The sequence below is a fragment of the Hydractinia symbiolongicarpus genome, chromosome 4 (genome assembly GCF_029227915.1).
Source record: "Hydractinia symbiolongicarpus strain clone_291-10 chromosome 4, HSymV2.1, whole genome shotgun sequence".
Taxonomy (NCBI): domain Eukaryota; kingdom Metazoa; phylum Cnidaria; class Hydrozoa; order Anthoathecata; family Hydractiniidae; genus Hydractinia; species Hydractinia symbiolongicarpus.
The window spans coordinates 3,251,125-3,323,213 of record NC_079878.1 but is presented as its reverse complement, the minus strand read 5'-3'; positions in this window follow the sequence as shown (position 1 = coordinate 3,323,213).

The window sequence follows — 72,089 nt, the reverse complement described above, 5'->3', positions numbered from 1 at the left end:
CGCATAAGACTTGTAGTTTTCAAAAATGTTTTCATTTTTGATGAGACGCTGAATAAAAGAAGTTTAACCGCCGGCAAACGAAAACCCGCCATTTCCCATAAACCCCGGACTCGGCCCATATAGTCAAAAGTATACAAGGAAGGTACCCAGGGAGTAAACTCATTTCCCGAACGATTTTTTAAATTATTGTTTCACCACTAAAGCCCATGAGACTTGTAGTTTTTAAAAATGTTTTCATTTTTGATGAGACGCTGAATAAAAGAAGTTTAATCGCCGGCAAACAAAAACCCGCGACTTCCCGTGAATCCCGGACTCGTCCCGTATAGTCAAAAGTATACAAAGAAAGTACCCAGGGAGTAAACTCATTTCCCGAACGATTTTTTAAATTATCTTTTCACCACTAAAAACCATGAGACTTGTAGTTTTCAAAAATGTTTTCATTTTTGAGGAGACGCTTTATGAAAGTTGTTTAATCGCTGGCAAACGAAAACCCCCGATTTCCCGTAAATCCCGGGCTTGGCCCGTATAGTCGAATGTATACAAAGAAAGTACCCTGTGAGTAAACTCATTTCCAAAACGATTTTTTAAATTATCTTTTCACCACTAAAACGCATGAGACTTGTAGTTTTCAAAAATGTTTTCATTTTTGATGAGACGCTGAATAAAAGAAGTTTAACCGCCGGCAAACGAAAACCCGCCATTTCCCATAAACCCCGTACTCGGCCCGTATAGTCAAAAGTATACAAAGAAAGTACCCAGAGAGTAAACTCATTTCCCGAACGATTTTTTAAATTATTGTTTCACCACTAAAGCCCATGAGACTTGTAGTTTTTAAAAATGTTTTCATTTTTCATGAGACGCTGAATAAAAGAAGTTTAATCGCCGTCAAACGAAAACCCGCGATTTCCCGTGAATCCCGGACTCGGCCCGTATAGTCAAAAGTATACAAAGAAAGTACCCAGGGAGTAAACTCATTTCCCGAACGATTTCTTAAATTATTTTTTCACCATTAAAACGCATGAGACTTGTAGTTTTCAGAAATGTTTTCATTTTTGAGGAGACGCTTTATGAAAGTTGTTTAATCGCCGGCAAACGAAAACCCGCGATTTCCCGTAAATCCCGGGCTTGGCCCGTATAGTCGAATGTATACAAAGAAAGTACCCTGTGAGTAAACTCATTTCCAAAACAATTTTTTAAATTATATTTTCACCACTAAAACGCATGAGACTTGTAGTTTTCAAAAATGTTTTCATTTTTGATGAGACGCTGAATAAAAGAAGTTTAACCGCCGGCAAACGAAAACCCGCCATTTCCCATAAACCCCGTACTCGGCCCGTATAGTCAAAAGTATACAAAGAAAGTACCCAGAGAGTAAACTCATTTCCCGAACGATTTTTTAAATTATTGTTTCACCACTAAAGCCCATGAGACTTGTAGTTTTTAAAAATGTTTTCATTTTTGATGAGACGCTGAATAAAAGAAGTTTAATCGCCGTCAAACGAAAACCCGCGATTTCCCGTGAATCCCGGACTCGGCCCGTATAGTCAAAAGTATACAAAGAAAGTACCCAGGGAGTAAACTCATTTCCCGAACGATTTCTTAAATTATTTTTTCACCATTAAAACGCATGAGACTTGTAGTTTTCAGAAATGTTTTCATTTTTGAGGAGACGCTTTATGAAAGTTGTTTAATCGCCGGCAAACGAAAACCCGCGATTTCCCGTAAATCCCGGGCTTGGCCCGTATAGTCGAATGTATACAAAGAAAGTACCCTGTGAGTAAACTCATTTCCAAAACAATTTTTTAAATTATATTTTCACCACTAAAACGCATGAGACTTGTAGTTTTCAAAAATGTTTTCATTTTTGATGAGACGCTGAATAAAAGAAGTTTAACCGCCGGCAAACGAAAACCCGCCATTTCCCATAAACCCCGGACTCGGCCCGTATAGTCAAAAGTATACAAAGAGAGTACCCAGAGAGTAAACTCATTTCCCGAACGATTTTTTAAATTATCTTTTCACCACTAAAAACCATGAGACTTGTAGTTTTCAAAAATGTTTTCATTTTTGAGGAGACGCTTTATGAAAGTTGTTTAATCGCCGGCAAACGAAAACCCGCGATTTCCCGTAAATCCCGGGCTTGGCCCGTATAGTCGAATGTATACAAAGAAAGTACCATGTGAGTAAACTCATTTCCAAAACGATTTTTTAAATTATCTTTTCACCACTAAAACGCATGAGACTTGTAGTTTTCAAAAATGTTTTAATTTTTGATGAGACGCTGAATAAAAGAAGTTTAACCGCCGGCAAACGAAAACCCGCCATTTCCCATAAACCCCGTACTCGGCCCGTATAGTCAAAAGTATACAAAGAAAGTACCCAGAGAGTAAACTCATTTCCCGAACGATTTTTTAAATTATTGTTTCACCACTAAAGCCCATGAGACTTGTAGTTTTTAAAAATGTTTTCATTTTTGATGAGACGCTGAATAAAAGAAGTTTAATCGCCGTCAAACGAAAACCCGCGATTTCCCGTGAATCCCGGACTCGGCCCGTATAGTCAAAAGTATACAAAGAAAGTACCCAGGGAGTAAACTCATTTCCCGAACGATTTCTTAAATTATTTTTTCACCATTAAAACGCATGAGACTTGTAGTTTTCAGAAATGTTTTCATTTTTGAGGAGACGCTTTATGAAAGTTGTTTAATCGCCGGCAAACGAAAACCCGCGATTTCCCGTAAATCCCGGGCTTGGCCCGTATAGTCGAATGTATACAAAGAAAGTACCCTGTGAGTAAACTCATTTCCAAAACAATTTTTTAAATTATATTTTCACCACTAAAACGCATGAGACTTGTAGTTTTCAAAAATGTTTTCATTTTTGATGAGACGCTGAATAAAAGAAGTTTAACCGCCGGCAAACGAAAACCCGCCATTTCCCATAAACCCCGGACTCGGCCCGTATAGTCAAAAGTATACAAAGAAAGTACCCAGGGAGTAAACTCATTTCCAAAACGATTTTTTAAATTATCTTTTCACCACTAAAACGCATGAGACTTGTACTTTTCAAAAATGTTTTCATTTTTGATGAGACGCTGAATAAAAGAAGTTTAACCGCCGGCAAACGAAAACCCGCCATTTCCCATAAACCCCGTACTCGGCCCGTATAGTCAAAAGTATACAAAGAAAGTACCCAGAGAGTAAACTCATTTCCCGAACGATTTTTTAAATTATTGTTTCACCACTAAAGCCCATGAGACTTGTAGTTTTTAAAAATGTTTTCATTTTTGATGAGACGCTGAATAAAAGAAGTTTAATCGCCGTCAAACGAAAACCCGCGATTTCCCGTGAATCCCGGACTCGGCCCGTATAGTCAAAAGTATACAAAGAAGGTACCCAGGGAGTAAACTCATTTCCCGAACGATTTCTAAAATTATTTTTTCACCATTAAAACGCATGAGACTTGTAGTTTTCAGAAATGTTTTCATTTTTGAGGAGACGCTTTATGAAAGTTGTTTAATCGCCGGCAAACGAAAACCCGCCATTTCCCATAAACCCCGTACTCGGCCCGTATAGTCAAAAGTATACAAAGAAAGTACCCAGAGAGTAAACTCATTTCCCGAACGATTTTTTAAATTATTGTTTCACCACTAAAGCCCATGAGACTTGTAGTTTTTAAAAATGTTTTCATTTTTGATGAGACGCTGAATAAAAGAAGTTTAACCGCCGGCAAACGAAAACCCGCCATTTCCCATAAACCCCGGACTCGGCCCGTATAGTCAAAAGTATACAAAGAAAGTACCCAGGGAGTAAACTCATTTCCCGAACTATTTTTTAAATTATTTTTTCACCACTAAAACGCATGAGACTTGTAGTTTTTAAAAATGTTTTCATTTTTGATGAGACGCTGAATAAAAGAAGTTTAATCGCCGTCAAACGAAAACCCGCGATTTCCCGTAAATCCCGGACTCGGCCCGTATAGTCAAAAGTATACAAAGAAAGTACCCAGGGAGTAAACTCATTTCCCGAACGATTTTTTAAATTATCTTTTCACCACTAAAAACCATGAGACTTGTAGTTTTCAAAAATGTTTTCATTTTTGAGGAGACGCTTTATGAAAGTTGTTTAATCGCCGGCAAACGAAAACCCGCGATTTCCCGTAAATCCCGGGCTTGGCCCGTATAGTCGAATGTATACAAAGAAAGTACCCTGTGAGTAAACTCATTTCCAAAACAATTTTTTAAATTATATTTTCACCACTAAAACGCATGAGACTTGTAGTTTTCAAAAATGTTTTCATTTTTGATGAGACGCTGAATAAAAGAAGTTTAACCGCCGGCAAACGAAAACCCGCCATTTCCCATAAACCCCGGACTCGGCCCGTATAGTGAAAAGTATACAAAGAAAGTACCCAGGGAGTAAACTCATTTCCCGAACTATTTTTTAAATTATTTTTTCACCACTAAAACGCATGAGACTTGTAGTTTTCAGAAATGTTTTCAATTTTGATGAGACGCTTGATGAAAGTGGTTTAATCGCCGGCAAACGAAAACCCGCGATTTCCCGTAAATCCCGGACTCGGCCCGTATAGTCAAAAGTATACAAAGAAGGTACCCAGGGAGTAAACTCATTTCCCGAACGATTTCTTAAATTATTTTTTCACCATTAAAACGCATGAGACTTGTAGTTTTCAGAAATGTTTTCATTTTTGATGAGACGCTTAATGAAAGTTGTTTAATCGCCGGCAAACGAAAACCCGCGATTTCCCGTAAATCCTGGACTCGGCCCGTATAGTCAAAAGTATACAAAGAAGGTACCCAGGGAGTAAACTCATTTCCCGAACGATTTTTTAAATTAATTTTTACCACTAAAACGCATGAGACTTGTAGTTTTTAGAAATGTTTTCATTTTTGATGAGACGCTTAATGAAAGTGGTTTAATCGCCGACAAACGAAAACCCGCGATTTCCCGTAAATCCCGGGCTTAGACCGCATAGTCAAATGTATACAAAGAAAGTACCCTGTGAGTAAACTCATTTCCAAAACGATTTTTTAAATTATCTTTTCACCACTAAAACGCATAAGACTTGTAGTTTTCAAAAATGTTTTCATTTTTGATGAGACGCTGAATAAAAGAAGTTTAACCGCCGGCAAACGAAAACCCGCCATTTCCCATAAACCCCGGACTCGGCCCATATAGTCAAAAGTATACAAGGAAGGTACCCAGGGAGTAAACTCATTTCCCGAACGATTTTTTAAATTATTGTTTCACCACTAAAGCCCATGAGACTTGTAGTTTTTAAAAATGTTTTCATTTTTGATGAGACGCTGAATAAAAGAAGTTTAATCGCCGGCAAACAAAAACCCGCGACTTCCCTGTGAATCCCGGACTCGTCCCGTATAGTCAAAAGTATACAAAGAAAGTACCCAGGGAGTAAACTCATTTCCCGAACGATTTTTTAAATTATCTTTTCACCACTAAAAACCATGAGACTTGTAGTTTTCAAAAATGTTTTCATTTTTGAGGAGACGCTTTATGAAAGTTGTTTAATCGCCGGCAAACGAAAACCCGCGATTTCCCGTAAATCCCGGGCTTGGCCCGTATAGTCGAATGTATACAAAGAAAGTACCCTGTGAGTAAACTCATTTCCAAAACGATTTTTTAAATTATCTTTTCACCACTAAAACGCATGAGACTTGTAGTTTTCAAAAATGTTTTCATTTTTGATGAGACGCTGAATAAAAGAAGTTTAACCGCCGGCAAACAAAAACCCGCCATTTCCCATAAACCCCGTACTCGGCCCGTATAGTCAAAAGTATACAAAGAAAGTACCCAGAGAGTAAACTCATTTCCCGAACGATTTTTTAAATTATTGTTTCACCACTAAAGCCCATGAGACTTGTAGTTTTTAAAAATGTTTTCATTTTTGATGAGACGCTGAATAAAAGAAGTTTAATCGCCGTCAAACGAAAACCCGCGATTTCCCGTGAATCCCGGACTCGGCCCGTATAGTCAAAAGTATACAAAGAAAGTACCCAGGGAGTAAACTCATTTCCCGAACGATTTTTTAAATTATCTTTTCACCACTAAAAACCATGAGACTTGTAGTTTTCAAAAATGTTTTCATTTTTGAGGAGACGCTTTATGAAAGTTGTTTAATCGCCGGCAAACGAAAACCCGCGATTTCCCGTAAATCCCGGGCTTGGCCCGTATAGTCGAATGTATACAAAGAAAGTACCCTGTGAGTAAACTCATTTCCAAAACAATTTTTTAAATTATATTTTCACCACTAAAACGCATGAGACTTGTAGTTTTCAAAAATGTTTTCATTTTTGATGAGACGCTGAATAAAAGAAGTTTAACCGCCGGCAAACGAAAACCCGCCATTTCCCATAAACCCCGGACTCGGCCCGTATAGTCAAAAGTATACAAAGAAAGTACCCAGGGAGTAAACTCATTTCCCGAACTATTTTTTAAATTATTTTTTCACCACTAAAACGCATGAGACTTGTAGTTTTCAGAAATGTTTTCAATTTTGATGAGACGCTTGATGAAAGTGGTTTAATCGCCAGCAAACGAAAACCCGCGATTTCCCGTAAATTCCGGACTCGGCCCGTATAGTCAAAAGTATACAAAGAAAGTACCCAGGGAGTAAACTCATTTCCCGAACGATTTTTTAAATTATTATTTCACCACTAAAGCCCATGAGACTTGTAGTTTTTAAAAATGTTTTCATTTTTGATAAGACGCTGAATAAAAGAAGTTTAATCGCCGGCAAACGAAAACCCGCGACTTCCCGTAAATCCCGGACTCGGCCCGTATAGTCAAAAGTATACAAAGAAAGTACCCAGGGAGTAAACTCATTTCACGAACGATTTTTTAATTTATTATTTCACCACTAAAGCCCATGAGATTTGCAGTTTTCAGAAATGTTTTCATTTTTGATGAGACGCTTAATGAATGTGGTTTAATAGCCGGCAAACGAAAACCCGCGATTTTCTGTAAATTCCGGGCTGAGCCCGTATAGTCGAATGTATACAAAGAAAGTACCCAGGGAGTAAACTCATTTCCCGAACGATTTTATAAGTTATTTTTTCACCACTAAAACGCATAAGACTTGTAGTTTACAAAAATGTTTTCATTTTTGATGAGACGCTGAATAAAAGAAGTTTAATCGCCGGCAAACGAAAACCCGCGACTTCCCGTAAATCCCGGACTCGGCCCGTATAGTCAAAAGTATACAAAGAAAGTACCCATGGAGTAAACTCATTTCCCGAACGATTTTTTAAATTATTTTTTCACCTCTAAAAAGCATAAGACTTTTAGTTTTCAAGAATGTTTTCATTTTTGAGGACACGCTTAATGAAAGTTGTTTAATCGCCGGCAAACGAAAACCCCCGATTTCCCGTAAATCCCGGGCTTGGCCCGTTTAGTCGAATGTATACAAAGAAAGTACCCTGTGAGTAAAATCATTTCCAAAACGATTTTTTAAATTATCTTTTCACCACTAAAACGCATGAGACTTGTAGTTTTCAAAAGTGTTTTAATTCGTGATGAGACGCTGAATAAAAGGAGTTTAATCGCCGGCAAACGAAAACCCGCGATTTCCCGTAAATCCCAGGCTTGGCCCGTATAGTTGAATGTATATAAAGAAAGTACCCAGGGAGTAAACTGATTTCCCGAACAATTTTTTAAATTATTTTTTCACCACTAAAACACATGAGACTTGTAGTTTTAAGAAATGTTTTCATTTTTGATGAGACGCTTAATGAATGTGGTTTAATAGCCGGCAAACCAAAACCCGCGATTTCCTGTAAATCCCCGGCTGGGCCCGTATAGTCGAATGTATACAAAGAAAGTAACCTGTGAGTAAACTCATTTTCAAAACGATTTTTTAATTTATCCTTTCACCACTAAAACGCATGAGACTTGTAGTTTTCAAAAATGTTTTCATTTTTGATGGGACGTTGAATAAAAGAAGTTTAATCGCCGGCAAACGAAAACCCGCGATTTCCCGTAAATCCCGGACTCGGCCCGTATAGTCGAAAGTATACAAAGAAGGTACCCAGGGAGTAAACTCATTTCCCGAACGATTTTTTAAATCATTTTTTCACCACTAAAACGCATGAAACTTGTAGTTTTCAGAAATGTTTTCATTTTTGATGAGACGCTGAATAAAAGAAGTTTAATCGCCGGCAAACGAAAACCCGCGATTTCCCGTAAATCCCGGACTCGGCCCGTATAGTCAAAAGTATACAAAGAAGGTACCCAGGGAGTAAACTCATTTCCCGAACGATTTCTTAAATTATTTTTTCACCATTAAAACGCATGAGACTTGTAGTTTTCAGAAATGTTTTCATTTTTGATGAGACGCTTAATGAAAGTGGTTTAATCGCCGGCAAACGAAAACCCGCGATTTCCCGTAAATCCCGGACTCGGCCCGTATAATCAAAAGTATACAAAGAAGGTACCCAGGGAGTAAACTCATTTCACGAACGATTTTATAAGTTATTTTTTCACCACTAAAACGCATGAGACTTGTAGTTTACAAAAATGTTTTCATTTTTGATGAGACGCTGAATAAAAGAAGTTTAATCGCCGGCAAACGAAAACCCGCGACTTCCCGTAAATCCCGGACTCGGCCCGTATTGTCAAAAGTATACAAAGAAAGTACCCATGGAGTAAACTCATTTCCCGAACGATTTTTTAAATTATTTTTTCACCACTAAAAAGCATAAGACTTTTAGTTTTCAAGAATGTTTTCATTTTTGAGGACACGCTTAATGAAAGTTGTTTAATCGCCGGCAAACGAAAACCCGCAATTTCCCGTAAATCCCGGGCTTGGCCCGTATAGTCGAATGTATACAAAGAAAGTACCCTGTGAGTAAACTCATTTACAAAACGATTTTTTAAATTATCTTTTCACCACTAAAACGCATGAGACTTGTAGTTTTCAAAAGTGTTTTAATTTGTGATGAGACGCTGAATAAAAGGAGTTTAATCGCCGGCAAACGAAAACCCGCGATTTCCCGTAAATCCCAGGCTTGGCCCGTATAGTTGAATGTATATAAAGAAAGTACCCAGGGAGTAAACTGATTTCCCGAACAATTTTTTAAATTATTTTTTCACCACTAAAACACATGAGACTTGTAGTTTTAAGAAATGTTTTCATTTTTGATGAGACGCTTAATGAAAGTGGTTTAATCGCCGGCAAACAAAAACCCGCGATTTCCCGTAAATCCCGGGCTTGGCCCGTATAGTCGAATGTATACAAAGAAAGTACCCTGTGAGTAAACTCATTTCCAAAACGATTTTTAAATTATCTTTTCACCACTAAAACGCATGAGACTTGTAGTTATCAAAAAAGTTTTCATTTTTGATGAGACGCTGAATAAAAGGAGTTTAATCGCCGGCAAACGAAAACATGCGATTTCCCGTAAATCCTGGACTCGGCCCGTATAGTCAAAAGTATACAAAGAAAGTACCCAGGGAGTAAACTCATTTCACGAACGATTTTTTAAATTATTATTTCACCACTAAATCCCATGAGATTTGCAGTTTTCAGAAATGTTTTCATTTTTGATGAGACGCTTAATGAATATGGTTTAATAGCCGGCAAACCAAAACCCGCGATTTCCTGTAAATCCCCGGCTGGGCCCGTATAGTCGAATGTATACAAAGAAAGTACCCTGTGAGTAAACTCATTTTCAAAACGATTTTTTAAATTATCTTTCCACCACTAAAACGCATAAGACTTGTAGTTTTCAAAAATGTTTTCATTTTTGATGGGACGTTGAATAAAAGAAGTTTAATCGCCGGCAAACGAAAACCCGCGATTTCCCGTAAATCTCGGACTCGGCCCGTATAGTCAAAAATATACAAAGAAGGTACCCAGGGAGTAAACTCATTTCCCGAACGATTTTTTAAATCATTTTTTCACCACTAAAACGCATGAAACTTGTAGTTTTCAGAAATGTTTTCATTTTTGATGAGACGCTGAATAAAAGAAGTTTAATCGCCGGCAAACGAAAACCCGCGATTTCCCGTAAATCCCGGACTCGGCCCGTATAGTCAAAAGTATACAAAGAAGGTACCCAGGGAGTAAACTCATTTCCCGAACGATTTCTTAAATTATTTTTTCACCATTAAAACGCATGAGACTTGTAGTTTTCAGAAATGTTTTCATTTTTGATGAGACGCTTAATGAAAGTGGTTTAATAGCCGGCAAACGAAAACCCGCGAATTCCCGTAAATCCCGGACTCGGCCCGTATAGTAAAAAGTATACAAAGAAGGTACCCAGGGAGTAAACTCATTTCCCGAACGATTTTTTAAATTACTTTTTCACCACTGAAACGCATGAGATTTGTAGTTTTTAAAAATGTTTTCATTTTTGATGAGACGCTTAATGAATGTGGTTTAATAGCCGGCAAACGAAAACCCGCGATTTCCTGTAAATTCCGGGCTGAGCCCGTATAGTCGAATGTATACAAAGAAAGTACCCAGGGAGTAAACTCATTTCCCGAACGATTTTATAAGTTATTTTTTCACCACTAAAACGCATGAGACTTGTTGTTTACAAAAATGTTTTCATTTTTGATGAGACGCTGAATAAAAGAAGTTTAATCGCCGGCAAACGAAAACCCGCGAGTTCCCGTAAATCCCGGACTCGGCCCGTATAGTCAAAAGTATACAAAGAAGGTACCCAGGGAGTAAACTCATTTCCCGAACGATTTCTTAAATTATTTTTTCACCATTAAAACGCATGAGACTTGTAGTTTTCAGAAATGTTTTCATTTTTGATGAGACGCTTAATGAAAGTGGTTTAATCGCCGGCAAACGAAAACCCCCGATTTCCCGTAAATCCCGGACTCGGCCCGTATAGTCAAAAGTATACAAAGAAGGTACCCAGGGAGTAAACTCATTTCCCGAACGATTTTTTAAATTATTGTTTCACCACTAAAGCCCATGAGACTTGTAGTTTTTAGAAATGTTTTCATTTTTGATGAGACGCTTAATGAATGTGGTTTAATAGCCGGCAAACGAAAACCCGCGATTTCCTGTAAATTCCGGGCTGAGCCCGTATAGTCGAATGTATACAAAGAAAGTACCCAGGGAGTAAACTCATTTCCCGAACGATTTTATAAGTTATTTTTTCACCACTAAAACGCATGAGACTTGTAGTTTACAAAAATGTTTTCATTTTTGATGAGACGCTGAATAAAAGAAGTTTAATCGCCGGCAAACGAAAACCCGCGACTTCCCGTAAATCCCGGACTCGGCCCGTATAGTCAAAAGTATACAAAGAAAGTACCCATGGAGTAAACTCATTTCCCGAACGATTTTTTAAATTATTTTTTCACCACTAAAAAGCATAAGACTTTTAGTTTTCAAGAATGTTTTCATTTTTGAGGACACGCTTAATGAAAGTTGTTTAATCGCCGGCAAACGAAAACCCGCGATTTCCCGTAAATCCCGGGCTTGGCCCGTATAGTCGAATGTATATAAAGAAAGTACCCTGTGAGTAAACTCATTTCCAAAACGATTTTTTAAATTATCTTTTCACCACTAAAACGCATGAGACTTGTAGTTTTCAAAAGTGTTTTAATTTGTGATGAGACGCTGAATAAAAGGAGTTTAATCGCCGGCAAACGAAAACCCGCGATTTCCCGTAAATCCCAGGCTTGGCCCGTATAGTTGAATGTATATAAAGAAAGTACCCAGGGAGTAAACTGATTTCCCGAACAATTTTTTAAATTATTTTTTCACCACTAAAACACATGAGACTTGTAGTTTTAAGAAATGTTTTCATTTTTGATGAGACGCTTAATGAAAGTGGTTTAATCGCCGGCAAACGAAAACCCGCGATTTCCCGTAAATCCCGGGCTTGGCCCGTATAGTCGAATGTATACAAAGAAAGTACCCTGTGAGTAAACTCATTTCCAAAACGATTATTTAAATTATCTTTTCACCACTAAAACGCATGAGACTTGTAGTTATCAAAAAAGTTTTCATTTTTAATGAGACGCTGAATAAAAGGAGTTTAATCGCCGGCAAACGAAAACATGCGATTTCCCGTTAATCCTGGACTCGGCCCGTATAGTCAAAAGTATACAAAGAAAGTACCCAGGGAGTAAACTCATTTCACGAACGATTTTTTGAATTATTATTTCACCACTAAATCCCATGAGATTTGCTGTTTTCAGAAATGTTTTCATTTTTGATGAGACGCTTAATGAATGTGGTTTAATAGCCGGCAAACCAAAACCCGCGATTTCCTGTAAATCCCCGGCTGGGCCCGTATAGTCGAATGTATACAAAGAAAGTACCCTGTGAGTAAACTCATTTTCAAAACGATTTTTTAAATTATCTTTTCACCACTAAAACGCATGAGACTTGTAGTTTTCAAAAATGTTTTTATTTTTGATGGGACGTTGAAGAAAAGAAGTTTAATCGCCGGCAAACGAAAACCCGCGATTTCCCGTAAATCCCGGACTGGGCCCGTATAGTCAAAAGTATACAAAGAAGGTACCCAGGGAGTAAACTCATTTCCCGAACGATTTTTTAAATCATTTTTTCACCACTAAAACGCATGAGACTTGTAGTTTTCAGAAATGTTTTCATTTTTGATGAGACGCTGAATAAAAGAAGTTTAATCGCCGGCAAACGAAAACCCGCGATTTCCCGTAAATCCCGGACTCGGCCCGTATAGTCAAAAGTATACAAAGAAGGTACCCAGGGAGTAAACTCATTTCCCGAACGATTTCTTAAATTATTTTTTCACCATTCAAACGCATGAGACTTGTAGTTTTCAGAAATGTTTTCATTTTTGATGAGACGCTTAATGAAAGTGGTTTAATCGCCGGCAAACGAAAACCCGCGATTTCCCGTAAATCCCGGACTCGGCCCGTATAGTCAAAAGTAAACAAAGAAGGTACCCAGGGAGTAAACTCATTTCCCGAACGATTTTTTAAATTACTTTTTCACCACTAAAACGCATGAGACTTGTAGTTTTTAGAAATGTTTTCATTTTTGATGAGACGCTTAATGAAAGTGGTTTAATCGCCGGCAAACGAAAACCCGCGATTTCCCGTAAATCCTGGGCTTAGCCCGCATAGTCAAATGTATACAAAGAAAGTACCCTGTGAGTAAACTCATTTCCAAAACGATTTTTTAAATTATCTTTTCACCACTAAAACGCATGAGACTTGTAGTTTTCAAAAGTGTTTTAATTTGTGATGAGACGCTGAATAAAAGGAGTTTAATCGCCGGCAAACGAAAACCCGCGATTTCCCGTAAATCCCAGGCTTGGCCCGTATAGTTGAATGTATATAAAGAAAGTACCCAGGGAGTAAACTGATTTCCCGAACAATTTTTTAAATTATTTTTTCACCACTAAAACACATGAGACTTGTAGTTTTAAGAAATGTTTTCATTTTTGATGAGACGCTTAATGAAAGTGGTTTAATCGCCGGCAAACGAAAACCCGCGATTTCCCGTAAATCCCGGGCTTGGCCCGTATAGTCGAATGTATACAAAGAAAGTACCCTGTGAGTAAACTCATTTCCAAAACGATTATTTAAATTATCTTTTCACCACTAAAACGCATGAGACTTGTAGTTATCAAAAAAGTTTTCATTTTTAATGAGACGCTGAATAAAAGGAGTTTAATCGCCGGCAAACGAAAACATGCGATTTCCCGTTAATCCTGGACTCGGCCCGTATAGTCAAAAGTATACAAAGAAAGTACCCAGGGAGTAAACTCATTTCACGAACGATTTTTTGAATTATTATTTCACCACTAAATCCCATGAGATTTGCTGTTTTCAGAAATGTTTTCATTTTTGATGAGACGCTTAATGAATGTGGTTTAATAGCCGGCAAACCAAAACCCGCGATTTCCTGTAAATCCCCGGCTGGGCCCGTATAGTCGAATGTATACAAAGAAAGTACCCTGTGAGTAAACTCATTTTCAAAACGATTTTTTAAATTATCTTTTCACCACTAAAACGCATGAGACTTGTAGTTTTCAAAAATGTTTTTATTTTTGATGGGACGTTGAATAAAAGAAGTTTAATCGCCGGCAAACGAAAACCCGCGATTTCCCGTAAATCCCGGACTGGGCCCGTATAGTCAAAAGTATACAAAGAAGGTACCCAGGGAGTAAACTCATTTCCCGAACGATTTTTTAAATCATTTTTTCACCACTAAAACGCATGAGACTTGTAGTTTTCAGAAATGTTTTCATTTTTGATGAGACGCTGAATAAAAGAAGTTTAATCGCCGGCAAACGAAAACCCGCGATTTCCCGTAAATCCCGGACTCGGCCCGTATAGTCAAAAGTATACAAAGAAGGTACCCAGGGAGTAAACTCATTTCCCGAACGATTTCTTAAATTATTTTTTCACCATTCAAACGCATGAGACTTGTAGTTTTCAGAAATGTTTTCATTTTTGATGAGACGCTTAATGAAAGTGGTTTAATCGCCGGCAAACGAAAACCCGCGATTTCCCGTAAATCCCGGACTCGGCCCGTATAGTCAAAAGTAAACAAAGAAGGTACCCAGGGAGTAAACTCATTTCCCGAACGATTTTTTAAATTACTTTTTCACCACTAAAACGCATGAGACTTGTAGTTTTTAGAAATGTTTTCATTTTTGATGAGACGCTTAATGAAAGTGGTTTAATCGCCGGCAAACGAAAACACGCAATTTCCCGTAAATCCTGGGCTTAGCCCGCATAGTCAAATGTATACAAAGAAAGTACCCTGTGAGTAAACTCATTTCCAAAACGATTTTTTAAATTATCTTTTCACCACTAAAACGCATGAGACTTGTAGTTTTCAAAAATGTTTTCATTTTTGATGAGACGCTGAATAAAAGAAGTTTAATCGCCGGCAAACGAAAACCCGCCATTTCCCATAAACCCCGGACCCGGCCCGTATAGTCAAAAGTATACAAAGAAAGTACCCAGGGAGTAAACTCATTTCCCGAACGATTTTTAAAATTATTGTTTCACCACTAAAGCCCATGAGGCTTGTAGTTTTTAAAAATGTTTTCATTTTTGATGAGACGCTGAATAAAAGAAGTTTAATCGCCGGCAAACGAAAACCCGCGACTTCCCGTGAATCCCGGACTCGGCCCGTATAGTCAAAAGTATACAAAGAAAGTACCCAGGGAGTAAACTCATTTCCCGAACGATTTTTTAAATTATCTTTTCACCACTAAAAACCATGAGACTTGTAGTTTTCAAAAATGTTTTCATTTTTGAGGAGACGCTTCATGAAAGTTGTTTAATCGCCGGCAAACGAAAACCCGCGATTTCCCGTAAATCCCGGGCTTGGCCCGTATAGTCGAATGTATACAAAGAAAGTACCCTGTGAGTAAACTCATTTCCAAAACGACTTTTTAAATTATCTTTTCACCACTAAAACGCATGAGACTTGTAGTTTTCAAAAATGTTTTCATTTTTGATGAGACGCTGAATAGAAGAAGTTTAACCGCCGGCAAACGAAAACCCGCCATTTCCCATAAACCCCGGGCTTGGCCCGTATAGTCGAATGTATACAAAGAAAGCACCCTGTGAGTAAACTCATTTCCAAAATGATTTTTTAAATTATATTTTCACCACTAAAACGCATGAGACTTGTAGTTTTCAAAAATGTTTTCATTTTTGATGAGACGCTGAATAAAAGAAGTTTAACCGCCGGCAAACGAAAACCCGCCATTTCCCATAAACCCCGGACTCGGCCCGTATAGTCAAAAGTATACAAAGAAAGTACGCAGGGAGTAAACTCATTTCCCGAACGATTTTTTAAATTATCTTTTCACCACTAAAAACCATGAGACTTGTAGTTTTCAAAAATGTTTTCATTTTTGAGGAGACGCTTTATGAAAGTTGTTTAATCGCCGGCAAACGAAAACCCGCGATTTCCCGTAAATCCCGGGCTTGGCCCGTATAGTCGAATGTATACAAAGAAAGCACCCTGTGAGTAAACTCATTTCCAAAACGATTTTTTAAATTATATTTTCACCACTAAAACGCATGAGACTTGTAGTTTTCAAAAATGTTTTCATTTTTGATGAGACGCTGAATAAAAGATGTTTAACCGCCGGCAAACGAAAAACCCGCCATTTCCCATAAACCCCGGACTCGGCCCGTATAGTCAAAAGTATACAAATAAAGTACGCAGGGAGTAAACTCATTTCCCGAACGATTTTTTAAATTATTATTTCACCACTAAAGCCCATGAGACTTGTAGTTTTTAAAAATGTTTTCATTTTTGATGAGACGCTTGATGAAAGTGGTTTAATCGCCGGCAAACGAAAACCCGCGATTTCCCGTAAATCCCGGACTCGGCCCGTATAGTCAAAAGTATACAAAGAAGGTACCCAGGGAGTAAACTCATTTAACGAACGATTTTTTAAATTACTTTTTCACCACTAAAACGCATGAGACTTGTAATTTTTAGAAATGTTTTCATTTTTGATGAGACGCTTAATGAAAGTGGTTTAATCGCCGGCAAACGAAAACCCGCGATTTCCCGTAAATCCCGGGCTTAGCCCGTATAGTCAAATGTATACAAAGAAAGTACCCTGTGAGTAAACTCATTTCCAAAACGATTTTTTAAATTATCTTTTCACCACTAAAACGCATGAGACTTGTAGTTTTCAAAAATGTTTTCATTTTTGATGAGACGCTGAATAAAAGAAGTTTAACCGCCGGCAAACGAAAACCCGCCATTTCCCATAAACCCCGGACTCGGCCCGTATAGTCAAAAGTATACAAAGAAAGTACCCAGGGAGTAAACTCATTTCCCGAACGATTTTTTAAATTATTATTTCACCACTAAAACCCATGAGACTTGTAGTTTTTAAAAATGTTTTCATTTTTGATGAGACGCTGAATAAAAGAAGTTTAATCGCCGGCAAACGAAAACCCGCGACTTTCCGTGAATCCCGGACTCGGCCCGTATAGTCAAAAGTATACAAAGAAAGTACCCAGGGAGTAAACTCATTTCCCGAACGATTTTTTAAATTATCTTTTCACCACTAAAAACCATGAGACTTGTAGTTTTCAAAAATGTTTTCATTTTTGAGGAGACGCTTTATGAAAGTTGTTTAATCGCCGGCAAACGAAAACCCGCGATTTCCCGTAAATCCCGGGCTTGGCCCGTATAGTCGAATGTATACAAAGAAAGTACCCTGTGAGTAAACTCATTTCCAAAACGATTTTTTAAATTATCTTTTCACCACTAAAACGCATGAGACTTGTAGTTTTCAAAAATGTTTTCATTTTTGATGAGACGCTGAATAAAAGAAGTTTAACCGCCGGCAAACGAAAACCCGCCATTTCCCATAAACCCCGGACTCGGCCCGTATAGTCAAAAGTATACAAAGAAAGTACGCAGGGAGTAAACTCATTTCCCGAACGATTTTTTAAATTATTATTTCACCACTAAAGCCCATGAGACTTGTAGTTTTTAAAAATGTTTTCATTTTTGATGAGACGCTGAATAATAGAAGTTTAATCGCCGGCAAACGAAAACCCGCGACTTCCCGTAAATCCCGGACTCGGCCCGTATAGTCAAAAGTATACAAAGAAAGTACCCTGTGAGTAAACTCATTTCCAAAACGATTTTTTAAATTATCTTTTCACCACTAAAGCCCATGAGACTTGTAGTTTTTAAAAATGTTTTCATTTTTGATGAGCCGCTGAATAAAAGAAGTTTAATCGCCGGCAAACGAAAACCCGCGACTTCCCGTGAATCCCGGACTCGGCCCGTATAGTCAAAAGTATACAAAGAAAGTACCCAGGGAGTAAACTCATTTCCGGAACGATTTTTTAAATTATCTTTTCACCACTAAAAACCATGAGACTTGTAGTTTTTAAAAATATTTTCATTTTTGAGGAGACGCTTTATGAAAGTTGTTTAATCGCCGGCAAACGAAAACCCGCGATTTCCCGTAAATCCCGGGCTTGGCCCGTATAGTCGAATGTATACAAAGAAAGTACCCTGTGAGTAAACTCATTTCCAAAACGATTTTTTAAATTATCTTTTCACCACTAAAACGCATGAGACTTGTAGTTTTCAAAAATGTTTTCATTTTTGATGAGACGCTGAATAAAAGAAGTTTAACCGCCGGCAAACGAAAACCCGCCATTTCCCATAAACCCCGGACTCGGCCCGTATAGTCAAAAGTATACAAAGAAAGTACGCAGGGAGTAAACTCAATTCCCGAACGACTTTTTAAATTATTATTTCACCACTAAAGCCCATGAGACTTGTAGTTTTTAAAAATGTTTTCATTTTTGATGAGAGGCTGAATAATAGAAGTTTAATCGCCGGCAAACGAAAACCCGCGACTTCCCGTAAATCCCGGACTCGGCCCGTATAGTCAAAAGTATACAAAGAAAGTACCCAGGGAGTAAACTTATTTCCGGAACGATTTTTTAAATTATCTTTTCACCACTAAAAACAATGAGACTTGTAGTTTTCAAAAATGTTTTCATTTTTGAGGAGACGCTTTATGAAAGTTGTTTAATCGCCGGCAAACGAAAACCCGCGATTTCCCGTAAATCCCGGGCTTGGCCCGTATAGTCGAATGTATACAAAGAAAGTACCCTGTGAGTAAACTCATTTCCAAGACGATTTTTTAAATTATCTTTTCACCACTAAAACGCATGAGACTTGTAGTTTTCAAAAGTGTTTTCATTCTTGATGAGACGCTGAATAAAAGAAGTTTAATCGCCGGCAAACGAAAACCCGCGATTTCCCGTAAATCCCGGGCTTGGCCCGTATAGTCAAAAGTATACAAAGAAAGTAACCAGGGAGCAAACTCATTTCCCGAACGATTTTTTAAATTACTATTTCACCACTAAAACGCGTGAGACTTGTAGTTTTCAAAAGTGTTTTCGTTTTTGATGAAACGCTGAATAAAAGAAGTTTAATCGCCGGCAAACGAAAACCCGCGATTTCTTGTAAATCCCGGGCTTAGCCCGTATAGTTGAATGCATATAAAGAAAGTACCCAGGGAGTAAACTGATTTCCCGAACGATTTTTTAAATTATTTTTTCACCACTAAAACGCATGAGACTTGTAGTTTTCAGAAATGTTTTCATTTTTGATGAGACTCTTAATGAAAGTGGTTTAATCGCCGGCAAACGAAAACCCGCGATTTCCCGTAAATCCCGGGCTTGGCCCGTATAGTCGAATGTATACAAAGAAAGTACCCTGTGAGTAAACTCATTTTCAAAACGATTATTTAAATTATCTTTTCACCACTAAAACGCATGAGACTTGTAGTTATCAAAAATGTTTTCATTTTTGATGAGACGCTGAATAAAAGGAGTTTAATCGCCGGCAAACGAAAACCTGCGATTTCCCGTAAATCCTGGACTCGGCACGTATAGTCAAAAGTATACAAAGAAAGTACCCAGGGAGTAAACTCATTTCACGAACGATTTTTTAAATTATTATTTCACCACTAAAGCCCATGAGACTTGTAGTTTTTAAAAATGTTTTCATTTTTGATGAGACGCTGAATAAAAGAAGTTTAATCGCCGGCAAACGAAAACCCGCGATTTCCCGTAAATCCCGGACTCGGCCTTATAGTCAAAAGTATACAAAGAAGGTACCCAGGGAGTAAACTCATTTCCCGAACGATTTTTTAAATTATTTTTTCACCACTAAAACGCATGAGACTTGTAGTTTGCAGAAATGTTTTCACTTTTGATGAGACGCTTAATGAAAGTGGTTTAATCGCCGGCAAACGAAAACCCGCGATTTCCCGTAAATCCCGGACTCGGCCGTATACTCAAAAGTATACAAATAAGGTACCCAGGGAGTAAACTCATTTCCCGAACGATTTTTTAAATTATTTTTTCACCACTAAAATGCATGAGACTTGTAATTTTTAGAAATGTTTTCATTTTTGATGAGACGTTTAATGAAAGTGGTTTAATCGCCGGCAAACGAAAACCCGCGATTTCCCGTAAATCCCGGGCTTGGCCCGTATAGTCAAATGTATACAAAGAAAGTACCCTGTGGGTAAACTCATTTCCAAAACGATTTTTTAATTATCTTTTCACCACTAAAACGCATGAGACTTGTAGTTTTCAAAAATGTTTTCATTTTTGATGAGACGCTGAATAAAAGAAGTTTAACCGCCGGCAAACGAAAACCCGCCATTTCCCATAAACCCCGGACTCGGCCCGTATAGTCAAAAGTATACAAAGAAAGTACCCAGGGAGTAAACTCATTTCCCGAACGATTTTTTATATTATTATTTCACCACTAAAGCCCATGAGACTTGTAGTTTTTAAAAATGTTTTCATTTTTGATGAGCCGCTGAATAAAAGAAGTTTAATCGCCGGCAAACGAAAACCCGCGACTTCCCGTGAATCCCGGACTCGGTCCGTATAGTCAAAAGTATACAAAGAAAGTACCCAGGGAGTAAACTCATTTCCCGAACGATTTTTTAAATTATCTTTTCACCACTAAAAACCATGAGACTTGTAGTTTTCAAAAATATTTTCATTTTTGAGGAGACGCTTTATGAAAGTTGTTTAATCGCCGGCAAACGAAAACCCGCGATTTCCCGTAAATCCCGGGCTTGGCCCGTATAGTCGAATGTATACAAAGAAAGTACCCTGTGAGTAAACTCATTTCCAAAACGATTTTTTAAATTATCTTTTCACCACTAAAACGCATGAGACTTGTAGTTTTCAAAAATGTTTTCATTTTTGATGAGACGCTGAATAAAAGAAGTTTAACCGCCGGCAAACGAAAACCCGCCATTTCCCATAAACCCCGGACTCGGCCGTATAGTCAAAAGTATACAAAGAAAGTACGCAGGGAGTAAACTCATTTCCCGAACGATTTTTTAAATTATTATTTCACCACTAAAGCCCATGAGACTTGTAGTTTTTAAAAATGTTTTCATTTTTGATGAGAGGCTGAATAATAGAAGTTTAATCGCCGGCAAACGAAAACTCGCGACTTCCCGTAAATCCCGGACTCGGCCCGTATAGTCAAAAGTATACAAAGAAAGTACCCAGGGAGTAAACTCATTTCCCGAACGATTTTTTAAATTATCTTTTCACCACTAAAAACCATGAGACTTGTAGTTTTCAAAAATGTTTTCATTTTTGAGGAGACGCTTTATGAAAGTTGTTTAATCGCCGGCAAACGAAAACCCGCGATTTCCCGTAAATCCGGGGCTTGGCCCGTATAGTCGAATGTATACAAAGAAAGTACCCTGTGAGTAAACTCATTTCCAAAACGATTTTTTAAATTATCTTTTCACCACTAAAACGCATGAGACTTGTAGTTTTCAAAAGTGTTTTCATTTTTGATGAGACGCTGAATAAAAGAAGTTTAATCGCCGGCAAACGAAAACCCGCGATTTCCCGTAAATGCCGGGCTTGGCCCGTATAGTCAAAAGTATACAAAGAAAGTAACCAGGGAGCAAACTCATTTCCCGAACGATTTTTTAAATTACTATTTCACCACTAAAACGCGTGAGACTTGTAGTTTTCAAAAGTGTTTTCGTTTTTGATGAGACGCTGAATAAAAGAAGTTTAATCGCCGGCAAACGAAAACCCGCGATTTCCCGTAAATCCCGGGCTTGGCCCGTATAGTTGAATGTATATAAAGAAAGTACCCAGGGAGTAAACTGATTTCCCGAACGATTTTTTAAATTATTTTTTCACCACTAAAACGCATGAGACTTGTAGTTTTCAGAAATGTTTTCATTTTTGATGAGACGCTTAATGAAAGTGGTTTAATCGCCGGCAAACGAAAACCCGCGATTTCCCGTAAATCCCGGGCTTAGCCCGTATAGTCGAATGTATACAAAGAAAGTACCCTGTGAGTAAACTCATTTTCAAAACGATTATTTAAATTATCTTTTCACCACTAAACCGCATGAGACTTGTAGTTATCAAAAATGTTTTCATTTTTGATGAGACGCTGAATAAAAGGAGTTTAATCGCCGGCAAACGAAAACCTGCGATTTCCCGTAAATCCTGGACTCGGCACGTATAGTCAAAAGTATACAAAGAAGGTACCCAGGGAGTAAACTCATTTCCCGAACGATTTTTTAAATTATTTTTTCACCACTAAAACGCATGAGACTTGTAGTTTGCAGAAATGTTTTCACTTTTGATGAGACGCTTAATGAAAGTGGTTTAATCGCCGGCAAACGAAAACCCGCGATTTCCCGTTAATCCCGGACTCGGCCGTATAGTCAAAAGTATACAAAGAAGGTACCCAGGGAGTAAACTCATTTCCCGAACGATTTTTTAAATTATTTTTTCACCACTAAAATGCATGAGACTTGTAATTTTTAGAAATGTTTTAATTTTTGATGAGACGTTTAATGAAAGTGGTTTAATCGCCGGCAAACGAAAACCCGCGATTTCCCGTAAATCCCGGGCTTGGCCCGTATAGTCAAATGTATACAAAGAAAGTACCCTGTGGGTAAACTCATTTCCAAAACGATTTTTTAATTATCTTTTCACCACTAAAACGCATGAGACTTGTAGTTTTCAAAAATGTTTTCATTTTTGATGAGACGCTGAATAAAAGAAGTTTAATCGCCGGCAAACGAAAACCCGCCATTTCCCGTAAACCCCGGACTCGGCCCGTGTAGTCAAAAGTATACAAAAAAGTACCCAGGGAGTAAACTCATTTCCCGAAAGATTTTTTAAATTATTTTTTCACCACTAAAGCGCATGGGACTTGTAGTTTACAAAAATGTTTTCATTTTTGATGAGACGCTGAATAAAAGAAGTTTAATCGCCGCCAAACGAAAACCTGCGATTTCCCGTAAATCCCGGACTCGGCCCGTATAGTCAAAAGTATACAAAGAAAGTACCCAGGGAGTAAACTCATTTCCCGAACGATTTTTTAAATTATTATTTCACCACTAAAGCCCATGAGACTTGTAGTTTTTAAAAATGTTTTCATTTTTGATGAGACACTGAATAAAAGAAGTTTAATCGCCGGCAAACGAAATCCCGCGACTTCCCGTAAATCCCGGACTCGGGCCGTATAGTCCAAAGTATACAAAGAAAGTACCCAGGGAGTAAACTCATTTCCCGAACGATTTTTTAAATTATTTTTTCACCACTAAAACGCATGAGACTTGTAGTTTTCAGAAATGTTTTCATTTTTGATGAGACGCTTAATGAAAGTGGTTTAATCGCCGGCAAACGAAAACCCGCGATTTCCCGTAAATCCCGGGCTTGGCCCGTATAGTCGAATGCATACAAAGAAAGTACCCAGGGAGTAAACTCATTTCCCGAACGATTTTTTAAATTATTATTTAACCACTAAAGCCCATGAGACTTGTAGTTTTTAAAAATGTTTTCATTTTTGATGAGACGCTGAATAAAAGAAGTTTAATCGCCGGCAAACGAAAACCCGCGACTTCCCGTAAATCCCCGACTCGGCCCGTATAGTCAAAAGTATACAAAGAAAGTACCCAGGCAGTAAACACATTTCCCGAACAATTTTTTAAATTATTTTTTCACCACTAAAACGCATGAGACCTGTAGTTTTCAAAAATGTTTTCATTTTTGATGAGACGCTTAATGAAAGTGGTTTAATCGCCGGCAAACGAAAACCCGCGATTTCCCGTAAATTCCGGGCTTGGCCCGTATAGTCGAATGTATACAAAGAAAGTACCCTGTGAGTAAACTCATTTCCAAAACGTTTTTTTAAAGTATCTTTTCACCACTAAAACGCATGAGACTTGTAGTTTTCAAAAATGTTTTCATTTTTGATGAGACGCTGAAAAAAAGAAGTTTAATTGCCGGCAAACGAAAACCCGCCATTTCCCGTAAACCCCGGACTCGGCCCGTATAGTCAAAAGTATACAAAGAAAGTACCCAGGGAGTAAACTCTTGTAGTTTTCAAAAATGTTTTCATTTTTGATGAGACGCTGAATAAAAGAAGTTTAATCGCCGGCAAACGAAAACCCGCCATTTCCGGTAAACCCCGGACTCGGCCCGTATAGTCGAAAGTATACAAAGAAAGTACCCAGGGAGTAAACTCATTTCCCGAACGATTTTTTAAATTATTTTTTCACCACTAAAACGCATGGGACTTGTAGTTTACAAAAATGTTTTCATTTTTGATGAGACTCTGAATAAAAGAAGTTTAATCGCCGGCAAACGAAAACCTGCGATTTCCCGTAAATCCCGGACTCGGCCCATATAGTCAAAAGTATACAAAGAAAGTATCCAGGGAGTAAACTCATTTTCCGAACGATTTTTTAAATTATTATTTCACCACTAAAGCCCATGAGACTTGTAGTTTTTAGAAATGTTTTCATTTTTGATGAGACGCTGAATAAAAGAAGTTTAATCGCCGGCAAACGAAAACCCGCGACTTCCCGTAAATCCCGGATTCGGGCCGTATAGTCAAAAGTATACAAAGAAAGTACCCAGGGACTAAACTCATTTCCCGAACGATTTTTTAAATTATTTTTTCACCACTAAAACGCATGAGACTTGTAGTTTTCAGAAATGTTTTCATTTTTGATGAGACTCTTAATGAAAGTGGTTTAATCGCTGGCAAACGAAAACCCGCGACTTCCCGTAAATCCCCGACTCGGCCCGTATAGTCGAATGTATACAAAGAAAGTACCCTGTGCGTAAACTCATTTCCAAAACGATTTTTTAAAGTATCTTTTCACCACTGAAACGCATGAGACTTCTAGTTTTCAAAAATGTTTTCATTTTTGATGAGACGCTGAATAAAAGAAGTTTAATCGCCGGCAAACGAAAACCCGCCATTTCCCGTAAACCCCGGACTCGGCCCATATAGTAAAAAGTATACAAAGAAAGTACCCAGGGAGTAAACTCATTTCCCGAACGATTTTTTAAATTATTTTTTCACCACTAAAACGCATGGGACTTGTAGTTTACAAAAATGTTTTCATTTTTGATGAGACTCTGAATAAAAGAAGTTTAATCGCCGGCAAACGAAAACCTGCGATTTCCCGTAAATCCCGGACTCGGCCCGTATAGTCGAATGTATACAAAGAAAGTACCCTGTGAGTAAACTCATTTCCAAAACGTTTTTTTAAAGTATCTTTTCACCACTAAAACGCATGAGACTTGTAGTTTTCAAAAATGTTTTCATTTTTGATGAGACGCTGAAAAAAAGAAGTTTAATTGCCGGCAAACGAAAACCCGCCATTTCCCGTAAACCCCGGACTCGGCCCATATAGTCAAAAGTATACAAAGAAAGTACCCGGGGAGTAAACTCATTTCAAATGTATACAAAGAAAGTACCCTGTGATTAAACTCATTTTCAAAACGGTTTTTTAAATTATTTTTTCACCACTAAAACGCATGAGACTTGTAGTTTTCAAAAATGTTTTCATTTTTGATGAGACGCTGAAAAAAAGAAGTTTAATTGCCGGCAAACGAAAACCCGCCATTTCCCGTAAACCCCGGACTCGGCCCGTATAGTCAAAAGTATACAAAGAAAGTACCCAGGGAGTAAACTCTTGTAGTTTTCAAAAATGTTTTCATTTTTGATGAGACGCTGAATAAAAGAAGTTTAATCGCCGGCAAACGAAAACCCGCCATTTCCGGTAAACCCCGGACTCGGCCCGTATAGTCAAAAGTATACAAAGAAAGTACCCAGGGAGTAAACTCATTTCCCGAACGATTTTTTAAATTATTTTTTCACCACTAAAACGCATGGGACTTGTAGTTTACAAAAATGTTTTCATTTTTGATGAGACTCTGAATAAAAGAAGTTTAATCGCCGGCAAACGAAAACCTGCGATTTCCCGTAAATCCCGGACTCGGCCCATATAGTCAAAAGTATACAAAGAAAGTATCCAGGGAGTAAACTCATTTTCCGAACGATTTTTAAATTATTATTTCACCACTAAAGCCCATGAGACTTGTAGTTTTTAGAAATGTTTTCATTTTTGATGAGACGCTGAATAAAAGAAGTTTAATCGCCGGCAAACGAAAACCCGCGACTTCCCGTAAATCCCGGATTCGGGCCGTATAGTCAAAAGTATACAAAGAAAGTACCCAGGGACTAAACTCATTTCCCGAACGATTTTTTAAATTATTTTTTCACCACTAAAACGCATGAGACTTGTAGTTTTCAGAAATGTTTTCATTTTTGATGAGACTTTTAATGAAAGTGGTTTAATCGCCGGCAAACGAAAACCCGCGATTTCCCGTAAATCCCGGGCTTGGCCCGTATAGTCAAATGCATACAAAGAAAGTACCCAGGAAGTAAACTCATTTCCCGAACGATTTTTTAAATTATTATTTAACCACTAAAGCCCATGAGACTTGTAGTTTTTAAAAATTTTTACATTTTTGATGATACGCTGAATAAAAGAAGTTTAATCGCTGGCAAACGAAAACCCGCGACTTCCCGTAAATCCCCGACTCGGCCCGTATAGTCGAATGTATACAAAGAAAGTACCCTGTGCGTAAACTCATTTCCAAAACGATTTTTTAAAGTATCTTTTCACCACTGAAACGCATGAGACTTCTAGTTTTCAAAAATGTTTTCATTTTTGATGAGACGCTGAATAAAAGAAGTTTAATCGCCGGCAAACGAAAACCCGCCATTTCCCGTAAACCCCGGACTCGGCCCATATAGTAAAAAGTATACAAAGAAAGTACCCAGGGAGTAAACTCATTTCCCGAACGATTTTTTAAATTATTTTTTCACCACTAAAACGCATGGGACTTGTAGTTTACAAAAATGTTTTCATTTTTGATGAGACTCTGAATAAAAGAAGTTTAATCGCCGGCAAACGAAAACCTGCGATTTCCCGTAAATCCCGGACTCGGCCCGTATAGTCGAATGTATACAAAGAAAGTACCCTGTGAGTAAACTCATTTCCAAAACGTTTTTTTAAAGTATCTTTTCACCACTAAAACGCATGAGACTTGTAGTTTTCAAAAATGTTTTCATTTTTGATGAGACGCTGAAAAAAAGAAGTTTAATTGCCGGCAAACGAAAACCCGCCATTTCCCGTAAACCCCGGACTCGGCCCATATAGTCAAAAGTATACAAAGAAAGTACCCGGGGAGTAAACTCATTTCAAATGTATACAAAGAAAGTACCCTGTGATTAAACTCATTTTCAAAACGGTTTTTTAAATTATTTTTTCACCACTAAAACGCATGAGACTTGTAGTTTTCAAAAATATTTTCATTTTTGATGAGACGCTTATTAAAAGAAGTTTAATCGCCGGCAAACGAAAACCCGCCATTTCCCGTAAACCCCGGACTCGGCCCGTATAGTCAAAAGTATACAAAGAAAGTACCCAGGGAGTAAACTCTTGTAGTTTTCAAAAATGTTTTCATTTTTGATGAGACGCTGAATAAAAGAAGTTTAATCGCCGGCAAACGAAAACCCGCCATTTCCGGTAAACCCCGGACTCGGCCCGTATAGTCAAAAGTATACAAAGAAAGTACCCAGGGAGTAAACTCATTTCCCGAACGATTTTTTAAATTATTTTTTCACCACTAAAACGCATGGGACTTGTAGTTTACAAAAATGTTTTCATTTTTGATGAGACTCTGAATAAAAGAAGTTTAATCGCCGGCAAACGAAAACCTGCGATTTCCCGTAAATCCCGGACTCGGCCCATATAGTCAAAAGTATACAAAGAAAGTATCCAGGGAGTAAACTCATTTTCCGAACGATTTTTTAAATTATTATTTCACCACTAAAGCCCATGAGACTTGTAGTTTTTAGAAATGTTTTCATTTTTGATGAGACGCTGAATAAAAGAAGTTTAATCGCCGGCAAACGAAAACCCGCGACTTCCCGTAAATCCCGGATTCGGGCCGTATAGTCAAAAGTATACAAAGAAAGTACCCAGGGACTAAACTCATTTCCCGAACGATTTTTTAAATTATTTTTTCACCACTAAAACGCATGAGACTTGTAGTTTTCAGAAATGTTTTCATTTTTGATGAGACTCTTAATGAAAGTGGTTTAATCGCCGGCAAACGAAAACCCGCGATTTCCCGTAAATCCCGGGCTTGGCCCGTATAGTCAAATGCATACAAAGAAAGTACCCAGGAAGTAAACTCATTTCCCGAACGATTTTTTAAATTATTATTTAACCACTAAAGCCCATGAGACTTGTAGTTTTTAAAAATTTTTACATTTTTGATGATACGCTGAATAAAAGAAGTTTAATCTCTGGCAAACGAAAACCCGCGACTTCCCGTAAATCCCCGACTCGCCCGTATAGTCGAATGTATACAAAGAAAGTACCCTGTGCATAAACTCATTTCCAAAACGATTTTTTAAAGTATCTTTTCACCACTGAAACGCATGAGACTTCTAGTTTTCAAAAATGTTTTCATTTTTGATGAGACGCTGAATAAAAGAAGTTTAATCGCCGGCAAACGAAAACCCGCGATTTCCCGTAAACCCCGGACTCGGCCCGTATAGTCAAAAGTATACAAAGAAAGTACCCAGGGAGTAAACTCATTTCCCGAACGATTTTTTAAATTATTTTTTCACCACTAAAACGCATGGGACTTGTAGTTTACAAAAATGTTTTCATTTTTGATGAGACTCTGAATAAAAGAAGTTTAATCGCCGGCAAACGAAAACCTGCGATTTCCCGTAAATCCCGGACTCGGCCCGTATAGTCAAAAGTATACAAAGAAAGTACCCAGGGAGTAAACTCATTTCCCGAACGATTTTTTAAATTATAATTTCACCACTAAAGCCCATGAGACTTGTAGTTTTTAGAAATGTTTTCATTTTTGATGAGACGCTGAATAAAAGAAGTTTAATCGCCGGCAAACGAAAACCCGCGACTTCCCGTAAATCCCGGATTCTGGCCGTATAGTCAAAAGTATACAAAGAAAGTACCCAGGGAGTAAACTCATTTCCCGAACGATTTTTTAAATTATTTTTTCACCACTAAAACGCATGGGACTTGTAGTTTACAAAATTGTTTTTATTTTTGATGAGACTCTGAATAAAAGAAGATTAATCGCCGGCAAACGAAAACCTGCGATTTCCCGTAAATCCCGGACTCGGCCCGTATAGTCAAAAGTATACAAAGAAAGTACCCAGGGAGTAAACTCATTTCCCGAACGATTTTTTAAATTACTATTTCACCACTAAAACGCGTGAGACTTGTAGTTTTCAAAAGTGTTTTCGTTTTTGATGAGACGCTGAATAAAAGAAGTTTAATCGCCGGCAAACGAAAACCCGCGATTTCCCGTAAATCCCGGACTCGGCCCGTATAGTCAAAAGTATACAAAGAAGGTACCCAGGGAGTAAACTCATTTCCCGAACGATTTTTCAAATTATTTTTTCACCACTAAAACGCATGAGACTTGTAGTTTGCAGAAATGTTTTCACTTTTGATAAGACGCTTAATGAAAGTGGTTTAATCGCCGGCAAACGAAAACCCGCGATTTCCCGTAAATCCCGGGCTTGGCCCGTATAGTCAAATGTATACAAAGAAAGTACCCTGTGAGTAAACTCATTTCCAAAACGATTTTTTAAATTATCTTTTCACCACTAAAACGCATGAGACTTGTAGTTTTCAAAAATGTTTTCATTTTTGATGAGACGCTGAATAAAAGAAGTTTAATCGCCGGCAAACGAAAACCCGCCATTTCCCGTAAATCCCCGACTCGGCCCGTATAGTCAAAAGTATACAAAGAAAGTACCCAGGGAGTAAACTCATTTCCCGAACGATTTTTTAAATTATTTTTTCACCACTAAAACGCATGAGCCTGTAGTTTTCAGAAATGTTTTCATTTTTGATGAGACGCTTAATGAAAGTGGTTTAATCGCCGGCAAACGAAAACCCGCGATTTCCCGTAAATCCCGGGCTTGGCCCGTATAGTCGAATGTATACAAAGAAAGTACCCTGTGAGTAAACTCATTTCCAAAACGATTTTTTAAAGTATCTTTTCACCACTGAAACGCATGAGACTTGTAGTTTTCAAAAATGTTTTCATTTTTGATGAGACGCTGAATAAAAGAAGTTTAATCGCCGGCAAACGAAAACCCGCCATTTCCCGTAAACCCCGGACTCCCCCCGTATAGTCAAAAGTATACAAAGAAAGTACCCAGGGAGTAAACTCATTTCCCGAACGATTTTTTAAATTATTTTTTCACCACTAAAACGCATGGGACTTGTAGTTTACAAAAATGTTTTCATTTTTGATGAGACTCTGAATAAAAGAAGTTTAATCGCCGGCAAACGAAAACCTGCGATTTCCCGTAAATCCCGGACTCGGCCCGTATAGTCAAAAGTATACAAAGAAAGTACCCAGGGAGTAAACTCATTTCCCGAACGATTTTTTAAATTATAATTTCACCACTAAAACCCATGAGACTTGTAGTTTTTAGAAATGTTTTTATTTTTGATGAGACGCTGAATAAAATAAGTTTAATCGCCGGCAAACGAAAACCCGCGACTTCCCGTAAATCCCGGATTCAGGCCGTATAGTCAAAAGTATACAAAGAAAGTACCCAAGGAGTAAACTCATTTCCCGAACGATTTTTTAAATTATTTTTTCACCACTAAAACGCATGGGACTTGTAGTTTACAAAATTGTTTTCATTTTTGATGAGACTCTGAATAAAAGAAGATTAATCGCCGGCAAACGAAAACCTGCGATTTCCCGTAAATCCCGGACTCGGCCCGTATAGTCAAAAGTATACAGAGAAAGTACCCACGGAGTAAACTCATTTCCCGAACGATTTTTTAAATTACTATTTCACCACTAAAACGCGTGAGACTTGTAGTTTTCAAAAGTGTTTTCGTTTTTGATGAGACGCTGAATAAAAGAAGTTTAATCGCCGGCAAACGAAAACCCGCGATTTCCCGTAAATCCCGGGCTTGGCCCGTATAGTTGAATGTATATAAAGAAAGTAACCTGTGAGTAAACTCATTTTCAAAACGATTATTTAAATTATCTTTTCACCACTAAAACGCATGAGACTTGTAGTTATCAAAACTGTTTTCATTTTTGATGAGACGCTGAATAAAAGGAGTTTAATCGCCGGCAAACGAAAACCTGCGATTTCCCGTAAATCCCGGACTCGGCCCGTATAGTCAAAAGTATACAAAGAAGGTACCCAGGGAGTAAACTCATTTCCCGAACGATTTTTTAAATTATTTTTTCACCACTAAAACGCATGAGACTTGTAGTTTGCAGAAATGTTTTCACTTTTGATGAGACGCTTAATGAAAGTGGTTTAATCGCCGGCAAACGAAAACCCGCGATTTCCCGTAAATCCCGGGCTTGGCCCGTATAGTCAAATGTATACAAAGAAAGTACCCAGGGAGTAAACTCATTTCCCGAACGATTTTTTAAATTATTTTTTCACCACTAAAGCGCATGGGACTTGTAGTTTACAAAAATGTTTTCATTTTTGATGAGACGCTGAATAAAAGAAGTTTAATCGCCGGCAAACGAAATCCCGCGACTTCCCGTAAATCCCGGACTCGGGCCGTATAGTCAAAAGTATACAAAGAAAGTACCCAGGGAGTAAACTCATTTCCCGAACGATTTTTTAAGTTATTTTTTCACCACTAAAACGCATGAGACTTGTAGTTTTCAGAAATGTTTTCATTTTTGATGAGACGCTTAATGAAAGTGGTTTAATCGCCGGCAAACGAAAACCCGCGATTTCCCGTAAATCCCGGGCTTGGCCCGTATAGTCGAATGCATACAAAGAAAGTACCCAGGGAGTAAACTCATTTCCCGAACGATTTTTTAAATTATTATTTAACCACTAAAGCCCATGAGACTTGTAGTTTTCAAAAATATTTTCATTTTTGATGAGACGCTTATTAAAAGAAGTTTAATCGCCGGCAAACGAAAACCCGCCATTTCCCGTAAACCCCGGACTCGGCCCGTATAGTCAAAAGTATACAAAGAAAGTACCCAGGGAGTAAACTCTTGTAGTTTTCAAAAATGTTTTCATTTTTGATGAGACGCTGAATAAAAGAAGTTTAATCGCCGGCAAACGAAAACCCGCCATTTCCCGTAAACCCCGGACTCGGCCCGTAAAGTCAAAAGTATACAAAGAAAGTACCCAGGGTGTAAACTCATTTCCCGAACGATTTTTTAAATTATTTTTTCACCATTAAAACGCATGGGACTTGTAGTTTTCAAAAGTGTTTTCATTTTTGATGAGACGCTGAATAAAAGAAGTTTAATCGCCGGCAAACGAAAACCCTCCATTTCCCGTAAACCCCGGACTCGGCCCGTATAGTCAAAAGTATACAAAGAAAGTACCCAGGGAGTAAATTCATTTCCCGAACGATTTTTTAAATTATTTTTTCACCACTAAAACGCATGAGACTTGTAGTTTGCAGAAATGTTTTCACTTTTGATGAGACGCTTAATGAAAGTGGTTTAATCGCCGGCAAACGAAAACCCGCGATTTCCCGTAAATCCCGGGCTTGGCCCGTATAGTCAAATGTATACAAAGAAAGTACCCTGTGAGTAAACTCATTTCCAAAACGATTTTTTAAATTATCTTTTCACCACTAAAACGCATGAGACTTGTAGTTTTCAAAAATGTTTTCATTTTTGATGAGACGCTGAATAAAAGAAGTTTAATCGCCGGCAAACGAAAACCCGCCATTTCCCGTAAATCCCCGACTCGGCCCGTATAGTCAAAAGTATACAAAGAAAGTACCCAGGGAGTAAACTCATTTCCCGAACGATTTTTTAAATTATTTTTTCACCACTAAAACGCATGAGCCTGTAGTTTTCAGAAATGTTTTCATTTTTGATGAGACGCTTAATGAAAGTGGTTTAATCGCCGGCAAACGAAAACCTGCGATTTCCCGTAAATCCCGGGCTTGGCCCGTATAGTCGAATGTATACAAAGAAAGTACCCTGTGAGTAAACTCATTTCCAAAACGATTTTTTAAAGTATCTTTTCACCACTGAAACGCATGAGACTTGTAGTTTTCAAAACTGTTTTCATTTTTGATGAGACGCTGAATAAAAGAAGTTTAATCGCCGGCAAACGAAAACCCGCCATTTCCCGTAAACCCCGGACTCCCCCCGTATAGTCAAAAGTATACAAAGAAAGTACCCAGGGAGTAAACTCATTTCCCAAACGATTTTTTAAATTATTTTTTCACCACTAAAACGCATGGGACTTGTAGTTTACAAAAATGTTTTCATTTTTGATGAGACTCTGAATAAAAGAAGTTTAATCGCCGGCAAACGAAAACCTGCGATTTCCCGTAAATCCCGGACTCGGCCCGTATAGTCAAAAGTATACAAAGAAAGTACCCAGGGAGTAAACTCATTTCCCGAACGATTTTTTAAATTATAATTTCACCACTAAAGCCCATGAGACTTGTAGTTTTTAGAAATGTTTTCATTTTTGATGAGACGCTGAATAAAAGAAGTTTAATCGCCGGCAAACGAAAACCCGCGACTTCCCGTAAATCCCGGATTCGGGCCGTATAGTCAAAAGTATACAAAGAAAGTACCCAGGGAGTAAACTCATTTCCCGAACGATTTTTTAAATTATTTTTTCACTACTAAAACGCATGGGACTTGTAGTTTACAAAATTGTTTTCATTTTTGATGAGACTCTGAATAAAAGAAGATTAATCGCCGGCAAACGAAAACCTGCGATTTCCCGTAAATCCCGGACTCGGCCCGTATAGTCAAAAGTATACAAAGAAAGTACCCAGGGAGTAAACTCATTTCCCGAACGATTTTTTAAATTACTATTTCACCACTAAAACGCGTGAGACTTGTAGTTTTCAAAAGTGTTTTCGTTTTTGATGAGACGCTGAATAAAAGAAGTTTAATCGCCGGCAAACGAAAACCCGCGATTTCCCGTAAATCCCGGGCTTGGCCCGTATAGTTGAATGTATATAAAGAAAGTACCCTGTGAGTAAACTCATTTTCAAAACGATTATTTAAATTATCTTTTCACCACTAAAACGCATGAGACTTGTAGTTATCAAAAATGTTTTCATTTTTGATGAGACGCTGAATAAAAGGAGTTTAATTGCCGGCAAACGAAAACCTGCGATTTCCCGTAAATCCTGGACTCGGCACGTATAGTCAAAAGTATACAAAGAAAGTACCCAGGGAGTAAACTCATTTCACGAACGATTTTTTAAATTATTATTTCACCACTAAAGCCCATGAGACTTGTAGTTTTTAAAAATGTTTTCATTTTTGATGAGACGCTGAATAAAAGAAGTTTAATCGCCGGCAAACGAAAACCCGCGATTTCCCGTAAATCCCGGACTCGGCCTGTATAGTCAAAAGTATACAAAGAAGGTACCCAGGGAGTAAACTCATTTCCCGAACGATTTTTTAAATTATTTTTTCACCACTAAAACGCATGAGACTTGTAGTTTGCAGAAATGTTTTCACTTTTGATGAGACGCTTAATGAAAGTGGTTTAATCGCCGGCAAACGAAAACCCGCGATTTCCCGTAAATCCCGGGCTTGGCCCGTATAGTCAAAATGTATACAAAGAAAGTACCCTGTGAGTAAACTCATTTCCAAAACGATTTTTTAAATTATCTTTTCACCACTAAAACGCATGAGACTTGTAGTTTTCAAAATGTTTTCATTTTTGATGAGACGCTGAATAAAAGAAGTTTAATCGCCGGCAAACGAAAACCCGCCATTTCCCGTAAACCCCGGACTCGGCCCGTGTAGTCAAAAGTATACAAAAAAGTACCCAGGGAGTAAACTCATTTCCCGAACGATTTTTTAAATTATTTTTTCACCACTAAAGCGCATTGGACTTGTAGTTTACAAAAATGTTTTCATTTTTGATGAGACGCTGAATAAAAGAAGTTTAATCGCCGGCAAACGAAATCCCGCGACTTCCCGTAAATCCCGGACTCGCGCCGTATAGTCAAAAGTATACAAAGAAAGTACCCAGGGAGTAAACTCATTTCCCGAACGATTTTTTAAATTATTTTTTCACCACTAAAACGCATGAGACTTGTAGTTTTCAGAAATGTTTTCATTTTTGATGAGACGCTTAATGAAAGTGGTTTAATCGCCGGCAAACGAAAACCCGCGATTTCCCGTAAATCCCGGGCATGGCCCGTATAGTCGAATGCATACAAAGAAAGTACCCAGGGAGTAAACTCATTTCCCGAACGATTTTTTAAATTATTATTTAACCACTAAAGCCCATGAGACTTGTAGTTTTTAAAAATGTTTTCATTTTTGATGAGACGCTGAATAAAAGAAGTTTAATCGCCGGCAAACGAAAACCCGCGACTTCCCGTAAATCCCCGACTCGGCCCGTATAGTCAAAAGTATACAAAGAAAGTACCCAGGCAGTAAACACATTTCCCGAACAATTTTTTAAATTATTTTTTCACCACTAAAACGCATGAGACCTGTAGTTTTCAGAAATGTTTTCATTTTTGATGAGACGTTTAATGAAAGTGGTTTAATCGCCGGCAAACGAAAACCCGCGATTTCCCGTAAATTCCGGGCTTGGCCCGTATAGTCGAATGTATACAAAGAAAGTACCCTGTGAGTAAACTCATTTCCAAAACGATTTTTTAAAGTATCTTTTCACCACTAAAACGCATGAGACTTGTAGTTTTCAAAAATGTTTTCATTTTTGATGAAACGCTGAAAAAAAGAAGTTTAATTGCCGGCAAACGAAAACCCGCCATTTCCCGTAAACCCCGGACTCGGCCCATATAGTCAAAAGTATACAAAGAAAGTACCCGGGGAGTAAACTCATTTCAAATGTATACAAAGAAAGTACCCTGTGATTAAACTCATTTCCAAAACGATTTTTAAATTATTTTTTCACCACTAAAACGCATGAGACTTGTAGTTTTCAAAAATATTTTCATTTTTGATGAGACGCTTATTAAAAGAAGTTTAATCGCCGGCAAACGAAAACCCGCCATTTCCCGTAAACCCCGGACTCGGCCCGTATAGTCAAAAGTATACAAAGAAAGTACCCAGGGAGTAAACTCTTGTAGTTTTCAAAAATGTTTTCATTTTTGATGAGACGCTGAATAAAAGAAGTTTAATCGCCGGCAAACGAAAACCCGCCATTTCCCGTAAACCCCGGACTCGGCCCGTATAGTCAAAAGTATACAAAGAAAGTACCCAGGGTGTAAACTCATTTCCCGAACGATTTTTTATGTTATTTTTTCACCACTAAAACGCATGAGACTTGTAGTTTTCAAAAGTGTTTTCATTTTTGATGGGACGCTGAATAAAAGAAGTTTAATCGCCGGCAAACGAAAACCCGCCATTTCCCGTAAACCCCGGACTCGGCCCGTATAGTCAAAAGTATACAAAGAAAGTACCCAGGGAGTAAACTCATTTCCCGAACGATTTTTTAAATTATTTTTTCACCACTAAAACGCATGGGACTTGTAGTTTACAAAAATGTTTTCATTTTTGATGAGACTCTGAATAAAAGAAGTTTAATCGCCGGCAAACGAAAACCTGCGATTTCCCGTAAATCCCGGACTCGGCCCGTATAGTCAAAAGTATACAAAGAAAGTACCCAGGGAGTAAACTCATTTCCCGAACGATTTTTTAAATTATAATTTCACCACTAAAGCCCATGAGACTTGTAGATTTTAGAAATGTTTTCATTTTTGATGAGACGCTGAATAAAAGAAGTTTAATCGCCGGCAAACGAAAACCCGCGACTTCCCGTAAATCCCGGATTCGGGCCGTATAGTCAAAAGTATACAAAGAAAGTACCCAGGGAGTAAACTCATTTCCCGAACGATTTTTTAAATTATTTTTTCACCACTAAAACGCATGGGACTTTTAGTTTACAAAATTGTTTTTATTTTTGATGAGACTCTGAATAAAAGAAGATTAATCGCCGGCAAACGAAAACCTGCGATTTCCCGTAAATCCCGGACTCGGCCCGTATAGTCAAAAGTATACAAAGAAAGTACCCAGGGAGTAAACTCATTTCCCGAACGATTTTTTAAATTATAATTTCACCACTAAAGTCCATGAGACTTGTAGTTTTTAGAAATGTTTTCATTTTTGATGAGACGCTGAATAAAAGAAGTTTAATCGCCGGCAAACGAAAACCCGCGACTTCCCGTAAATCCCTGATTCGGGCCGTATAGTCAAAAGTATACAAAGAAAGTACCCAGGGACTAAACTCATTTCCCGAACGATTTTTTAAATTATTTTTTCACCACTAAAACGCATGAGACTTGTAGTTTTCAGAAATGTTTTCATTTTTGATGAGACGCTTAATGAAAGTGTTTTAATCGCCGGCAAACAAAAACCCGCGATTTCCCGTAAATCCCCGACTCGGCCCGTATAGTCAAAAGTATACAAAGAAAGTACCCAGGGAGTAAACTCATTTCCCGAACGGTTTTTTAAATTATTTTTTCACCACTAAAACGCATGAGACCTGTAGTTTTCAGAAATGTTTTCATTTTTGATGAGACGCTTAATGAAAGTGGTTTAATCGCCGGCAAACGAAAACCCGCGATTTCCCGTAAATCCCGGGCTTGGCCCGTATAGTCGAATGTATACAAAGAAAGTACCCTGTGAGTAAACTCATTTCCAAAACGATTTTTTAAAGTATCTTTTCACCACTAAAACGCATGAGACTTGTAGTTTTCAAAAATGTTTTCATTTTTGATAAGACGCTGAATAAAAGAATTTTAATCGCCGGCAAACGAAAACCCGCCATTTCCCGTAAACCCCGGACTCGGCCCGTATAGTCAAAAGTATACAAAGAAAGTACCCAGGGAGTAAACTCATTTCCTGAACGATTTTTTAAATTACTTTTTCACCACTAAAACGCATGGGACTTGTAGTTTACAAAAATGTTTTCATTTTTGATGAGACTCTGAATAAAAGAAGTTTAATCGCCGGCAAACGAAAACCTGCGATTTCCCGTAAATCCCGGACTCGGCCCATATAGTCAAAAGTATACAAAGAAAGTATCCAGGAAGTCAACTCATTTTCCGAACGATTTTTTAAATTATTATTTCACCACTAAAGCCCATGAGACTTGTAGTTTTCAAAATGTTTTCATTTTTGATGAGACGCTGAATAAAAGAAGTTTAATCGCCGGCAAACGAAAACCCGCCATTTCCCGTAAACCCCGGACTCGGCCCGTGTAGTCAAAAGTATACAAAAAAGTACCCAGGGAGTAAACTCATTTCCCGAACGATTTTTTAAATTATTTTTTCACCACTAAAGCGCATTGGACTTGTAGTTTACAAAAATGTTTTCATTTTTGATGAGACGCTGAATAAAAGAAGTTTAATCGCCGGCAAACGAAATCCCGCGACTTCCCGTAAATCCCGGACTCGCGCCGTATAGTCAAAAGTATACAAAGACAGTACCCAGGGAGTAAACTCATTTCCCGAACGATTTTTTAAATTATTTTTTCACCACTAAAACGCATGAGACTTGTAGTTTTCAGAAATGTTTTCATTTTTGATGAGACGCTTAATGAAAGTGGTTTAATCGCCGGCAAACGAAAACCCGCGATTTCCCGTAAATCCCGGGCATGGCCCGTATAGTCGAATGCATACAAAGAAAGTACCCAGGGAGTAAACTCATTTCCCGAACGATTTTTTAAATTATTATTTAACCACTAAAGCCCATGAGACTTGTAGTTTTTAAAAATGTTTTCATTTTTGATGAGACGCTGAATAAAAGAAGTTTAATCGCCGGCAAACGAAAACCCGCAACTTCCCGTAAATCCCCGACTCGGCCCGTATAGTCAAAAGTATACAAAGAAAGTACCCAGGCAGTAAACACATTTCCCGAACAATTTTTTAAATTATTTTTTCACCACTAAAACGCATGAGACCTGTAGTTTTCAGAAATGTTTTCATTTTTGATGAGACGTTTAATGAAAGTGGTTTAATCGCCGGCAAACGAAAACCCGCGATTTCCCGTAAATTCCGGGCTTGGCCCGTATAGTCGAATGTATACAAAGAAAGTACCCTGTAAGTAAACTCATTTCCAAAACGATTTTTTAAAGTATCTTTTCACCACTAAAACGCATGAGACTTGTAGTTTTTAAAAATGTTTTCATTTTTGATGAAACGCTGAAAAAAAGAAGTTTAATTGCCGGCAAACGAAAACCCGCCATTTCCCGTAAACCCCGGACTCGGCCCATATAGTCAAAAGTATACAAAGAAAGTACCCGGGGAGTAAACTCATTTCAAATGTATACAAAGAAAGTACCCTGTGATTAAACTCATTTCCAAAACGATTTTTAAATTATTTTTTCACCACTAAAGCCCATGAGACTTGTAGATTTTAGAAATGTTTTCATTTTTGATGAGACGCTGAATAAAAGAAGTTTAATCGCCGGCAAACGAAAACCCGCGACTTCCCGTAAATCCCGGATTCGGGCCGTATAGTCAAAAGTATACAAAGAAAGTACCCAGGGAGTAAACTCATTTCCCGAACGATTTTTTAAATTATTTTTTCACCACTAAAACGCATGGGACTTTTAGTTTACAAAATTGTTTTTATTTTTGATGAGACTCTGAATAAAAGAAGATTAATCGCCGGCAAACGAAAACCTGCGATTTCCCGTAAATCCCGGACTCGGCCCGTATAGTCAAAAGTATACAAAGAAAGTACCCAGGGAGTAAACTCATTTCCCGAACGATTTTTTAAATTATAATTTCACCACTAAAGTCCATGAGACTTGTAGTTTTTAGAAATGTTTTCATTTTTGATGAGACGCTGAATAAAAGAAGTTTAATCGCCGGCAAACGAAAACCCGCGACTTCCCGTAAATCCCTGATTCGGGCCGTATAGTCAAAAGTATACAAAGAAAGTACCCAGGGACTAAACTCATTTCCCGAACGATTTTTTAAATTATTTTTTCACCACTAAAACGCATGAGACTTGTAGTTTTCAGAAATGTTTTCATTTTTGATGAGACGCTTAATGAAAGTGTTTTAATCGCCGGCAAACAAAAACCCGCGATTTCCCGTAAATCCCCGACTCGGCCCGTATAGTCAAAAGTATACAAAGAAAGTACCCAGGGAGTAAACTCATTTCCCGAACGGTTTTTTAAATTATTTTTTCACCACTAAAACGCATGAGACCTGTAGTTTTCAGAAATGTTTTCATTTTTGATGAGACGCTTAATGAAAGTGGTTTAATCGCCGGCAAACGAAAACCCGCGATTTCCCGTAAATCCCGGGCTTGGCCCGTATAGTCGAATGTATACAAAGAAAGTACCCTGTGAGTAAACTCATTTCCAAAACGATTTTTTAAAGTATCTTTTCACCACTAAAACGCATGAGACTTGTAGTTTTCAAAAATGTTTTCATTTTTGATAAGACGCTGAATAAAAGAATTTTAATCGCCGGCAAACGAAAACCCGCCATTTCCCGTAAACCCCGGACTCGGCCCGTATAGTCAAAAGTATACAAAGAAAGTACCCAGGGAGTAAACTCATTTCCTGAACGATTTTTTAAATTACTTTTTCACCACTAAAACGCATGGGACTTGTAGTTTACAAAAATGTTTTCATTTTTGATGAGACTCTGAATAAAAGAAGTTTAATCGCCGGCAAACGAAAACCTGCGATTTCCCGTAAATCCCGGACTCGGCCCATATAGTCAAAAGTATACAAAGAAAGTATCCAGGAAGTCAACTCATTTTCCGAACGATTTTTTAAATTATTATTTCACCACTAAAGCCCATGAGACTTGTAGTTTTCAAAATGTTTTCATTTTTGATGAGACGCTGAATAAAAGAAGTTTAATCGCCGGCAAACGAAAACCCGCCATTTCCCGTAAACCCCGGACTCGGCCCGTGTAGTCAAAAGTATACAAAAAAGTACCCAGGGAGTAAACTCATTTCCCGAACGATTTTTTAAATTATTTTTTCACCACTAAAGCGCATTGGACTTGTAGTTTACAAAAATGTTTTCATTTTTGATGAGACGCTGAATAAAAGAAGTTTAATCGCCGGCAAACGAAATCCCGCGACTTCCCGTAAATCCCGGACTCGCGCCGTATAGTCAAAAGTATACAAAGACAGTACCCAGGGAGTAAACTCATTTCCCGAACGATTTTTTAAATTATTTTTTCACCACTAAAACGCATGAGACTTGTAGTTTTCAGAAATGTTTTCATTTTTGATGAGACGCTTAATGAAAGTGGTTTAATCGCCGGCAAACGAAAACCCGCGATTTCCCGTAAATCCCGGGCATGGCCCGTATAGTCGAATGCATACAAAGAAAGTACCCAGGGAGTAAACTCATTTCCCGAACGATTTTTTAAATTATTATTTAACCACTAAAGCCCATGAGACTTGTAGTTTTTAAAAATGTTTTCATTTTTGATGAGACGCTGAATAAAAGAAGTTTAATCGCCGGCAAACGAAAACCCGCAACTTCCCGTAAATCCCCGACTCGGCCCGTATAGTCAAAAGTATACAAAGAAAGTACCCAGGCAGTAAACACATTTCCCGAACAATTTTTTAAATTATTTTTTCACCACTAAAACGCATGAGACCTGTAGTTTTCAGAAATGTTTTCATTTTTGATGAGACGTTTAATGAAAGTGGTTTAATCGCCGGCAAACGAAAACCCGCGATTTCCCGTAAATTCCGGGCTTGGCCCGTATAGTCGAATGTATACAAAGAAAGTACCCTGTAAGTAAACTCATTTCCAAAACGATTTTTTAAAGTATCTTTTCACCACTAAAACGCATGAGACTTGTAGTTTTCAAAAATGTTTTCATTTTTGATGAAACGCTGAAAAAAAGAAGTTTAATTGCCGGCAAACGAAAACCCGCCATTTCCCGTAAACCCCGGACTCGGCCCATATAGTCAAAAGTATACAAAGAAAGTACCCGGGGAGTAAACTCATTTCAAATGTATACAAAGAAAGTACCCTGTGATTAAACTCATTTCCAAAACGATTTTTAAATTATTTTTTCACCACTAAAACGCATGAGACTTGTAGTTTTCAAAAATATTTTCATTTTTGATGAGACGCTTATTAAAAGAAGTTTAATCGCCGGCAAACGAAAACCCGCCATTTCCCGTAAACCCCGGACTCTGCCCGTATAGTCAAAAGTATACAAAGAAAGTACCCAGGGAGTAAACTCTTGTAGTTTTCAAAAATGTTTTCATTTTTGATGAGACGCTGAATAAAAGAAGTTTAATCGCCGGCAAACGAAAACCCGCCATTTCCCGTAAACCCCGGACTCGGCCCGTATAGTCAAAAGTATACAAAGAAAGTACCCAGGGTGTAAACTCATTTCCCGAACGATTTTTTATGTTATTTTTTCACCACTAAAACGCATGAGACTTGTAGTTTTCAAAAGTGTTTTCATTTTTGATGAGACGCTGAATAAAAGAAGTTTAATCGCCGGCAAACGAAAACCCGCCATTTCCCGTAAACCCCGGACTCGGCCCGTGTAGTCAAAAGTATACAAAAAAGTACCCAGGGAGTAAACTCATTTCCCGAACGATTTTTTAAATTATTTTTTCACCACTAAAGCGCATTGGACTTGTAGTTTACAAAAATGTTTTCATTTTTGATGAGACGCTGAATAAAAGAAGTTTAATCGCCGGCAAACGAAATCCCGCGACTTCCCGTAAATCCCGGACTCGCGCCGTATAGTCAAAAGTATACAAAGAAAGTACCCAGGGAGTAAACTCATTTCCCGAACGATTTTTTAAATTATTTTTTCACCACTAAAACGCATGAGACTTGTAGTTTTCAGAAATGTTTTCATTTTTGATGAGACGCTTAATGAAAGTGGTTTAATCGCCGGCAAACGAAAACCCGCGATTTCCCGTAAATCCCGGGCATGGCCCGTATAGTCGAATGCATACAAAGAAAGTACCCAGGGAGTAAACTCATTTCCCGAACGATTTTTTAAATTATTATTTAACCACTAAAGCCCATGAGACTTGTAGTTTTTAAAAATGTTTTCATTTTTGATGAGACGCTGAATAAAAGAAGTTTAATCGCCGGCAAACGAAAACCCGCGACTTCCCGTAAATCCCCGACTCGGCCCGTATAGTCAAAAGTATACAAAGAAAGTACCCAGGCAGTAAACACATTTCCCGAACAATTTTTTAAATTATTTTTTCACCACTAAAACGCATGAGACCTGTAGTTTTCAGAAATGTTTTCATTTTTGATGAGACGTTTAATGAAAGTGGTTTAATCGCCGGCAAACGAAAACCCGCGATTTACCGTAAATTCCGGGCTTACGCCCGTATAGTCGAATGTATACAAAGAAAGTACCCTGTGAGTAAACTCATTTCAAATGTATACAAAGAAAGTACCCTGTGATTAAACTCATTTCCAAAACGATTTTTAAATTATTTTTTCACCACTAAAACGCATGAGACTTGTAGTTTTCAAAAATATTTTCATTTTTGATGAGACGCTTATTAAAAGAAGTTTAATCGCCGGCAAACGAAAACCCGCCATTTCCCGTAAACCCCGGACTCGGCCCGTATAGTCAAAAGTATACAAAGAAAGTACCCAGGGAGTAAACTCTTGTAGTTTTCAAAAATGTTTTCATTTTTGATGAGACGCTGAATAAAAGAAGTTTAATCGCCGGCAAACGAAAACCCGCCATTTCCCGTAAACCCCGGACTCGGCCCGTATAGTCAAAAGTATACAAAGAAAGTACCCAGGGTGTAAACTCATTTCCCGAACGATTTTTTATGTTATTTTTTCACCACTAAAACGCATGAGACTTGTAGTTTTCAAAAGTGTTTTCATTTTTGATGAGACGCTGAATAAAAGAAGTTTAATCGCCGGCAAACGAAAACCCGCCATTTCCCGTAAACCCCGGACTCGGCCCGTATAGTCAAAAGTATACAAAGAAAGTACCCAGGGAGTAAACTCATTTCCCGAACGATTTTTTAAATTATTTTTTCACCACTAAAACGCATGGGACTTGTAGTTTACAAAAATGTTTTCATTTTTGATGAGACTCTGAATAAAAGAAGTTTAATCGCCGGCAAACGAAAACCTGCGATTTCCCGTAAATCCCGGACTCGGCCCGTATAGTCAAAAGTATACAAAGAAAGTACCCAGGGAGTAAACTCATTTCCCGAACGATTTTTTAAATTATAATTTCACCACTAAAGCCCATGAGACTTGTAGATTTTAGAAATGTTTTCATTTTTGATGAGACGCTGAATAAAAGAAGTTTAATCGCCGGCAAACGAAAACCCGCGACTTCCCGTAAATCCCGGATTCGGGCCGTATAGTCAAAAGTATACAAAGAAAGTACCCAGGGAGTAAACTCATTTCCCGAACGATTTTTTAAATTATTTTTTCACCACTAAAACGCATGGGACTTTTAGTTTACAAAATTGTTTTTATTTTTGATGAGACTCTGAATAAAAGAAGATTAATCGCCGGCAAACGAAAACCCGCGATTTCCCGTAAATCACGGACTCGGCCCGTATAGTCAAAAGTATACAAAGAAAGTACCCAGGGAGTAAACTCATTTCCCGAACGATTTTTTAAATTACAATTTCACCACTAAAGTCCATGAGACTTGTAGTTTTTAGAAATGTTTTCATTTTTGATGAGACGCTGAATAAAAGAAGTTTAATCGCCGGCAAACGAAAACCCGCGACTTCCCGTAAATCCCTGATTCGGGCCGTATAGTCAAAAGTATACAAAGAAAGTACCCAGGGACTAAACTCATTTCCCGAACGATTTTTTAAATTATTTTTTCACCACTAAAACGCATGGGACTTGTAGTTTTCAGAAATGTTTTCATTTTTGATGAGACGCTTAATGAAAGTGTTTTAATCGCCGGCAAACGAAAACCCGCGATTTCCCGTAAATCCCCGACTCGGCCCGTATAGTCAAAAGTATACAAAGAAAGTACCCAGGGAGTAAACTCATTTCCCGAACGATTTTTTAAATTATTTTTTCACCACTAAAACGCATGAGACCTGTAGTTTTCAAAAATGTTTTCATTTTTGATGAGACGCTTAATGAAAGTGGTTTAATCGCCGGCAAACGAAAACCCGCGATTTCCCGTAAATCCCGGGCTTGGCCCGTATAGTCGAATGTATACAAAGAAAGTACCCTGTGAGTAAACTCATTTCCAAAACGATTTTTTAAAGTATCTTTTCACCACTGAAACGCATGAGACTTGTAGTTTTCAAAAATGTTTTCATTTTTGATGAGACGCTGAATAAAAGAAGTTTAATCGGCGGCAAACGAAAACCCGCCATTTCCCGTAAACCCCGGACTCGGCCCGTATAGTCAAAAGTATACAAAGAAAGTACCCAGGGAGTAAACTCTTGTAGTTTTCAAAAATGTTTTCATTTTTGATGAGACGCTGAATAAAAGAAATTTAATCGCCGGCAAACGAAAACCCGTGATTTCCCGTAAATCCCGGACTCGGCCCTTATAGTCAAAAGTATACAAAGAAGGTACCCAGAGAGTAAACTCATTTCCCGAACGATTTTTTAAATTATTTTTTCACCACTAAAACGCATAAGACTTGTAGTTTGCAGAAATGTTTTCATTTTTGATGAGACGCTTAATGAAAGTGGTTTAATCGCCGGGAAACGAAAACCCGCGATTTCCCGTAAATCCCGGACTCGGCCGTATAGTCAAAAGTATACAAAGAAGGTACCCAGGGAGTAAACTCATTTCCCGAACGATTTTTTAAATTATTTTTTCACCACTAAAACGCATGAGACCTGTAGTTTTCAGAAATGTTTTCATTTTTGATGAGACGCTGAATAAAAGAAGTTTAATCGCCGGCAAACGAAAACCCGCGACTTCCCGTAAATCCCGGATTCGGGCCGTATAGTCAAAAGTATACAAAGAAAGTACCCAGGGAGTAAACTCATTTCCTGAACGATTTTTTAAATTATTTTTTCACCACTAAAACGCATGGGACTTTTAGTTTACAAAATTGTTTTTATTTTTGATGAGACTCTGAATAAAAGAAGATTAATCGCCGGCAAACGAAAACCCGCGATTTCCCGTAAATCACGGACTCGGCCCGTATAGTCAAAAGTATACAAAGAAAGTACCCAGGGAGTAAACTCATTTCCCGAACGATTTTTTAAATTACAATTTCACCACTAAAGTCCATGAGACTTGTAGTTTTTAGAAATGTTTTCATTTTTGATGAGACGCTGAATAAAAGAAGTTTAATCGCCGGCAAACGAAAACCCGCGACTTCCCGTAAATCCCTGATTCGGGCCGTATAGTCAAAAGTATACAAAGAAAGTACCCAGGGACTAAACTCATTTCCCGAACGATTTTTTAAATTATTTTTTCACCACTAAAACGCATGGGACTTGTAGTTTTCAGAAATGTTTTCATTTTTGATGAGACGCTTAATGAAAGTGTTTTAATCGCCGGCAAACGAAAACCCGCGATTTCCCGTAAATCCCCGACTCGGCCCGTATAGTCAAAAGTATACAAAGAAAGTACCCAGGGAGTAAACTCATTTCCCGAACGATTTTTTAAATTATTTTTTCACCACTAAAACGCATGAGACCTGTAGTTTTCAAAAATGTTTTCATTTTTGATGAGACGCTTAATGAAAGTGGTTTAATCGCCGGCAAACGAAAACCCGCGATTTCCCGTAAATCCCGGGCTTGGCCCGTATAGTCGAATGTATACAAAGAAAGTACCCTGTGAGTAAACTCATTTCCAAAACGATTTTTTAAAGTATCTTTTCACCACTGAAACGCATGAGACTTGTAGTTTTCAAAAATGTTTTCATTTTTGATGAGACGCTGAATAAAAGAAGTTTAATCGGCGGCAAACGAAAACCCGCCATTTCCCGTAAACCCCGGACTCGGCCCGTATAGTCAAAAGTATACAAAGAAAGTACCCAGGGAGTAAACTCTTGTAGTTTTCAAAAATGTTTTCATTTTTGATGAGACGCTGAATAAAAGAAATTTAATCGCCGGCAAACGAAAACCCGTGATTTCCCGTAAATCCCGGACTCGGCCCTTATAGTCAAAAGTATACAAAGAAGGTACCCAGAGAGTAAACTCATTTCCCGAACGATTTTTTAAATTATTTTTTCACCACTAAAACGCATAAGACTTGTAGTTTGCAGAAATGTTTTCATTTTTGATGAGACGCTTAATGAAAGTGGTTTAATCGCCGGGAAACGAAAACCCGCGATTTCCCGTAAATCCCGGACTCGGCCGTATAGTCAAAAGTATACAAAGAAGGTACCCAGGGAGTAAACTCATTTCCCGAACGATTTTTTAAATTATTTTTTCACCACTAAAACGCATGAGACCTGTAGTTTTCAGAAATGTTTTCATTTTTGATGAGACGCTTAATGAAAGTGGTTTAATCGCCGGCAAACGAAAACCCGCGATTTCCCGTAAATCCCGGGCTTGGCCCGTATAGTCGAATGTATACAAAGAAAGTACCCTGTGAGTAAACTCATTTCCAAAACGATTTTTTAAAGTATCTTTTCACCACTAAAACGCATGAGACTTGTAGTTTTCAAAAATGTTTTCATTTTTGATAAGACGCTGAATAAAAGAATTTTAATCGGCGGCAAACGAAAACCCGCCATTTCCCGTAAACCCCGGACTCGGCCCGTATAGTCAAAAGTATACAAAGAAAGTACCCAGGGAGTAAACTCATTTCCTGAACGATTTTTTAAATTATTTTTTCACCACTAAAACGCATGGGACTTGTAGTTTACAAAAATGTTTTCATTTTTGATGAGACTCTGAATAAAAGAAGTTTAATCGCCGGCAAACGAAAACCTGCGATTTCCCGTAAATCCCGGACTCGGCCCATATAGTCAAAAGTATACAAAGAAAGTATCCAGGAAGTCAACTCATTTTCCGAACGATTTTTTAAATTATTATTTCACCACTAAAGCCCATGAGACTTGTAGTTTTTAGAAATGTTTTCATTTTTGATGAGACGCTGAATAAAAGAAGTTTAATCGCCGGCAAACGAAAACCCGCGACTTCCCGTAAATCCCGGATTCGGGCCGTATAGTCAAAAGTATTCAAAGAAAGTACCCAGGGAGTAAACTCATTTCCCGAACGATTTTTTAAATTATTTTTTCACCACTAAAACGCATGGGACTTGTAGTTTACAAAATTGTTTTCATTTTTGATGAGACTCTGAATAAAAGAAGATTAATCGCCGGCAAACGAAAACCTGCGATTTCCCGTAAATCCCGGACTCGACCCGTATAGTCAAAAGTATACAAAGAAAGTACCCAGGGAGTAAACTCATTTTCTGAACGATTTTTTAAATTATAATTTCACCACTAAAGCCCATGAGACTTGTAGTTTTTAGAAATGTTTTCATTTTTGATGAGACGCTGAATAAAAAAAGTTTAATCGCCGGCAAACGAAAACCCGCGACTTCCCGTAAATTCCTGATTCGGGCCGTATAGTCAAAAGTATACAAAGAAAGTACACAGGGACTAAACTCATTTCCCGAACGATTTTTGAAATTATTTTTTCACCACTAAAACGCATGAGACTTGTAGTTTTCAAAAATGTTTTCATTTTTGATGAGACGCTGAATAAAAGAAGTTTAATCGCCGGCAAACGAAAACCCGCCATTTCCCGTAAACCCCGGACTCGGCCCGTATAATCAAAAGTATACAAAGAAAGTACCCAGGGAGTAAACTCATTTCCCGAACGATTTTTTAAATTATTTTTTCACCACTAAAACGCATAGGACTTGTAGTTTACAAAAATGTTTTCATTTTTGATGAGACTCTGAATAAAAGAAGTTTAATCGCCGGCAAACGAAAACCTGCGATTTCCCGTAAATCCCGGACTCGACCCGTATAGTCAAAAGTATACAAAAAAAGTACCCAGGGAGTAAACTCATTTCCCGAACGATTTTTTAAATTATAATTTCACCACTAAAGCCCATGAGACTTGTAGTTTTTAGAAATGTTTTCATTTTTGATGAGACGCTGAATAAGAGAAGATTAATCGCCGGCAAACGAAAACCTGCGATTTCCTGTAAATCCCGGACTCAGCCCGTATAGTCAAAAGTATACAAAGAAAGTACCCAGGGGTAAACTCATTTCCCGAACGATTTTTTAAATTATAATTTCACCACTAAAGCCCATGAGACTTGTAGTTTTTAGAAATGTTTTCATTTTTGAGGAGACGCTGAATAAAAGAAGTTTAATCGCCGGCAAACGAAAACCCGCGACTTCCCGTAAATCCCTGATTCGGGCCGTATAGTCAAAAGTATACAAAGAAAGTACCCAGGGAGTAAACTCATTTCCCGAACGATTTTTTAAATTATAATTTCACCACTAAAGCCCATGAGACTTGTAGTTTTTAGAAATATTTTCATTTTTGATGAGACGCTGAATAAAAGAAGTTTAATCGCCGGCAAACGAAAACCCGCGACTTCCCGTAAATCCCTGATTCGGGCCGTATAGTCAAAAGTATACAAAGAAAGTACCCAGGAACTAAACTCATTTCCCGAACGATTTTTTAAATTATTTTTTCACCACTAAAACGCATGAGACTTGTAGTTTTCAGAAATGTTTTCATTTTTGATGAGACGCTTAGTGAAAGTGTTTTAATCGCCGGCAAACGAAAACCCGCGATTTCCCGTAAATCCCGGACTTGGCCCGTATAGTCGAATGCATACAAAGAAAGTACCCCGTGAGTAAACTCATTTCCAAAACGATTTTTTAAAGTATCTTTTCACTACTGAAACGCATGAGACTTGTAGTTTTCAAAAATGTTTTCATTTTTGATGAGACGCTGAATAAAAGAAGTTTAATCGCCGGCAAACGAAAACCCGCCATTTCCCGTAAACCCCGGACTCGGCCCGTATAGTCAAAAGTATACAGAGAAAGTACCCAGGGAGTAAACTCATTTCCCGAACGATTTTTTAAATTATTTTTTCACCACTAAAACGCATGGGACTTGTAGTTTACAAAAATGTTTTCATTTTTGATGATACTCTGAAAAAAATAAGTTTAATCGCCGGCAAACGAAAACCCGCGACTTCCCGTAAATCCCGGATTCGGGCCGTATAGTCAAAAGTATACAAAGAAAGTACCCAGGGACTAAACTCATTTCCCGAACGATTTTTTAAATTATTATTTCACCACTAAAACCCATGAGACTTGTAGTTTTTAGAAATGTTTTCATTTTTGATGAGACGCTGAATAAAAGAAGTTTAATCGCCGGCAAACGAAAACCCGCGACTTCCCGTAAATCCCGGATTTGGGCCGTATAGTCAAAAGTATACAAAGAAAGTACCCAGGGACTAAACTCATTTCCCGAACGATTTTTTAAATTATTTTTTCACCACTAAAACGCATGAGACTTGTAGTTTTCAAAAGTATTTTCATTTTTGATGAGACGCTGAATAAAAGAAGTTTAATCGCCGGCAAACGAAAACCCGCAATTTCCCGTAAATCCTGGACTGGGCCCGTATAGTCAAAAGTATACAAAGAAAGTACCCAGGGAGTAAACTCATTTCCCGAACGATTTTTTAAATTATTTTTTCACCACTAAAACGCATGAGACTTGTAGTTTTCAAAAGTGTTTTCATTTTTGATGAGACACTGAATAAAAGAAGTTTAATCGCCGGCAAACGAAAACCCGCGATTTCCCGTAAATCCCGGACTCGGCCCGTATAGTCAAAAGTATACAAAGAAGGTACCCAGAGAGTAAACTCATTTCCCGAACGATTTTTTAAATTATTTTTTCACCACTAAAACGCATGAGACTTGTAGTTTGCAGAAATGTTTTCATTTTTGATGAGACGCTTAATGAAAGTGGTTTAATCGCCGGGAAACGAAAACCCGCGATTTCCCGTAAATCCCGAACTCGGCCGTATAGTCAAAAGTATACAAAGAAGGTACCCAGGGAGTAAAATCATTTCCCGAACGATTTTTTAAATTTTTTTTTCACCACTAAAACGCATGAGACTTGTAATTTTTAGAAATGTTTTCATTTTTGATGAGACGCTTAATGAAAGTGGTTTAATCGCCGGCAAACGAAAACCCGCGATTTCCCGTAAATCCCGGGCTTGGCCCGTATAGTCAAATGTATACAAAGAAAGTACCCTGTGAGTAAACTCATTTCCAAAACGATTTTTTAAATTATCTTTTCACCACTAAAACGCATGAGACTTGTAGTTTTCAAAAATGTTTTCCTTTTTGATGAGACGCTGAATTAAAGAAGTTTAATCGCCGGCAAACGAAAACCCGCCATTTCACGTAAATCCCGGACTCGGCCCGTATAGTCAAAAGTATACAAAAAAAGTACCCAGGGAGTAAACTCATTTCCCGAACGATTTTTTAAATTATTTTTTCACCACTAAAACGCATGGGACTTGTAGTCTACAAAAATGTTTTCATTTTTGATGAGACTCTGAATAAAAGAAGTTTAATCGCCGGCAAACGAAAACCTGCGATTTCCCGTAAATCCCGGACTCGGCCCGTATAGTCAAAAGTATACAAAGAAAGTACCCAGGGAGTAAACTCATTTCCCGAACGATTTTTTAAATTATTATTTCACCACTAAAGCCCATTAGACTTGTAGTTTTTAGAAATGTTTTCATTTTTGATGAGACGCTGAATAAAAGAAGTTTAATCGCCGGCAAACGAAAACCCGCGACTTCCCGTAAATCCCCGACTCGGCCCGTATAGTCAAAAGTATACAAAGAAAGTACCCAGGGATTAAACTCATTTCCCGAACGATTTTTTAAATTATTTTTTCACCACTAAAACGCATGAGACCTGTAGTTTTCAGAAATGTTTTCATTTTTGATGAGACGCTTAATGAAAGTGGTTTAATGGCCGGCAAACGAAAACCCGCGATTTCCCGTAAATCCCGGGCTTGGCCCGTATAGTCGAATGTATACAAAGAAAGTACCCTGTGAGTAAACTCATTTCCAAAACGATTTTTTAAAGTATCTTTTCACCACTAAAACGCATGAGACTTGTAGTTTTCAAAAATGTTTTCATTTTTGATGAGACGCTGAATAAAAGAAGTTTAATCGCCGGCAAACGAAAACCCGCCATTTCCCGTAAACCCCGGACTCGGCCCGTATAGTCAAAAGTATACAAAGAAAGTACCCAGGGAGTAAACTCATTTCCCGAACGATTTTTTAAATTATTTTTTCACCACTAAAACGCATGGGACTTGTAGTTTACAAAAATGTTTTCATTTTTGATGAGACTCTGAATAAAAGAAGTTTAATCGCCGGCAAACGAAAACCTGCGATTTCCCGTAAATCCCGGACTCGGTCGGTATAGTCAAAAGTATACAAAGAAAGTACCCAGGGAGTAAACTCATTTCCCGAACGATTTTTTAAATTATCTTTCCACCACTAAAGCCCATGAGACTTGTAGTTTTTAGAAATGTTTTCATTTTTGATGAGACGCTGAATAAAAGAAGTTTAATCGCCGGCAAACGGAAACCTGCGACTTCCCGTAAGTCCCGGATTCGGGCCGTATAGTCAAAAGTATACAAAGAAAGTACCCAGGGACTAAACTCATTTCCCGAACGATTTTTTAAATTATTTTTTCACCACTAAAACGCATGAAACTTGTAGTTTTTAGAAATGTTTTCATTTTTGATGAGACGCTGAATAAAAGAAGTTTAATCGCCGGCAAACGAAAACCCGCGACTTCCCGTAAATCCCCGACTCGGCCCGTATAGTCAAAAGTATACAAAGAAAGTACCCAGGGAGTAAACTCATTTCCCGAACGATTTTTTAAATTATTTTTTCACCACTAAAACGCATGAGACTTGTAGTTTGCTGAAATGTTTTCATTTTTGATGAGACGCTTAATGAAAGTGGTTTAATCGCCGGCAAACGAAAACCCGCGATTTCCCGTAAATCCCGGGCTTGGCCCGTATAGTCGAATGTATACAAAGAAAGTACCCTGTGAGTAAACTCATTTCCAAAACGATTTTTTAAACTATCTTTTCACCACTAAAACGCATGAGACTTGTAGTTTTCAAAAATGTTTTCATTTTTGATGAGACGCTGAATAAAAGAAGTTTAATCGCCGGCAAACGAAATCCCGCCATTTCCCGTAAACCCCGGACTCGGCCCGTATAGTCAAAAGTATACAAAGAAAGTACCCAGGGAGTAAACTCATTTCCCGAACGATTTTTTCAGATATTTTTTCACCACTAAAACGCATGGGACTTGTAGTTTACAAAAATGTTTTCATTTTTGATGAGACTCTGAATAAAAGAAGTTTAATCGCCGGCAAACGAAAACCTGCGATTTCCCGTAAATCCCGGACTCGGCCGGTATAGTCAAAAGTATACAAAGAAAGTACCCAGGGAGTAAACTCATTTCCCGAACGATTTTTTAAATTATCTTTTCACCACTAAAGCCCATGAGACTTGTAGTTTTTAGAAATGTTTTCATTTTTGATGAGACGCTGAATAAAAGAAGTTTAATCGCCGGCAAACGAAAACCTGCGACTTCCCGTAAGTCCCGGATTCGGGCCGTATAGTCAAAAGTATACAAAGAAAGTACCCAGGGACTAAACTCATTTCCCGAACGATTTTTTAAATTATTTTTTCACCACAAAAACGCATGAAACTTGTAGTTTTTAGAAATGTTTTCATTCTTGATGAGACGCTGAATAAAAGAAGTTTAATCGCCGGCAAACGAAAACCCGCGACTTCCCGTAAATCCCCGACTCGGCCCGTATAGTCAAAAGTAAACAAAGAAAGTACCCAGGGAGTAAACTCATTTCCCGAACGATTTTTTAAATTATTTTTTCACCACTAAAACGCATGAGACCTGTAGTTTCCAGAAATGTTTTCATTTTTGATGAGACGCTTAATGAAAGTGGTTTAATCGCCGGCAAACGAAAACCCGCGATTTCCCGTAAATCCCGGGCTTGGCTCGTATAGTCGAATGTATACAAAGAAAGTACCCTGTGAGTAAACTCATTTCCAAAACGATTTTTTAAAGTATCTTTTCACCACTAAAACGCATGAGACTTGTAGTTTTCAAAAATGTTTTCATTTTTGATGAGACGCTGAATAAAAGAAGTTTAATCGCCGGCAAACGAAAACCCGCCATTTCCCGTAAACCCCGGACTCGGCCCGTATAGTCAAAAGTATACAAAGAAAGTACCCAGGGAGTAAACTCATTTCCCGAACGATTTTTTAAATTATTTTTTCACCACTAAAACGCATGGGACTTGTAGTTTACAAAAATGTTTTCATTTTTGATGAGACTCTGAGTAAAAGAAGTTTAATCGCCGGCAAACGAAAACCTGCGATTTCCCGTAAATCCCGGACTCAGCCGGTATAGTCAAAAGTATACAAAGAAAGTACCCAGGGAGTAAACTCATTTCCCGAACGATTTTTTAAATTATTATTTCACCACTAAAGCCCATGAGACTTGTAGTTTTTAGAAATGTTTTCATTTTTGATGAGACGCTGAATAAAAGAAGTTTAATCGCCGGCAAACGAAAACCCGCGACTTCCCGTAAATCCCTGATCCGGGCCGTATAGTCAAAAGTATACAAAGAAAGTACCTAGGGACTAAACTCATTTCCCGAACGATTTTTTAAATTATTTTTTCACCACTAAAACGCGTGAGACTTGTAGTTTTCAGAAATGTTTTCATTTTTGATGAGACGCTTAATGAAAGTGTTTTAATCGCCGGCAAACGAAAACCCGCGATTTCCCGTAAATCCACGACTCGGCCCGTATAATCAAAAGTATACAAAGAAAGTACCCAGGGAGTAAACTCATTTCCCGAACGATTTTTTAAATTATTTTTTCACCACTAAAACGCATGAGACCTGTAGTTTTCAGAAATGTTTTCATTTTTGATGAGACGCTTAATGAAAGTGGTTTAATCGCCGGCAAACGAAAACCCGCGATTTCCCGTAAATCCCGGGCTTGTCCCGTATAGTCGAATGTATACAAAGAAAGTACCCTGTGAGTAAACTCATTTCCAAAACGATTTTTTAAAGTTTCTTTTTACCACTAAAACGCATGAGACTTGTAGTTTACAAAAATGTTTTCATTTTTGATGAGACTGTGAATAAAAGAAGTTTAATCGCCGGCAAACGAAAACCTGCGATTTCCCGTAAATCCCGGACTCGGCCCGTATAGTCAAAAGTATACAAAGAAAGTACCCAGGGAGTAAACTCATTTCCCGAACGATTTTTTAAATTATAATTTCACCACTAAAACCCATGAGACTTGTAGTTTTTAGAAATGTTTTCATTTTTGATGAGACGCTGAATAAAAGAAGTTTAATCGCCGGCAAACGAAAACCCACGACTTCCCGTAAATGCCTGAGTCGGGCCGTATAGTCAAAAGTATACAAAGAAAGTACCCAGGGACTAAACTCATTTCCCGAACGATTTTTTAAATTATTTTTTCACCACTAAAACGCATGAGACTTGTAGTTTTCAGAAATGTTTTCATTTTTGATGAGACGCTTAATGAAAGTGTTTTAATCGCCGGCAAACGAAAACCCGCGATTTCCCGTAAATCCCCGACTCGGCACGTATAGTCAAAAGTATACAAAGAAAGTACCCAGGGAGTAAACTCATTTCCCGAACGATTTTTTAAATTATTTTTTCACCACTAAAACGCATGAGACCTGTAGTTTTCAGAAATGTTTTCATTTTTGATGAGACGCTTAATGAAAGTGGTTTAATCGCCGGCAAACGAAAACCCGCGATTTCCCGTAAATCCCGGGCTTGGCCCGTATAGTCGAATGTATACAAAGAAAGTACCCTGTGAGTAAACTCATTTCCAAAACGATTTTTTAAAGTATCTTTTCACCACTGAAACGCATGAGACTTGTAGTTTTCAAAAATGTTTTCATTTTTGATGAGACGCTGAATAAAAGAAGTTTAATCGCCGGCAAACGAAATCCCGCCATTTCCCGTAAATCCCGGACTCGGCCCGTATAGTCAAAAGTATACAAAGAAAGTACCCAGGGAGTAAACTCATTTCCCGAACGATTTTTTAAATTATAATTTCACCACTAAAGCCCATGAGACTTGTAGTTTTTAGAAATGTTTTCATTTTTGATGAGACGCTGAATAAAAGAAGTTTAATCGCCGGCAAACGAAAACCCGCGACTTCCCGTAAATCCCGGATTCGGGCCGTATAGTCAAAAGTATACAAAGAAAGTACCCAGGGAGTAAACTCATTTCCCGAACGATTTTTTAAATTATTTTTTCACCACTAAAACGCATGAGACTTGTAGTTTACAAAATTGTTTTCATTTTTGTTGAGACTCTGAATAAAAGAAGATTAATCGCAGGCAAACAAAAACCCGCGACTTCCCGTAAATCCCGGATTCGGGTCGTATAGTCAAAAGTATACAAAGAAAGTACCCAGGGATCAAACTCATTTCCCGAACGATTTTTTAAATTATAATTTCACCACTAAAGCCCATGAGACTTGCAGTTTTTAGAAATGTTTTCATTTTTGATGAGACGCTGAATAAAAGAAGTTTAATCGCCGGCAAACGAAAACCCGCGACTTCCCGTAAATCCCTGATTCGGGCCATATAGTCAAAAGTATACAAAGAAAGTACCCAGGGACTAAACTCATTTCCCGAACGATTTTTTAAATTATTTTTTCACCACTAAAACGCATGAGACTTGTAGTTTTCAGAAATGTTTTCATTTTTGATGAGACGCCTAATGAAAGTGTTTTAATCGCCGGCAAACGAAAACCCGCGATTTCCCGTAAATCCCGGACTTGGCCCGTATAGTCGAATGCATACAAAGAAAGTACCCTGTGAGTAAACTCATTTCCAAAACGATTTTTTAAAGTATCTTTTCACCACTGAAACGCATGAGACTTGAAGTTTTCAAAAATGTTTTCATTTTTGATGAGACGCTGATAAAAGGAAGTTTAATCGCCGGACAAACGAAAACCCGCCATTTCCCGTAAACCCCGGACTCGGCCCGTATAGTCAAAAGTATACAAAGAAAGTACCCAGGGAGTAAACTCATTTCCCGAACGATTTTTTAAATTATAATTTCACCACTAAAGCCCATGAGACTTGTAGTTTTTAGAAATGTTTTCATTTTTGATGAGACGCTGAATAAAAGAAGTTTAATCGCCGGCAAACGATAACCCGCGACTTCCCGTAAATCCCTGATTCGGGCCGTATAGTCAAAAGTATACAAAGAAAGTACCCAGGGACTAAACTCATTTCCCGAACGATTTTTTAAATTATTTTTTCACCACTAAAACGCATGAGACTTGTAGTTTTCAGAAATGGTTTCATTTTTGATGAGAGGCTTAATGAAAGTGTTTTAATCGCCGGCAAACGAAAACCCGCGATTTCCCGTAAATCCCGGACTTGGCCCGTATAGTCGAATGCATACAAAGAAAGTACCCTGTGAGTAAACTCATTTCCAAAACGATTTTTTAAAGTATCTTTTCACCACTGAAACGCATGAGACTTGTAGTTTTCAAAAATGTTTTCATTTTTGATGAGACGCTGAATAAAAGAAGTTTAATCGCCGGACAAACGAAAACCCGCCATTTCCCGTAAACCCCGGACTCGGCCCGTATAGTCAAAAGTATACTAAGAAAGTACCCAGGGAGTAAACTCATTTCCCGAACGATTTTTTAAATTATAATTTCACCACTAAAGCCCATGAGACTTGTAGTTTTTAGAAATGTTTTCATTTTTGATGAGACGCTGAATAAAAGAAGTTTAATCGCCGGCAAATGATAACCCGCGACTTCCCGTAAATCCCTGATTCGGGCCGTATAGTCAAAAGTATACAAAGAAAGTACCCAGGGACTAAACTCATTTCCCGAACGATTTTTTAAATTATTTTTTCACCACTAAAACGCATGAGACTTGTAGTTTTCAGAAAGGGTTTCATTTTTGATGAGACGCTTAATGAAAGTGTTTTAATCGCCGGCAAACGAAAACCCGCGATTTCCCGTAAATCCCGGACTTGGCCCGTATAGTCGAATGCATACAAAGAAAGTACCCTGTGAGTAAACTCATTTCCAAAACGATTTTTTAAAGTATCTTTTCACCACTGAAACGCATGAGACTTGTAGTTTTCAAAAATGTTTTCATTTTTGATGAGACGCTGAATAAAAGAAGTTTAATCGCCGGCAAACGAAAACCCGCCATTTCCCGTAAACCCCGGACTCGGCCCGTATAGTCAAAAGTATACAAAGAAAGTACCCAGGGAGTAAACTCATTTCCCGAACGATTTTTAAATGATTTTTTCACCACTAAAACGCATGGGACTTGTAGTTTACAAAAATGTTTTCATTTTTGATGAGACTCTGAAAAAAAGAAGTTTAATCGCCGGCAAAAGAAAACCTGCGATTTCCCGTAAATCCCGGACTCGGCCCGTATAGTCAAAAGTATACAAAGAAAGTACCCAGGGAGTAAACTCATTTCCCGAACGATTTTTTAAATTATTATTTCACCACTAAAACCCATGAGACTTGTAGTTTTTAGAAATGCTTTCATTTTTGATGAGACGCTGAATAAAAGAAGTTTAATCGCCGGCAAACGAAAACCCGCGACTTCCCGTAAATCCCGGATTCGGCCCGTATAGTCAAAAGTATACAAAGAAAGTACCCAGGGAGTAAACTCATTTCCCGAACGATTTTTTAAATTATTTTTTCACCACTAAGACGCATGAGACCTGTAGTTTTCAGAAATGTTTTCATTTTTGATGAGACGCTTAATGAAAGTGGTTTAATCGCCGGCAAACGAAAACCCGCGATTTCCCGTAAATCCCGGGCTTGGCCCGTATAGTCGAATGTATACAAAGAAAGTACCCTGTGAGTAAACTCATTTCCAAAACGATTTTTTAAAGTATCTTTTCACCACTAAAACGCATGAGACTTGTAGTTTTCAAAAATGTTTTCATTTTTGAGGAGACGCTGAATAAAAGAAGTTTAATCGCCGGCAAACGAAAACCCGCCATTTCCCGTAAACCCCGGACTCGGCCCGTATAGTCAAATGTATACAAAGAAGGTACCCAGGGAGTAAACTCATTTCCCGAACGATTTTTTAAATTATTTTTTCACCACTAAAACGCATGGGACTTGTAGTTTACAAAAATGTTTTCATTTTTGATGAGACTCTGAATAAAAGAAGTTTAATCGCCGGCAAACGAAAACCCGCGACTTCCCGTAAATCCCCGATTCGGGCCGTATAGTCAAAAGTATACAAAGAAAGTACCCAGGGACTAAACTCATTTCCCGAACGATTTTTTAAATTATTTTTTTACCACTAAAACGCATGAGACTTGTAGTTTTTAAAAGTGTTTTCATTTTTGATGAGACGCTGAATAAAAAAAGTTTAATCGCCGGCAAACGAAAACCCGCAATGTCCCGTAAATCCTGGACTGGGCCCGTATAGTCAAAAGTATACAAAGAAAGTACCCAGGGAGTAAACTCATTTCCCGAACGATTTTTTAAATTATTTTTTCACCACTAAAACGCATGAGACTTGTAGTTTTCAAAAGTGTTTTCATTTTTGATGAGACACTGAATAAAAGAAGTTTAATCGCCGGCAAACGAAAACCCGCGATTTCCCGTAAATCCCGGACTCGGCCCGTATAGTCAAAAGTATACAAAGAAGGTACCCAGAGAGTAAACTCATTTCCCGAACGATTTTTTAAATTATTTCTTCACCACTAAAACGCATGAGACTTGTAGTTTGCAGAAATGTTTTCATTTTTGATGAGACGCTTAATGAAAGTGGTTTAATCGCCGGGAAACGAAAACCCGCGATTTCCCGTAAATCCCGGACTCGGCCGTACAGTCAAAAGTATACAAAGAAGGTACCCAGGGAGTAAACTCATTTCCCGAACGATTTTTTAAATTTTTTTTTCACCACTAAAACGCATGAGACTTGTAATTTTTAGAAATGTTTTCATTTTTGATGAGACGCTTAATGAAAGTGGTTTAATCGCCGGCAAACGAAAACCCGCCATTTCCCGTAAACCCCGGACTCGGCCCGTATAGTCAAAAGTATACAAAGAAAGTACCCAGGGAGTAAACTCATTTCCCGAACGATTTTTTAAATTATTTTTTCACCACTAAAACGCATGGGACTTGTAGTTTACAAAAATGTTTTCATTTTTGATGAGACTCTGAATAAAAGAAGTTTAATCGCCGGCAAACGAAAACCTGCGATTTCCCGTAAATCCCGGACTCGGCCCATATAGTCAAAAGTATACAAAGAAAGTACCCAGGGAGTAAACTCATTTCCCGAATGATTTTTTAAAATATTATTTCACCACTAAAGCCCATGAGACTTGTAGTTTTTAGAAATGTTTTCATTTTTGATGAGACGCTGAATAAAAGAAGTTTAATCGCCGGCAAACGAAAACGCGCGACTTCCCGTAAATCCCCGACTCGGCCCGTATAGTCAAAAGTATACAAAGAAAGTACCCAGGGATTAAACTCATTTCCCGAACGATTTTTTAAATTATTTTTTCACCACTAAAACGCATAAGACTTGTAGTTTTCAAAAATGTTTTCATTTTTGATGAGACGCTGAATAAAAGAAGTTTAATCGCCGGCAAACGAAAACCCGCGATTTCCCGTAAATCCCGGACTCGGCCCGTATAGTCAAAAGTATACAAAGAAGGTACCCAGAGAGTAAACTCATTTCCCGAACGATTTTTTAAATTATTTCTTCACCACTAAAACGCATGAGACCTGTAGTTTGCAGAAATGTTTTCATTTTTGATGAGACGCTTAATGAAAGTGGTTTAATCGCCGGGAAACGAAAACCCGCGATTTCCCGTAAATCCCGGACTCGGCCGTACAGTCAAAAGTATACAAAGAAGGTACCCAGGGAGTAAACTCATTTCCCGAACGATTTTTTAAATTTTTTTTTCACCACTAAAACGCATGAGACTTGTAATTTTTAGAAATGTTTTCATTTTTGATGAGACGCTTAATGAAAGTGGTTTAATCGCCGGCAAACGAAAACCCGCCATTTCCCGTAAACCCCGGACTCGGCCCGTATAGTCAAAAGTATACAAAGAAAGTACCCAGGGAGTAAACTCATTTCCCGAACGATTTTTTAAATTATTTTTTCACCACTAAAACGCATGGGACTTGTAGTTTACAAAAATGTTTTCATTTTTGATGAGACTCTGAATAAAAGAAGTTTAATCGCCGGCAAACGAAAACCTGCGATTTCCCGTAAATCCCGGACTCGGCCCATATAGTCAAAAGTATACAAAGAAAGTACCCAGGGAGTAAACTCATTTCCCGAATGATTTTTTAAAATATTATTTCACCACTAAAGCCCATGAGACTTGTAGTTTTTAGAAATGTTTTCATTTTTGATGAGACGCTGAATAAAAGAAGTTTAATCGCCGGCAAACGAAAACGCGCGACTTCCCGTAAATCCCCGACTCGGCCCGTATAGTCAAAAGTATACAAAGAAAGTACCCAGGGATTAAACTCATTTCCCGAACGATTTTTTAAATTATTTTTTCACCACTAAAACGCATGAGACTTGTAGTTTTCAAAAATGTTTTCATTTTTGATGAGACGCTGAATAAAAGAAGTTTAATCGCCGGCAAACGAAAACCCGCGATTTCCCGTAAATCCCGGGCTTGGCCCGTATAGTCGAATGTATACAAAGAAAGTACCCTGTGAGTAAACTCATTTCCAAAACGATTTTTTAAAGTATCTTTTCACCACTAAAACGCATGAGACTTGTAGTTTTCAAAAATGTTTTCATTTTTGATGAGACGCTGAATAAAAGAAGTTTAATCGCCGGCAAACGAAAACCCGCCATTTCCCGTAAACCCCGGACTCGGCCCGTATAGTCAAAAGTATACAAAGAAAGTACCCAGGGAGTAAACTCATTTCCCGAACGATTTTTTAAATTATTTTTTCACCACTAAAACGCATGGGACTTGTAGTTTACAAAAATGTTTTCATTTTTGATGAGACTCTGAATAAAAGAAGTTTAATCGCCGGCAAACGAAAACCTGCGATTTCCCGTAAATCCCGGACTCGGCCGGTATAGTCAAAAGTATACAAAGAAAGTACCCAGGGAGTAAACTCATTTCCCGAACGATTTTTTATATTATTTTTTCACCACTAAAACGCATGAGACCTGTAGTTTTCAGAAATGTTTTCATTTTTGATGAGACGCTTAATGAAAGTGGTTTAATCGCCGGCAAACGAAAACCTGCGATTTCCCGTAAATCCCGGGCTTGGCCCGTATAGTCGAATGTATACAAAGAAAGTACCCTGTGAGTAAACTCATTTCCAAAACGATTTTTTAAAGTATCTTTTCACCACTAAAACGCATGAGACTTGTAGTTTTCAAAAATGTTTTCATTTTTGATGAGACGCTGAATAAAAGAAGTTTAATCGCCGGCAAACGAAAACCCGCCATTTCCCGTAAACCCCGGACTCGGCACGTATAGTCAAAAGTATACAAAGAAAGTACCCAGGGAGTAAACTCATTTCCCGAACGATTTTTTAAATTATTTTTTCACCACTAAAACGCATGGGACTTGTAGTTTACAAAAATGTTTTCATTTTTGATGAGACTCTGAATAAAAGAAGTTTAATCGCCGGCAAACGAAAACCTGCGATTTCCCGTAAATCCCGGACTCGGCCGGTATAGTCAAAAGTATACAAAGAAAGTACCGAGGGAGTAAACTCAATTCTCGAACGATTTTTTAAATTATTATTTCACCACTAAAACGCATGAGACTTGTAGTTTTTAGAAATGTTTTCATTTTTGATGAGACGCTTAATGACAGTGGTTTAATCGCCGGCAAACGAAAACCCGCAATTTCCCGTAAATCCCGGGCTTGGCCCGTATAGTCGAATGTATACGAAGAAAGTACCCTGTGAGTAAACTCATTTCCAAAACGATTTTTTAAAGTATCTTTTCACCACTAAAACGCATGAGACTTGTAGTTTTCAAAAATGTTTTCATTTTTGATGAGACGCTGAATAAAAGAAGTTTAATCGCCGGCAAACGAAAACCCGCCATTTCCCGTAAACCCCGGACTCGGCCCGTATAGTCAAAAGTATACAAAGAAAGTACCCAGGGAGTAAACTCATTTCCCGAACGATTTTTTAAATTATTTTTTCACCACTAAAACGCATGGGACTTGTAGTTTACAAAAATGTTTTCATTTTTGATGAGACTCTGAATAAAAGAAATTTAATCGCCGGCAAACGAAAACCTGCGATTTCCCGTAAATCCCGGACTCGGCCGGTATAGTCAAAAGTATACAAAGAAAGTAGCCAGGGAGTAAACTCATTTCCCGAACGATTTTTTAAATTATTATTTCACCACTAAAGCCCATGAGACATGTAGTTTGTAGAAATGTTTTCATTTTTGATGAGACGCTGAATAAAAGAAGTTTAATCGCCGGCAAACGAAAACCCGCAACTTCCCGTAAGTCCCGCATTCGGGCCGTATAGTCAAAAGTATACAAAGAAAGTACCCAGGGACTAAACTCATTTCCCGAACGATTTTTTAAATTATTTTTTCACCACTAAAACGCATGAGACTTGTAGTTTTCAGAAATGTTATCATTTTTGATGAGACGCTTAATGAAAGTGGTTTAATCGCCGGCAAACGAAAACCCGCGATTTCACGTAAATCCCGGGCTTGGCCCGTATAGTCGAATGCATACAAAGAAAGTACCCAGGAAGTAAACTCATTTCCCGAACGATTTTTTAAATTATTATTTAACCACTAAAGCCCATGAGACTTGTAGTTTTTAAAAATGTTTTCATTTTTGATGAGACGCTGAATAAAAGAAGTTTAATCGCCGGCAAACGAAAACCCGCGACTTCCCGTAAATCCCCGACTCGGCCCGTATAGTCAAAAGTATACAAAGAAAGTACCCAGGGATTAAACTCATTTCCCGAACGATTTTTTAAATTATTTTTTCACCACTAAAACGCATGAGACCTGTAGTTTTCAGAAATGTTTTCATTTTTGATGAGACGCTTAATGAAAGTGATTTAATCGCCGGCAAACGAAAACCCGCGATTTCCCGTAAATCACAGGCTTGGCCCGTATAGTCGAATGTATACAAAGAAAGTACCCTGTGAGTAAACTCATTTCCAAAACGATTTTTTAAAGTATCTTTTCACCACTAAAACGCATGAGACTTGTAGTTTTCAAAAATGTTTTCATTTTTGATGAGACGCTGAATAAAAGAAGTTTAATCGCCGGCAAACGAAAACCCGCCATTTCCCGTAAACCCCGGACTCGGCCCGTATAGTCAAAAGTATACAAAGAAAGTACCCAGGGAGTAAACTCATTTCCCGAACGATTTTTTAAATTATTTTTTCACCACTAAAACGCATGGGACTTGTAGTTTACAAAAATGTTTTCATTTTTGATGAGACTCTGAATAAAAGAAGTTTAATCGCCGGCAAACGAAAACCTGCGATTTCCCGTAAATCCCGGACTCGGCCGGTATAGTCAAAAGTATACAAAGAAAGTACCCAGGGAGTAAACTCATTTCCCGAACGATTTTTTATATTATTTTTTCACCACTAAAACGCATGAGACCTGTAGTTTTCAGAAATGTTTTCATTTTTGATGAGACGCTTAATGAAAGTGGTTTAATCGCCGGCAAACGAAAACCTGCGATTTCCCGTAAATCCCGGGCTTGGCCCGTATAGTCGAATGTATACAAAGAAAGTACCCTGTGAGTAAACTCATTTCCAAAACGATTTTTTAAAGTATCTTTTCACCAGTAAAACGCATGAGACTTGTAGTTTTCAAAAATGTTTTCATTTTTGATGAGACGCTGAATAAAAGAAGTTTAATCGCCGGCAAACGAAAACCCGCCATTTCCCGTAAACCCCGGACTCGGCCCGTATAGTCAAAAGTATACAAAGAAAGTACCCAGGGAGTAAACTCATTTCCCGAACGATTTTTTAAATTATTTTTTCACCACTAAAACGCATGGGACTTGTAGTTTACAAAAATGTTTTCATTTTTGATGAGACTCTGAATAAAAGAAGTTTAATCGCCGGCAAACGAAAACCTGCGATTTCCCGTAAATCCCGGACACGGCCGGTATAGTCAAAAGTATACAAAGAAAGTACCCAGGGAGTAAACTCATTTCTCGAACGATTTTTTAAATTATTATTTCACCACTAAAGCCCATGAGACTTGTAGTTTTTAGAAATGTTTTCATTTTTGATGAGACGCTGAATAAAAGAAGTTTAATCGCCGGCAAACGAAAACCTGCGACTTCCCGTAAGTCTCGGATTCGGGCCGTATAGTCAAAAGTATACAAAGAAAGTACCCATGGGACTAAACTCATTTCCCGAACGATTTTTTAAATTATTTTTTCACCACTAAAACGCATGAGACTTGTAGTTTTTAGAAATGTTTTCATTTTTGATGAGACGCTTAATGACAGTGGTTTAACCGCCGGCAAACGAAAACCCGCAATTTCCCGTAAATCCCGGGCTTGGCCCGTATAGTCGAATGTATACGAAGAAAGTACCCTGTGAGTAAACTCATTTCCAAAACGATTTTTTAAAGTATCTTTTCACCACTAAAACGCATGAGACTTGTAGTTTTCAAAAATGTTTTCATTTTTGATGAGACGCTGAATAAAAGAAGTTTAATCGCCGGCAAACGAAAACCCGCCATTTCCCGTAAACCCCGGACTCGGCCCGTATAGTCAAAAGTATACAAAGAAAGTACCCAGGGATTAAACTCATTTCCCGAACGATTTTTTAAATTATTTTTTCACCACTAAAACGCATGGGACTTGTAGTTTACAAAAATGTTTTCATTTTTGATGAGACTCTGAATAAAAGAAGTTTAATCGCCGGCAAACGAAAACCTGCGATTTCCCGTAAATCCCGGACTCGGCCGGTATAGTCAAAAGTATACAAAGAAAGTAGCCAGGGAGTAAACTCATTTCCCGAACGATTTTTTAAATTATTATTTCACCACTAAAGCCCATGAGACATGTAGTTTGTAGAAATGTTTTCATTTTTGATGAGACGCTGAATAAAAGAAGTTTAATCGCCGGCAAACGAAAACCCGCAACTTCCCGTAAGTCCCGGATTCGGGCCGTATAGTCAAAAGTATACAAAGAAAGTACCCAGGGACTAAACTCATTTCCCGAACGATTTTTTAAATTATTATTTAACCACTAAAGCCCATGAGACTTGTAGTTTTTAAAAATGTTTTCAATTTTGATGAGACGCTGAATAAAAGAAGTTTAATCGCCGGCAAACGAAAACCCGCGACTTCCCGTAAATCCCCGACTCGGCCCGTATAGTCAAAAGTATACAAAGAAAGTATCCAGGGAGTAAATTCATTTCCCGAACGATTTTTTAATTTATTTTTTCACCACTAAAACGCATGAGACTTGTAGTTTTTAAAAGTGTTTTCATTTTTGATGAGACGCTGAACAAAAGAAGTTTAATCGGCGGCAAACGAAAACCCGCGATTTCCCGTAAATCCCGGACTCGGCCCGTATAGTCAAAAGTATACAAAGAAGGTACCCAGAGAGTAAACTCATTTCCCGAACGATTTTTTAAATTATTTTTTCACCACTAAAACGCATGAGACTTGTAGTTTGCAGAAATGTTTTCATTTTTGATGAGACGCTTAATGAAAGTGGTTTAATCGCCGGCAAACGAAAACCCGCGATTTCCCGTAAATCCCGGACTCGGCCGTATAGTCAAAAGTATACAAAGAAGGTACCCAGAGAGTAAACTTATTTCCCGAACGATTTTTTAAATTATTTTTTCGCCACTAAAACGCATGAGACTTGTAGTTTTCAAAAATGTTTTCATTTTTGATGAGACGCTTAATGAAAGTAGTTTAATCGCCGGCAAACGAAAACCCGCGATTTCCCGTAAATCCCGGATTCCGGCCGTATAGTCAAAAGTATACAAAGAAAGTACCCGGGGAGTAAACTCATTTCCAAAACGATTTTTTAAATTATCTTTTCACCACTAAAACGCATGAGACTTGTAGTTTTCAAAAATGTTTTCATTTTTGATGAGACGTTGAATAAAAGAAGTTTAACCGCCGGCAAACGAAAACCCGCCATTTCCCGTAAACCCCGGACTCGGCCCGTATAGTCAAAAGTATACAAAGAAAGTACCCAGGGAGTAAACTCATTTCCCGAACGATTTTTTAAATTATTTTTTCACCACTAAAACGCATGGGACTTGTAGTTTACAAAAATGTTTTCATTTTTGATGAGACTCTGAATAAAAGAAGTTTAATCGCCGGCAAACGAAATCCTGCGATTTCCCGTAAATCCCAGACTCGGCCCGTATAGTCAAAAGTATACAAAGAAAGTACCCAGGGAGTAAACTCATTTCCCAAACCATTTTTTAAATTATTATTTCACCACTAAAGCCCATGAGACTTGTAGTTTTTAACAATGTTATCATTTTTGATAAGACGCTGAATAAAAGAAGTTTAATCGCCGGCAAACGAAAACCCGCGACTTCCCGTAAATCCCGGATTCGGGCCGTATAGTCAAAAGTATACAAAGAAATTACCCAGGGAGTAAACTCATTTCCAAAACGATTTTTTAAATTATCTTTTCACCACTAAAACGCATGAGACTTGTAGTTTTCAAAAATGTTTTCATTTTTGATGAGACGCTGAATAAAAGAAGTTTAATCGCCGGCAAACGAAAGCCCGCCATTTCCCGTAAACCCCGGACTCGACCCGTATAGTCAAAAGTATACAAAGAAAGTACCCAGGAAGTAAACTCATTTCCCGAACGATTTTTTAAATTATTATTTCACCACTAAAGCCCATGAGACTTGTAGTTTTTAAAAATGTTATCATTTTTGATGAGACGCTGAATAAAAGAAGTTTAACCGCCGGCAAACGAAAACCCGCCATTTCCCGTAAACCCCGGACTCGGCCCGTATAGTCAAAAGTATACAAAGAAAGTACCCAGGGAGTAAACTCATTTCCCGAACGATTTTTTAAATTATTTTTTCACCACTAAAACGCATGGGACTTGTAGTTTACAAAAATGTTTTCATTTTTGACGAGACTCTGAATAAAAGAAGTTTAATCGCCGGCAAACGAAAACCTGCGATTTCCTCTAAATCCCGGACTCGGCCCGTATAGTCAAAAGTATACAAAGAAAGTACCCAGGGAGTAAACTCATTTCCCGAACGATTTTTTAAATTATTATTTCACCACTAAAGCCCATGAGACTTGTAGTTTTTAAAAATGTTATCATTTTTGATGAGACGCTGAATAAAAGAAGTTTAATCGCCGGCAAACGAAAACCCGCGACTTCCCGTAAATCCCGGATCCGGGCCGTATAGTCAAAAGTATACAAAGAAATTACCCAGGGAGTAAACTCATTTCCAAAACGATTTTTTAAATTATCTTTTCACCACTAAAACGCATGAGACTTGTAGTTATCAAAAATGTTTTCATTTTTGATGAGACGCTGAATAAAAGAAGTTTAATCGCCGGCAAACGAAAACCCGCCATTTCCCGTAAACCCCGGACTCGGCCCGTATAGTCAAAAGTATACAAAGAAATTACCCAGGGAGTAAACTCATTTCCAAAACGATTTTTTAAATTATCTTTTCACCACTAAAACGCATGAGACTTGTAGTTTTCAAAAATGTTTTCATTTTTGATGAGACGCTGAATAAAAGAAGTTTAATCGCCGGCAAACGAAAACCCGCCATTTCCCGTAAACCCCGGACTCGGCCCGTATAGTCAAAAGTATACAAAGAAAGTACCCAGGAAGTAAACTCATTTCCCGAACGATTTTTTAAATTATTATTTCACCACTAAAGCCCATGAGACTTGTAGTTTTTAAAAATGTTATCATTTTTGATGAGACGCTGAATAAAAGAAGTTTAATCGCCGGCAAACGAAAACCCGCGACTTCCCGTAAATCCCGGATTCGGGCCGTATAGTTAAAAGTATACAAAGAAAGTACCCAGGGAGTAAACTCATTTCCAAAACGATTTTTTAAATTATCTTTTCACCACTAAAACGCATGAGACTTGTAGTTTTCAAAAATGTTTTCATTTTTGATGAGACGTTGAATAAAAGAAGTTTAATCGCCGGCAAACGAAAACCCGCCAATTCCCGTAAGCCCCGGACTCGGTCCATATAGTCAAAAGTATACAAAGAAAGTACCTGGGGAGTAAACTCATTTCCCATGTATACAAAGAAAGTACCCTGTGATTAAACTCATTTCCAAAACGATTTTTTAAATTATTTTTTCACCACTAAAACGCATGAGACTTGTAGTTTTCAAAAATGTTTTCATTTTTGATGAGACGCTTATTAAAAGAAGTTTAATCGCCGGGAAACGAAAACCCGCCATTTCCCGTAAACCCCGGACTCGGCCCGTATAGTCAAAAGTATACAAAGAAAGTACCCAGGGAGTAAACTCATTCCCCGAACGATTTTTTATATTATTTTTTCACCACTAAAACGCATGAGACTTGTAGTTTTTAAAAATGTTTTCATTTTTGATGGGACGCTGAATAAAAGAAGCTTAATCGCCGGCACACGAAAACCCGCGATTTCCCGTAAATCCCGGACTCGGCCCATATAGTCAAAAGTATACAAAGAAAGTACCCGGGGAGTAAACTCATTTCCAAAACGATTTTTTAAATTATCTTTTCACCACTAAAACGCATGAGACTTGTAGTTTTCAAAAATGTTTTCATTTTTGATGAGACGCTTATTAAAAGAAGTTTAATCGCCGGCAAACGAAAACCTGCGATTTCCCGTAAATCCCGGACTCGGCCCATATAGTCAAAAGTATACAACGAAATTACCCGGGGAGTAAACTCATTTCCAAAACGATTTTTTAAATTATCTTTTCACCACTAAAACGCATGGGACTTGTAGTTTTCAAAAATGTTTTCATTTTTGATGAGACGCTTATTAAAAGAAGTTTAATCGCCGGCAAACGAAAACCCGCCATTTTTCCGTAAACCTTGGACTCGGCCCGTATAGTCAAAAGTATACAAAGAAAGTACCCAGGGAGTAAACTCATTTCCCGAACGATTTTTTAAATTATTATTTCACCACTAAAGCCCATTAGACTTGTAGTTTTTAAAAATATTATCATTTTTGATGAGACGCTGAATAAAAGAAGTTTAATCGCCGGCAAACGAAAACCCGCGACTTCCAGTAAATCCCGGATTCGAGCCGTATAGTCAAAAGTATTCAAAGAAATTACCCAGGGAGTAAACTCTTTTCCAAAACGATTTTTTAAATTATCTTTTCACCACTAAAACGCATGAAACTTGTAGTTTTGAAAAATGTTTTCATTTTTGATGAGACGCTGAATAAAAGAAGTTTAATCGCCGGCAAACGAAAACCCGCGACTTCCCGTAAATCCCGGATTCGGGCCGTATAGTCAAAAGTATACAAAGAAAGTACCCAGGGAGTAAACTCATTTCCAAAACGATTTTTTAAATTATCTTTTCACCACTAAAACGCATGAGACTTGTAGTTTTCAAAAATGTTTTCATTTTTGATGAGACGTTGAATAAAAGAAGTTTAATCGCCGGCAAACGAAAACCCGCCATTTCCCGTAAGCCCCGGACTCGGTCCATATAGTCAAAAGTATACAAAGAAAGTACCTGGGGAGTAAACTCATTTCCCATGTATACAAAGAAAGTACCCTGTGATTAAACTCATTTCCAAAACGATTTTTTAAATTATTTTTTCACCACTAAAACGCATGAGACTTGTAGTTTTCAAAAATGTTTTCATTTTTGATGAGACGCTTATTAAAAGAAGTTTAATCGCCGGGAAACGAAAACCCGCCATTTCCCGTAAACCCCGGACTCGGCCCGTATAGTCAAAAGTATACAAAGAAAGTACCCAGGGAGTAAACTCATTCCCCGAACGATTTTTTATATTATTTTTTCACCACTAAAACGCATGAGACTTGTAGTTTTTAAAAATGTTTTCATTTTTGATGGGACGCTGAATAAAAGAAGCTTAATCGCCGGCACACGAAAACCCGCGATTTCCCGTAAATCCCGGACTCGGCCCATATAGTCAAAAGTATACAAAGAAAGTACCCGGGGAGTAAACTCATTTCCAAAACGATTTTTTAAATTATCTTTTCACCACTAAAACGCATGAGACTTGTAGTTTTCAAAAATGTTTTCATTTTTGATGAGACGCTTATTAAAAGAAGTTTAATCGCCGGCAAACGAAAACCTGCGATTTTCCGTAAATCCCGGACTCGGCCCATATAGTCAAAAGTATACAAAGAAAGTACCCGGGGAGTAAACTCATTTCCAAAACGATTTTTTAAATTATCTTTTCACCACTAAAACGCATGAGACTTGTAGTTTTCAAAAATGTTTTCATTTTTGATGAGACGCTTATTAAAAGAAGTTTAATCGCCGGCAAACGAAAACCCGCCATTTTTCCGTAAACCTCGGACTCGGCCCGTATAGTCAAAAGTATACAAAGAAAGTACCCAGGGAGTAAACTCATTTCCCGAACGATTTTTTAAATTATTATTTCACCACTAAAGCCCATGAGACTTGTAGTTTTTAAAAATGTTATCATTTTTGATGAGACGCTGAATAAAAGAAGTTTAATCGCCGGCAAACGAAAACCCGCAATTTCCCGTAAATCCCGAATTCGGGCCGTATAGTCAAAAGTATTCAAAGAAATTACCCAGGGAGTAAACTCATTTCCAAAACGATTTTTTAAATTATCTTTTCACCACTAAAACGCATGAGACTTGTAGTTCTCAAAAATGTTTTCATTTTTGATGAGACGCTGAATAAAAGAAGTTTAATCGCCGGCAAACGAAAACCCGCCATTTCCCGTAAACCCCGGACTCGGCCCGTATAGTCAAAAGTATACAAAGAAAGTACCCAGGAAGTAAACTCATTTCCCGAACGATTTTTTAAATTATTATTTCACCACTAAAGCCCATGAGACTTGTAGTTTTTAAAAATGTTATCATTTTTGATGAGACGCTGAATAAAAGAAGTTTAATCGCCGGCAAACGAAAACCCGCGACTTCCCGTATATCCCGGATTCGGGCCGTATAGTCAAAAGTATACAAAGAAAGTACCCAGGGAGTAAACTCATTTCCAAAACGATTTTTTAAATTAT